The sequence below is a fragment of the Triticum aestivum genome, chromosome 6D (assembly GCF_018294505.1).
Source record: "Triticum aestivum cultivar Chinese Spring chromosome 6D, IWGSC CS RefSeq v2.1, whole genome shotgun sequence".
Classification (NCBI taxonomy): domain Eukaryota; kingdom Viridiplantae; phylum Streptophyta; class Magnoliopsida; order Poales; family Poaceae; genus Triticum; species Triticum aestivum.
The window spans coordinates 13,637,621-13,709,709 of record NC_057811.1 but is presented as its reverse complement, the minus strand read 5'-3'; the positions used below and the strand labels follow the sequence as shown (position 1 = coordinate 13,709,709).

At 42.9% G+C, this 72,089-nt stretch overlaps 2 protein-coding genes and 1 long non-coding RNA gene across 6 annotated transcripts; 1 reads left to right on the top strand and 2 right to left on the bottom strand.

The window, feature by feature from the left end:
- The first annotated feature begins 29,881 nt into the window (after positions 1-29,881).
- LOC123141741 (uncharacterized) lies at positions 29,882-33,549 on the top strand. Of its 2 annotated transcripts, XM_044560816.1 has the most exons (4): positions 29,883-30,040; positions 30,385-30,465; positions 30,612-30,935; positions 33,345-33,549. In XM_044560816.1, exons 1-4 carry the CDS (start codon positions 29,917-29,919, stop codon positions 33,434-33,436), a joined length of 621 nt encoding a protein of 206 aa, XP_044416751.1. In that variant the 5' UTR covers positions 29,883-29,916; the 3' UTR covers positions 33,437-33,549. The 2 variants fall into 2 exon arrangements, with proteins under 2 accessions (XP_044416753.1, XP_044416751.1); XM_044560818.1 differs by lacking the exon at positions 30,385-30,465 and having other exon boundaries at positions 29,882-30,040.
- A 14,968-nt stretch (positions 33,550-48,517) lies between these two features.
- On the bottom strand, positions 48,518-49,103 carry LOC123140769 (uncharacterized). Its single transcript, XR_006470065.1, has 3 exons — positions 49,053-49,103; positions 48,891-48,975; positions 48,518-48,550 (listed from the first exon to the last, which is right to left on the bottom strand). It is a non-coding gene; the product is annotated as an uncharacterized lncRNA (long non-coding RNA).
- A 129-nt stretch (positions 49,104-49,232) lies between these two features.
- On the bottom strand, positions 49,233-61,610 carry LOC123140768 (uncharacterized). 3 transcript variants are annotated; one of them, XR_006470063.1, is made up of 6 exons: positions 61,074-61,610; positions 60,447-60,612; positions 60,019-60,366; positions 59,016-59,077; positions 49,397-49,442; positions 49,233-49,309 (listed from the first exon to the last, which is right to left on the bottom strand). XR_006470063.1 is itself a non-coding variant. In XM_044560053.1 (4 exons), exons 2-4 carry the CDS (start codon positions 60,521-60,523, stop codon positions 59,017-59,019), a joined length of 486 nt encoding a protein of 161 aa, XP_044415988.1. In that variant the 5' UTR covers positions 60,524-60,612; positions 61,074-61,608; the 3' UTR covers positions 58,769-59,016. The 3 variants fall into 3 exon arrangements, 1 of the variants encoding a protein (XP_044415988.1); XR_006470064.1 differs by having other exon boundaries at positions 60,019-60,319; XM_044560053.1 differs by lacking the exons at positions 49,233-49,309; positions 49,397-49,442 and having other exon boundaries at positions 58,769-59,077; positions 61,074-61,608.
- Between the last annotated feature and the right edge of the window lie 10,479 nt (positions 61,611-72,089).

The window sequence follows — 72,089 nt, the reverse complement described above, 5'->3', positions numbered from 1 at the left end:
TTCAGCCTATTATGAATGAAACGTGTTTGCAATGACAGTTAGAGGTTATAGTTTCTTATGCCATGCTTAATTAGCTAGGAGTTTATAATGGTTTACCTTGCGTACCAACATGCTATTAAAATTGTTGTGATGTGGTATGATAGGGTGGTATCCTCCTTTGAATGATTCAAGTGGCTTGACTTGGTACATGTTCACACATGTAGTTGAAACAAAATCAACATAGTCTCCATGATATTTATGTTCATGGTGGATTATATCCTACTCATGCTTGCACTCAATGTTTATTAATTTTAATGCATGTTCATGACTGTTGTCGCTCTCTAGTTGGTCGCTTCCTAGTCTTTTTCTAGCTTTCACTTGTACTAAGCGGGAATATTGCTTGTGCATCCACTTCCATAAACCCCAAAGTTATTCCATATGAGTCCACCATACCTTCCTATATGCGGTATCTACCTGCCGTTCCAAGTAAATTTGTATGTGCCAAACTCGAAACCTTCAAATGAAATTCTATTTTGTATGCTCGAATAGCTCATGTATCAACTAGGGTTGTCTGTATCTTCCATGCTAGGTGGGTTATTCTCACGAGGAGTGGACTCCGCTCCTCACTCATGAGAAAACGGCTGGTCACCGGGATGCCCAGTCCCATGCTCAAACCAAATCAAAATAATTGCAAACAAAACTCCCCCAGGATTGTTGTTAGTTGGAGGCACCCATTGTTTCGGGCAAGCCATGGATTGATACTTGTTGGTGGTGGGGGAGTATAAACTTTACCATTCTGCTTGGGAACCACCTATAATGTGTGTAGCATGGAAGATATCGAGATCTCTCGGTTGTTATGTTGACAATGAAAGTATGCCACTCAAAATATTATTTACCTCTATTTCAAAAATCGAGCTCTGGCACGTCTACAAATCCCTGCTTCCCTCTGCGAAGGGCCTATCTATTTACTTTTATGTTGAGTCATCATCCTCTTACTAAAAAGCACCGGTTGGAGAGCACCGCTATCATTTGCATCCATTACTATTAATTTACATTGAGTATGACTATAACTGGATCTCTTTTACCATGAATTACAATGTTTAGTCAGTCCTTAATCTTTAGAGGTGCTCTGCATTTATGTTTTGCGGTCTCAGAAAGGGCTAGCGAGATACCATCTTGTTATATCATATTATGATTGTTTTGAGAAAGTGTTGTCATCCGAGATTTATTATTATTGCTCGCTAGTTGATTATGCCATTGATATAAGTAAACATGAGACCTAAATGTTATTGTGAATAAGGTTAGTTCATAATCTTTGCTGAAAACTTGAAGGCTGGCTTTACATATTTACAACAACAAGAGCAAACAGAGTTTGTAAAAGTTTTTCTTTATCACTTTCAGTTTGTCAACTGAATTGCTTGAGGACAAGTAAAGGTTTAAGCTTGGGGGAGTTGATACGTCTCCGTCGTATCTACTTTCCAAACAATTTTGCCCTTGTTTTGGACTCTAACTTGCATGATTTAATGGAACTAACCCGGACTGACGCTGTTTTCAGCAGAATTGCCATGGTGTTATTTTTGAAATTTATAAAAAATACTGGTGAAAGAATCAAGACCAGGGGCCCCACACCCTGTCCACGAGGGTGGGGGCGCGCCCCCTGCCTCATGGGCCCCCTGGTGCTCCACCGACCTCAACTCCAACTCTATATATTCACGTTCGGGGAGAAAAAATTTAGAGAGAAGGATTCATCGCGTTTTACGATACGAAGCCGCCGCCAAGCCCTAAACTCTCTCGGGAGGGCTGATCTGGAGTCCGTTCGGGGCTCCGGAGAGGGGAATCCGTCGCGGTCATCATCATCAACCTTCCTCCATCACCAATTTCATGATGCTCACCGCCGTGCGTGAGTAATGCCATCGTAGGCTTGCTGGACGGTGATGGGTTGGATGAGATTTACCATGTAATTGAGTTAGTTTTGTTAGGGTTTGATCCCTAGTATCCATTATGTTCTAAGATTGATGTTGCTATGACTTAGCTATGCTTAATACTTGTCACTAGTGCCCGAGTGCCATGATTTCAGATCTGAACCTATTATGTTTTCCTGAATATATGTGAGTTCTTGATCCTATCTTGCAAATCAATAGTCACCTACTATGTGTTATGATCTGGTAACCCCGGAGTGACAATAATCGGGACCACTCCCGGTGATGACCGTAGTTTGAGGAGTTCATGTATTCACTAAGTGTTAATGCTTTGGTCCGGTACTCTATTAAAAGGAGGCCTTAATATCCCTTAGTTTCCAATAGGACCCCGCTGCCACAAGAGGGTAGGACAAAAGATGTCATGCAAGTTCTTTTCCATAAGCACGTATGACTATATTCGGAATACATGCCTACATTACATTCATGAACTTGAGCTAGTTCTGTGTCACCCTATTTTATAACTATTGCATGAGGAATCGCATCCGACATACTTATCCATCACTGATCCAATGCCTACGAGCTTTTCACATATTGATCTTCGCTTAGTTACTTTTCTGTTGCCACTGTTACAATCACTACAAAACTGCTATTGTTACTTTTGCCACCGTTACCGTTACTTCCATACTACTTTGCTACTAAATACTTTGCTGCAGATATTAAGTTATCCAGGTGTGGTTGAATTGACAACTCAACTGCTAATACTTGAGAATATTCTTTGGCTCCCCTTGTGTCGAATCAATAAATTTGGGTTGAATACTCTACCCTCGAAAACTGTTGCGAACCCCTATACTTGTGGGCTATCATTCAGTTCCATCTCCTGCATAAGGATTAGCTAGCAGTTGTTCTATCATACCCGAAGGAATTTCATATTCAATATTTTCAGTAGATGCAGTAGGTTGAGGGGTAATTAATTGTGGTTCCGGTCGAGGTGAAGATACCAAGAACAAACCCCTCAAAGGATTGTTCTCCATAGTAACAAATGACAATAAATTTCAGCACACTATATAAATGTTTCCTTACCAAGTTCCACTTACCAAAGGCGCTTCACTCTCCGGCAACGGCGCCAGAAAATAGCCTTGATGACCCACAAGTATAGGGGGACAATTGTAGCTCTTTTCGATAAGTAAGAGTGTCGAACCCAACGAGGAGCAGAAGGAAATGACAAGTAGTTTTCAGTAAGGTGATGTCTGCAAGTGCTGAAATTGTAAGTAGCAAGTAGTTTGATAGCAAGGTAATTTGTAACGAGCAAGTAAAGGTAACGGTAAAAAAAGTGCAGCAAGGTAGCCCAATCCTTTTGAGGCAAAGGACAGGCCAAAAGGTCTCTTATGATAAGCAAAGCGTTCTTGACGGTACACGGGAATTCCATCTAGTCACTTTCATCATGTTGATTCGATTTGTGTTCGCTACTTTGATAATTTGATATGTGGGTGGACCGGTGCTTAGGTGCTGTTCTTACTTGAACAAACCTTCTACTTATGATTAACCCTCCCGCAAGCATCCGCAACTACGAGAAAAGTATTAAGAATAAATTCTAACCATAGCATTAAACTTTTGGATCCAATCGGTCCCTTACGGAATAGTGCATAAACTGGGGTTTAAGCTTCTGTCACTCTAGCAATCCCTCATCTAATTGCTACTCCACAATGCATTCCCTTAGGCCCATGTATGGTGAAGTGTCATGTAGTCGACGTTCACATGACACCACTAAGGGAATAACAACATACATACTAGCAAAATATCAAACACATATCAAGTTCACATGATTTCTCCCGTGACCTCAAGAACAAAAGTAACTACTCACAAGTGATAAACATGCTCATGATCAGAGGGGTATTAAATAGCATAATAGATCTGAACATATAATCTTCCACGAAATAAACAATTTAGTTATCAACTACAAGATCTAATCAACACTAATAGTCACCCACAAGCACCAATCTATAGTTTCGGTAACAAGATTGAACACAAGAGATGAACTACGTTTGAGAGGAGTTGGTGTTGTTGAAGATGTTGATGAAGATTGCCCTCCCCAAGATGGGAGAGTTGTTGGTCATGATGACGGCGATGATTTCCCCCTCCGGGAGGGAAGTTCCCCCGGCAGAATCGCTTCGCCGGAGGGCAAAAGTGCTCCTGCCCAAGTTCCGCCTCGAGGCAGCGGCGCTTCATCCCGAAAGTCCTCCGCTTATTGTTTCTAGGTCAAAATGACTTATATATCAGAAGATGGGCACCGGAGGTGGCCCGGGTGAGCACAACCCACCAGGGCGTGCCTGGGCTCCCTGGCGTGCCCAGGTGGGTTGTGCCCACCTGGTGGGCCCCCTCTGGTAGTTATTTGCTCCAGTATTTCTTAAATATTCCATAAAAATTCTCCGTGAAGTTTCAGCTTGTTTGGAGTTGTGCATAATAGGTGGCCTGACTTAGCTTTTCCAGGTCCAGATTTACAGCTGCCGGAATCCTCCCCCTTGTTGGTTCCTTGCAAAATATGAGAGAAAAGGCATTATAATTACTCCAAAAAGCATTATTATGGATAACAACATTATAAATAACAGTAGGAAAACATGATGCAAAATGGACGTATCAGGTATTGCAATCTGGTTTTTATTGGCCAACTCTCTTCAAGAATGCCCGTAAGTTTGTTTTATCTTGTGATGAATGTCATAGAACTTGTAATATTGATAAGCATCTGGAAATGCCTATGAATTATTCTCTTGCTTTTGAACCATTTGATGTTTGGGGTTTTGATTATATGGGACCTTTTTCCTTCCTCTAATGGGTACACATATTTTAGTTGTTGTTGATTATGTTACTAAGTGGGTAGAAACTATTCCAACCAGTAGTGTTGACCACAACACCTTTATTAAAATGCTTAAGATAGTTATTTTCCCAAGGTTTGGAGTCACTATATATTTAATGACTAATGGTGGTTCACACTTCATTCATGGTGCTTTCGGTAAAATGCTTGCTAAGTATGATGTTAACCATAGAATAGCATCACCCTATCATCCTCAGTCTAGTGGTCAAGTTGAACTTAGCAATAGAGAAATAAAAATTAATTTTACAAAAACTGTCAATATGTCCCGAAAGAATTGGTCTAAGAAATTAGACGATGCACTTTGGGCTTATACAATAACATATAAAAATCCTATGGGTATGTCTCCTTATAAAATGGTTTATGGAAAAGCTTGTCATTTGCCTCTTGAGTTAGAAAGCATGTTGGGCCATTAAAGAACCCAACTATGATTTCAAACTTGCCGCTGAAAAGAGGTTATTTGATAGAGAAAAGTATGTTTTTCGTCCCTCAAGTTCCCAAAAAGTGCAGACTTCGTCCTTCAACTTTTTTTGGTCTACTTTTGGTCCCTCAAGTTCCAAAACCGGTCAAGTTTCGTCCGAATTCCGATTTCGCTAGAAAACAGGACACGTGGCGTGGTATTCTCTCTCCCCTCACTTGCCACGTCCGACCCGCCGTTGGGTCAAACAGACCGCCCGCGCGCCGCCGTTAGCTCACTCTCCCCCTTTCCCTTTCCTCTGTGACCTCTCTCCCAAACCCTAGGCTTGGCGGCGGCGGATCCCGATTTGGCGTGGTGGTCGGCGTTGGCGTCGGAGCCAGGGACGGCGGCGCCGATCTGTATACACCGGCGACGACGAGAACTATCAGGACAGCGACCACCGGCAGACCTTCAGGTATGTTTTTTTGCGTATATTGTTTAGGATTCGTAGGTAGATGCCATCCACTTAGGTTGTAGCCGAATCTGAAATTTGTGTCCATCTATTGTAGGGAGTAATGGATCCTCTGGATTTAATTCATGTCATGTTCCATTATAATGGCGAATTTGTGAAGAATGGGAACCACATGATGTATTTGGGAGGCAGTGAAGCTATGTCAGACATTGACAGAGATAAGCTTTCTTTGCCCGAGCTTTTGGGGCATTTAAGAGATCATTGCACTGATGTGGAGGGGATACAATGTCAGTTATATTGGTTAGTTCCAGGAAAAGAGATGAATGATGGACTTGTTTTTCTGCATGATGACAACACTGTTCTTAAGATGGCTGAGTTTGTTTGTGATGGAGGAGTTGCAGATGTGTATGTTGAGAAGCATGCTCCTGCTGATGGGGAAGAAACAGTTGCAACGGCATGGTCTGCTGGAGAGGAAGAGGAACAGTTCACCCCTTTAAGTGTAGTTATGCCAGAAGAGCAAGTGCCCAGATTAGATGGGAATACTGATGCAAAAGATGGAGAGTCTGATGAAGAGGACAGTGATTATATACCTGATGATGAGTCAGCATCCGAGGATGATGAAGAAGCAAGAAAGATCAATGCTGACTATGTAGAGTACAAGAAGAAACTCAGGGCTGGCAACATTGACATTTTAGATGAAGTGTTCATTACAGATGCAGCAGTAGGTTCAAGGGAAAATGTTGGAGAGGATACAGCTGCTGAAAGCTACTCAGACAGCTCAGATTTTGATGACTCTTTTGAAGAAAACAGTGATGGAGAGGCTATCAGCAAACCCAAAAAATATCCTGTGTACAAAGACAGAGGAGAAGTACCAGAGTTCTGTCTTGGAATGAAATTTGAATCAAAGGAAGAGTTCAGAAAAGCAATAATTACTTATGGACTGCATCACAGAAGGTTAATTAGGTTTAAGAAAAATGATTCTGTAAGGTGCAGAGCAGAGTGTGATTGGGGGACATGTCCCTGGTTCTGTTTACTAAGTAGGACAAGTAGGTGCAATAGTTGGCAGGTGACATCTTTCATAGATAAACATTGTTGCCCAAAAAGGAAGGACAACAAGCTGGTCACTTCAGTGAGGATTGCACAAAAATATGATAAGCTCATTAGAGGGCACCCAGGATGGAAGATTGACAGCTTGAAAGCACATGTGCAAGAGGACATGTTTGCAAATGTGAGCACATCACAAATTAAGAGAGCAAAACAAATTGTGAAGCAGAGAGTGTATGATTCCACCAAGTTCCAATACTCAAAAGTGTTTGATTATCAGTTGGAATTGCTGAGGAGCAATCCAGGAAGCACTGTTGTTGTCAAACTTGATCCAAAGGAAAGAGTACCGACATTTCTGAGAATGTATGTGTGTTTGGCTGCTCTGAAAGAAGGTTTCAAGGCAGGTTGTAGAAAAGTAGTAGGAATGGATGGATGTTTTTTCAAAGGAGCAACAAATGGAGAGCTGCTCTGTGCTATAGGGAGGGATGCAAATAACCAAATGTACCCAATTGCATGGGCAGTAGTTGAGAAGGAGAATAATGACTCATGGGATTGGTTCTGTGATTTACTGTTTAGAGATTTGGAAGTGGAAGATGGTCAAGGCTGGGTGTTCATATCTGACCAGCAGAAAGTGAGTGCTACATAATTTAGAGATCTCCATAATTTATTGCTACTTTTTGCAAATTGGAAATGCTAATTAACAGTTTATTTTTTATTTTTTCAGGGAATTATAACAGCAGTTCAGAACTGGGCACCATTGGCTGAGCATAGGAATTGTGCCAGACATATATATGCTAACTGGAGACTTAAATTCAGAAACAAGGACTGGCAGAAACTGTTCTGGAGATGTGCAAAAGCATCAAATGTAGCTCTGTTTAATCATGCTAGGGAGAAGTTTGCCAAGGAAACTGTTATGGGTGCAAGGGCTGTCACTAAAACAGACCCATGTCACTGGAGCAGAGCATGGATGAGGTTAGGATCCAACTGTGATAGTGTAGACAACAACATGTGTGAGAGCTTTAATAAGTGGATTGTGGAAGCTAGATTCTTTGCTGTTATTACTATGCAAGAGACCATTAGAAGGAAAATCATGGTAAGGATACAAGAGAACAATGACAAGTGGCCAAAGTGGAGTGGTACTATCTGTCCAAACATTATGAAAAAACTTGAAAAGATGATCAATGAGTCAGCTCATTGCACTGCCATATCTAATGGCAACAACTGCTTTGAAGTGACACAAAGAGTGCAGTATAGATTCAAAGTTGATTTGACCAACTGGATATGTAGCTGTAGGTATTGGCAGCTCTCTGGTTTACCATGTGCACATGCTGTGTGTGCTATACACATGGTCACAAATGACATTTCTGGCTATGTTGCTAGCTGCTTTTCAGTGGAGAATTTCAAGGCAACATACTCACACTTCCTCCAGCCAGTAGATGGTATGGCAACTTGGCCTGAATCCAACAGACCTAGGCCAGCAGCTCCAGGATATGTAAAAATGCCAGGAAGGCCAAGAACTGAGAGGAAGAAAGGGAAGGGAGAGAAACCCACTGCACCTAAGCACAGGATGGGTAAAGTTGGCACAATCAGTAGATGCTCTGTTTGCAAATGCACAGGTCACAACAAAACAAAGTGTACTGCTCCTAAACCATCTGCTAGCAGTGCCCCAACTGCTAGGAATTCTAGTGCAAAGCCAACTACAAAGGGCAGTTCTAGGCCAGCTACAAAGGCTAGTCCTGTGCAACCCTCACAGGAAAGCACAAATGTGAGTAGCAAGAGAAAAGCTCCATCAGACATTCCATCTACTTCAAGAAGGCCACCTTCAAATGTTAGCAGATTCAAGCCTTTCAAACCACCTCAGAGCAAGGTCACTGCTACCTCAAAGGCCACTGTGAAGAATGTTCATGTCAATGTTAGCAGCAGCTCTGGAGTTACTATGAATTTCAGTTCTGGAGCTGCTAACACCAACTTCACTGGAGCAAATAAAAGAGCAAAAAAAGTGCCCAACAAGCTGCTTGAGTGAGGCCAGTGTGTATGTTCAGAAAACCTGTGTGTTTGTTTCCTTCTTATCTCATGTCTCCAGTTAAATTTGAACACTGTGCTTTGTTTCCTTCAAAAAACCTGCTGTTTGTGTACTGAACAAGATGAACCTGGGCTACTTGTTCTAGCACTTACAATTGTGTGCTTGCTCTCATTTCCTGTTGAATATGTGTGCCTACTTGCTGTCCAAATGCCAAAAAGATATCAAGCCAATATGTACAACTGGTCAGTGCTTATAAGCACAACAAACTAACATACATAGCATCTTAGCCTATTACATTCAGTTCTTGGCAACAGCTAGCAGTGCAACTTACAAAAACATTACATTTTCAGTCAAATAAGCACAGCTAGCACTGCAAATAAAGCTATATTGCTACCAACTAACACCCAGATAAACAGATCCTTCTTGTTTAGCTCCATCTTCATTGCCTTCGTCTTGGATATCATCTTCTGCTGCATTTTCTTCTCTTTTTCTTCCATGTCAGATTTCTTATCGGCCAACATGAGCTCCAATTCCATCTTACAATCTTCAGCCTTCAACTTTTCTGCATAAAGTGCATTGATAGATCTCTGCGCTGGTGCAGGCCATTCAGGATCATACCACATCAGAAAATCACATGCTTGTTCATCCTAAAATTCAAATAAATTGCATCAGTTCATCCGAACATTACAATGCATATTTGGTAGAAAGAAATGAATGTGACAACTAAATTCACCTCCCGCATGCAACAAATGAACCTTCTGCCTGTGTTCACACCTTCATAAGCAACCTTTCTCACCGGCAAAAATCCACAAAAACAACTAAAATTGCTCTCGGTTTCAATGCCGCAAAACTCTGGATCTTCAATTGCGAGTGGCACTTTGCCAGATATCAGTTCCTCAGGCATATAGACCTATTCAACGACAAACAACACCCAACAGCACCTCCCCTTAGTCCCTCAATCACCAGGGAAGAACCCTAAATCCCCAAATCCCTAACCCTAGATCACAAATTGGCACTTACCTGTGTAGGAGCACAACTGCTTCTGTCCGCACTCATCCACCCAAGGATCTCCTCGCGAGTTCGCATGGCACCGGCGGGGAAGGGGACCAAGGCGCTGGCGGCGAGCAAGGCGACGATGCCGGGCAAGGCGACGGCGAGGTCGGGACGGAGAGAGAGAAGAGGAAAAGAAGAGCGCGAGGGGGAGAGTGAGCTGACGGCGTCGCTCGGGCCGTCTGTTTGACCCAACGGCGGGTCGGACGTGGCAAGTGAGGGGAAAGAGAATACCACGCCACGTGTCCTGTTTTCTAGCGAAACCGGAATTCGGACGAAACTTGACCGGTTTGGAACTTGAGGGACCAAAAGTAGACCCAAAAAAGTTGAAGGACGAAGTCTGCACTTTTTGGGAACTTGAGGGACGAAAAACATACTTTTCTCTATATGATATTAGCACACTAGATGAATGGAGAACCCAAGCCTATGAAAACGCCAAGTTATTTAAAAAAAAGTTAAGAGATGGCATGATAAAAGAATCCAAAAATGTGAGTTCAAAGTGGGAGAATATGTTCTTTTGTACAACTCTCGTTTTAGATTCTTTGCAGGAAAGCTTCTCTCTAAATGGGAAGGACCTTACGTTATCAAAGTGGTCTATCGATCTGGAGCTCTCAAAATAAATAATGTCGAAGGCACTAACCCAAAGGTTGTCAATAGGCAAAGAATAAAATATTATATCTCAGTTACACCCATTAATGCTAAAAGCAATATTATCCAAATTATGACACCGGAAGAGCACATAAAAGAACGTTCCGGAACACTCCAGAATCATGAAAAAAGAGGAGGTACGTGATAGTATCTGATGCCAATTAGCTATTGTTTAAACATGTTTGCTATTTCATATCTAGATGTGAAATAGCTATCTCACATCTAAGTTGGCAGCGTTGCGGCATCGTTCCTTCGTCGTCCCGCATACCACGTACGTAGCTTCATTGTGTGTTTTGTGGCCTGTTGTCCTTGCGTTTGGGCTTGGGCCTGCTCTTTATCGGCTATGAGACTTGTAGGGAACAGATGGGAATACACAACGTAATTGCCATCTTTTGCATTCTTCACTCTCTTTATCTCATGTGGACATGCATCAGTCTTTGTTTTCATCAAATAAATAATAACAAAATAAAACTTTGTGTTAGAAGTGAAATACTTATCTCACATCTAAGTTGTTGGCCGTTTGATCTGTTGATGGTGTAAATCTCGTGCAACCCATGTGAAATGTTCTCAGTTGCGGTTATTGTTTTGAAATGTTATGTAGTGTGCTTCGTTGCGGTTATTGTTTTGAAATGTTCTCGTTTCTTTTGTCTGTCAACCCATTATGTAGCCGTTGTGAGGATGGGCTCGACTTGTTTTCTGTTTATATTCGTTTTTTGTTGGCTTGCGAGATTTGTAAGTCTACCATCCAACCCATGTGAACCAAGAGCACTGATCTATTGCCTCTAACTCTCTATTGTCACTCTCTTCCATCTTCCATTCTCTTTCCTTCGTTACCATTTTTTTCTTTTTAGATTTCTTTCTTTTCACTATTATTTCTATCAGTTCTCTTTTTTCATTTTTCCTTTTGTGTCCGTTTGTATTTTATTTATTTATTTCTCATTTTGTCTTATTTTTTCTTTTTTCAAGTTTGTGAATAAGATTTTTGTGAATATTTTTTTATAAAAACACCTTCGAAATTCATATATATTTTTTCATATGAAATGATGTCTCATCTAAGTTTGCCACCATTCAATTTAGTGTCTGTAATTTTCATTCAAGCGCTCGATCCTTCGCCTCCCTGGTGACTATTTGTTTTGTCACACATCTTTTTGTTGGCCAGTTTGGCTTCACTATTGTCGACACATTTATCACGGTGTGTTGGTAGCCCGATTCGCTGCGTTGTTTCTAGGCCGAGTCTTCCCGATGTCCAGTTTATCAGGTCGTTCGTGTCAGGCGCGCTCTTTTTTAGGCCCATTTTTTGCTCGTCATGTTTTGATTTTTCTTGGACCATTCTCACGGCCTTTTTGTTGTTGTTTGTTACTGGTATGTGTTGTAGAATTGCAAGCGATAGGTTTTCACCAGTCGCTGCATCTATATCACATCCATTTTATTGTTACCTATTCATTTTTTCGCTCCATTTTGTTTTGGTTTTTCAATATAGCCGGCACGAGGAGATGGGCGAGTCGACCAGGGGATTTGCTCGTACTCGTTCGTTCGCAAATGGGTTGGACCTTTTTTCTCACCTCAGTTGCAACCCATCCTTTGATTTCGATCTGTTGTTTTTGTTCCACTTACAAGTCCACCGTCAACTGGAATTTTTGGGCTCGATCTGTTGTTTTTGCAAGTTCACCATGGACTCGCAACTAGACTCGACTCTTTTTTTTACCACATATGCAAATCCATCATCGATTCATGACTGGGCCTGCCATCTTTTCTTGTCCTACTTGTGATTCCATCGTTCATACGTATTTTGGCCTGACCCATTATTTTTCCAAGTTGCCAGTCCATGCTCAACACGTATCTGGGCGGGTGGGGGACGGGTTGATCCAAAATTTGCCTCGGTTGCAAGTCCACCCTCGACGGCAACTGGGCCTGGTCGCTTTTGTCTCAGTTGCAAGTCCACCCCCGACAAGCAACCGAGCCTTACCCTAATTTTTTGTCACAGTTTAATGTCGATGGTCAACACAAAATTGTGGTCCCGACCCCTTTTGTCTTGGTCGCAACCGCATACCCGACATGCAACTGGGCACGACACATTTTTCGTCCTAGTTGCAAGTCTACTCTCAACATGCAAATGGGTGACCCTCAGTTTTTGGTCTGAGTTGCAAGTTCAACTTTGAAACGCAGTTTTTATTCCATATTTCCAAGTCCACCTTCGACACAGAACTGGGGGCGGGTGGAGCAGTGTCCACCCATTTTTTGTCCCAGTTACAAGTCCTTCCCCAACATTCAACTGGGCCCCGTCTCTTTTCTTGTGCTACTTTGTGAGTCCACCGTTCATACGCAACATGGCGTAACCCATTATTTTTTCCCAGTTGCAACTCCACTCTCGACACGCAACTAGGCGAGGGGGGATGTGGGTCAATCCATTCTTATATCAGCTGCAAGTCCATCCTCAACATGCAACTGGGCCTGCCTCTTTTGTTGTCCTACTTGCGAGTCCACTATTCATGTGCAACTTGGCCTGACACGTTACTTATTCTAGTTGCAAGTCCATCCTCGACACGCAACTAAGGCCCGACCACTTTTTGTCCCAGTTGCAAGTCCACCCCCGACATGTAACTGGGCCTTGTCCCATTTTTTGTCTTAGTTGCAAGTCCATCCCAAACATGCAACTAGCCCTGCCTCTTTTCTTGTCCTACTTTTGCGAGTCCACCATTCATATGCAACTTGGCGTGGCCCATTTTATTATCCTAGTTGCAGATCCACCCTCGACACGCAACTGGGGGCCCGACCATTTTTGTCCCTAATGCAAGTCCTCCCCAACATTCAAGTCCACCCTACAAGCCTAGTTTGACTCATAATTGGGCATGTGTTTTGTCTTTCATCCATATTGCAAGTCAACCATTGACTTGCAATTGGGCTTGTAGCTTTGTAGTTGCCCAGTTGCAAGTCCATCTTTCACTCGCAACTGGGCTCATAGTTCTCCCAGTTGCAAGGCCACTATCGACTTGCAACTAGGCATGTTTTGTTTTTCATTTGCAAGTCCACTCTTGACTCGCAACTAGGACAATAGTTTTTTTCATTCCACTTGCAAGTCGACCCTTGACTCGTAACTAGGCTCATTGTTTCTTAGTTGTCTTAACTTCAAGTTCATCCTTAACTCACAAGTGGGATCATAGTTTTGTTGTTTTCCTAGTTGCAAGTCCACACTTGACTTGCAGCTGGACCCATATTTTGTTGTTGTCCTAATTGCAAGCCCACCCCTGACTTGCAACTCGTCATGTGTTTTGTTTTTCATACCAGTTGCAAGTCCACCCTCGAGTCGCAACTGAGATCATAGTTTTTGTTGTCCTAGTTACAATTTCACCCTCGACTCGCAACTAGGCCCGTAGTTTGTTTTATCCCAGTTGCAAGTCCATCTTTGACTCGCAACTAAGACTGTAGTTTGTTTTATCCCAGTTGCAAGTTAGCCCTTGACTCACAACTGGGTTCATAATTTGTAGTTGTCCTAGTTTTAAGTCCAGCCTCGAGTCGTAACTCAGCTCGTATTTCTCCCAATTGCAAGCACAACCTCGACTCGCAATTAGGCATGTGCATTTGTTTTTCAACCAAGTTGCAAGTCCACCTTTGACTCGCAACTGGGTCCGTAGTTTGTTTCATCCCACCCTCAATTTGCAACTACTAGTGTTGTCTGCCGACTACATTTGCATGCCTTCAATGCTACTGCAACTGGGCGTGGCTGGGTGTAATTGCATGTCCAACATTCTTTCCCGCGAAAAGCAAGAACAATCCTTCAGGAACTTCTAGAAAATGTCTTGATTTTTTTAATGCATGAAGTTTCTTTAAAAAATTGTCACGAACATTTCTTTTAATGTTAAGAAATATTTTTTCATTGTACAATACATTTTTTAAACATTACAAACATTACTTTGAAATGCATGAACATTTTACAAATGTCGACATTTCCTAAATAAAAATAATTTTTTTTCAAACATCACAAATATTTTAATGAAAATTTATGTTTAAAATAAAAATAAACTCAATGTATTCGCATTGTTCAAAAAATGATTGGAATTTTCAAAAGTGTCCGAGGATTCTCATAAATTGTTCAAGAAATTGTTTGGAATACCAAATTTCATTCTTATTTGTCAACAAATGTTCAGAACTAAAAAATTTATTCACATTTGAAAAGATTGTATGAAATTTTAAAATTATTTGTGTTTTAAAAAAATTCAACATTTTAAATTGTTCACAATTTGTAAAAAAAAGGCTTCAAAATATTGCAAGATTGTCTTCTAATCTCAATGGTTTACTATGTTCTTATATACTCCCCTCTTGGTGGAAATCAATAGCAGGTATCTATTGGAGTGGTAGGAGCTCAAGGTGACTATTACGTTATCCCAAGTTTGATTCCTATTGCAGCGACTTTGTTAATTGATTTTTTTTTGTTTGGTCGCTCCAGTCGGCTGGTCCGGAGGAAAAGAAATTAAAAGGAAAACAACACAAAAAAACAAAAAAAAATCTGCTGATGTCACAACTTAGTTTTTTTGTCGCTCCAATAGGCCGGCTCGAAGGAAAAGAAACAATAAAGAAAACAACACGAAAAAAACAAAAATATATAACCTGGAGGCCCAACAACAATGATCTGGAGCGGGGCTGGGTGTGAAACGTGGTTTTGGGCTGGACAAACAACCCAAGACAACGCTGACAACGGCAACGACACACTGGGAAGGAAGCGAGGGTAGTTGACAACGTGAGGGCCACAAACGGAGAGGTGATGTCATGTTAGCTGTGAGATAATATCTCACATTTAGATGTGACATAGACAAAACTTTCATCCCTGCCAAATAAAAGCTACACGTTTCTGTGCGGAATTTTTTTTAGCTGTTGTTAGGGAATTTTAACTTCAGAGACCTGAGATTTTGTCATAACATGCATGCACGAGAGTTGCCTGCATATTGAGCAAGAAAGACAACTCTTACAGGGGTAAAAGAAAATGTTAGAGTAGTCATTATGGTATACGAGTTCTAGTCCAAGTCAGTTTTATATCCCTACCCCAATTCGGTTTGTACCCTTTTATATACTCTTGTATGCCGCATCAAATCATCAATAAGCAACAGTTTTATTCAGCTTTCATGGTATCAGATACCGGTCCCAGGGTTTAGGGTATGGCTCCGCCAACGCCACCGCCGCCGCCGCCGCCCGGCTACTTCAAGCGCCGGGCCGCACTCATCGCCAAGGCTGCCAACGCCGCGGCCGCTTCTCTCTCGGCCCTCACCATAGCTCCACAAAACTACCCTGCACCCATCCTCGCCGCACCAATATCTCTTGCTGACACAATCTCCGACGTCAGCCCCTACATCCCCATAGTTCTTGATCTCGCCGCCCACAACTACTACCATTGGAGACATCTCTTCGATCTCCACCTCGGCCGCTGCAACGTGCGCTCACATGTCGCCGCCAACTGTCTTCCCCGCCCCGACGACCCGCAATGGTTGAAAGACGATCTCGCGATCGTCCAGTGGTTCTACACCCGCATCACCACCGAGATCTTCAACATGCTCGATCACGACGGCGCCACCGCTGCCAACATCTGGCACTCCCTCCGTCAGCTCTTCCAAAGCAACGCCGACGCTCGGAAAAACGCTCTCCACACCGAGCTTCGCAATATGGTGCAAGGAGACGCCCCGGTGAACCTGTTCTGCCAGCGCGTTAAGACCATCGGTGATGAGCTCCGCGAACTCGGCGATACAGTTAGCGACTCACAGCTAATCAATATCGTCGTCGTCGGCCTCGGCGAAGACTTTGACAAGCAAGCCTCATTCATACCGATGATACGGCCCCCTCCTACCTTTGCTGAAGTTCGTTCCTTGCTACAACTCGCAGCGGAAACACAAGCTCGCAAGGACTCTCGCCCCAAGGTCTTTCATGCTGCGGCTCGTCCTCCTCTGTCGTCTACACCAGCGCCGCCTTCCAATCCGGCTCCTGCCGTCGGGCCGTCCGCATCGTCATCTGTTCAACCGCCCCCAGGTTGGCGTCCTAGTCTGAACTACCGCGGCAAAAACCCTATCTACAGGCCGCCGTCGACTCGTTCGGTTCCGCCTACAACATCACCAGCACCGAGTCCTGCACCACCCACCAGTGCTCCATCTGCGGTTGCATGGCGGCCTCCTCATGATCCTTGGACGGGGCTTGTTCAAGCATGGCCCATGCCCTGGTCCGCTCCGTCCACCCTCGGTGCTCCGCCGGCATACTCAGGTGCCTGGCAACCCGGCCTTCGACCGCCTACTGGTGCTCCCGGGGTTCTCAACCCCCGACAGCCGGCCAATGCCTATCACGCCGCCCCGACGTATGCTCCTTATGGTCATTACAGCACCGACGGCGGCGCCTACTACACACCTCAGCCGGCCCTGCTCCCGACGCCACCCCACCACAGCCGGCCAATGCCTACTACACTCCCCAGCCGGCCCTACTACCTTCACCATCGTATCCGCCGGCACTGCTTCCGACGCCACCCTCACCTGCAACGCCGAGCTGGGATCAAGCTGCCTTTCTCCAGGCCATGAATAACTTTGCTGCACAAGGAAACTCAGGTACGGATTGGATCTTTGATTCAGGGGCCTCTAGTCATATGTCTGCATCTAGTAATTGGTTATCTTCTTGCACTAAATCTCCTTTCCCTTCCATTATCCTTGGAGATGGATCATCTATTCCTATATATTGTGTTGGTCAGGCTCAACTTCCCTCTTCCACCAAACCTCTTTTACTTTGCGATGTTCTAGTTGCACCCGCCCTCATTAAAAATCTTATCTCCGTTCGCCAATTTACTTGCGACAATCTAGTTTCGGCTGAATTTGACCTTTTTGGTTTATCTGTGAAGGATTTCCTGACCAAGGCCGAGATCGCTCGCTTCAATAGCTCCGGTGATCTTTATTCTCTTAATAGAGTACCTGCCGCCACCCCTCCAACATCCATGCCGGCCTCCGTCGATCTCTGGCATCGTCGCTTGGGCCATCCCAACCCCGTCGTCTTAGCTTCTATGCTTAGTGAATTTACCATACCATGTAATAGGGACTCTCATAATTCTGTGTTTTGCGAGTCTTGTCAATTAGGCAAACATGTGCGTCTTCCCTTTAGTTCCTCTAGTTCTTGTAGCACTTATCCCTTTGAATTAATACATTGTGATTTATGGACCTCTCCCATTGCAAGTGTTTCGGGTTTTAATACTACCTTGTTATCCTAGATGATTTCACCCACTTTGTCTGGACTTTTCCTCTACGCAACAAATCTGAGGTCCATTCTCTTTTCCTTAATTTTCAACGCTATGTGTCTGTTCACTTCTTCCTCCCAACTCGCTTTATCCAATGTGACAATGGTCGCGAGTTTGATAACATTAAAAATCGTACTTTCTTCTTACAACATGGCATCCTACTTAGGTTCTCATGTCCCTACACCTCCCCTCAAAATGGTAAAGCAGAACGCTCTCTTCGCACCCTCAATGATATAGTTCGCACTCTCCTCATTCAATCATCTATGCCTCCCAAGTTTTGGGCTGAAGCCCTACACATGGCCACCTTCTTTCTAAATATTCGACCTTCTAAAACTAAACCCAACACTACTCCCTATTATTCCCTCTTTCTTTCCCACCCCGACTACTCCGCGGTTCGTGTTTTCGGCTGTCTCTGTTTTCCCAATGCCTACGCCACTTCTGCAAATAAATTGTCACCACGCTCTATCCCATGTGCTTTTCTCGGCTTCTCTGACGAGCACAAAGGCTATCGCTGTCTCGACCTTCACACCGGACACGTTCATGTCTCTCGTCATGTCACGTTTGCTGAGCACATTTTTCCTTTCTCACAACGCACTACTACACCATCCAACACCCCTAGCTCCGCAAACACCCCCTCTCCCCGTCCTTTCCAACTATATACTCCCCTACCTGCCGAACACAACTTATCACCACCACCATTAACACCCACCATAGCCAATCCCAACCATACACTCACCCCACCCGAGACGTCCCCAACACCCCCGACCCCTGCTCCCTCCCCAACACCCCCGGCCCCTACTCCCACTCCACCACCCAGCCCCGCTCCCACTCCACCACCCAGCCCTACTCCTGTGTCCGACTCTTCCGCTGCGCGGGACTCACCAGTACCCACCTTACCCCCTCGTGCTATTCCTACAGCAGCCCCGATTAATGATCATCGCATGCGTACTAGGGCCAAATCAGGATTTCATCAACCCCAAGACCGCCTAAACCTTCATACCTCCGTATCTCTCACTTCTCTTCCAAAGAATTACAAAACTGCTCTACTTGATCCCAATTGGGCCGCTGCCATGCAAGAAGAATATAATGCTTTACTTCAAAACAACACCTGGCAACTTGTTCCTCGTCCTCCCAATACAAATATTGTTTCTGGCAAATGGATTTTTCGCCAAAAGTTCCACTCCGATGGGAGCCTCTCACGATATAAAGCCAGGTGGGTTTGTCGTGGCTTTTCTCAGCAACAAGGAATTGATTACGAAGAAACCTTCTCTCCTGTTGTTAAACCTAGCACCATTCGCACCGTTCTTAGTGTTGATGTCTCCTCTTCATGGCCCATTCACCAACTTGATGTTAAAAATGCTTTCCTCCATGGTTCCCTTCAAGAAACTGTCTACTGCCAGCAACCTCTTCTTAGATCTGAATTTTCTATGACTGACCTAGGAGTCCTTCATCATTTCTTAGGCATTGCTGTTGTTCGAGATTCCTCCAGCCTTGTTCTTTCCCAACGCCAGTATATTCTTGATCTTCTTAATCGTGCTGGTATGCTTGACTGTCAATCATCTCGCACTCCCGTCGATACTAGTTTTAAACTTTCGGCTACCGGTGAACCCTTTTCCGATCCTACTCTCTATCGTAGCCTAACAGGTGCTCTCCAATATCTCACCATTACTCGTCCTGAAATCTCTTTTGCAGTTCAACAAGCATGTCTCTATATGCATGATCCCCGGGTTCCTCACTATAATCATGTTAAACGCATTCTTCGGTATTTAAAAGGAACTCTCAATCATGGTCTCCACCTCAATAATTCTTCTCCAAACTTGCTTACCGCATACTCTGATGCAGAATGGGCTGGTTGTCCTGACACTCGAAGGTCCACTTCCGGTTTTTGTGTTTTTCTTGGTAACAATTTGATTTCTTGGTCTTCGAAAAGACAGGTTACAGTCTCACGTTCGTCGGCCGAGGCTGAGTATCGCGCTGTGGCACATGCCGTTGCAGATACAATCTGGATTCGGCAGTTACTCTCCGAGCTACACAGGCCTATTGAGCAGACCACTATTGTCTACCGTGACAACATATCAGCAGTCTACATGACCAGCAATCCCGTTCAACACCGACGCACAAAGCATATTGAGATTGATATTCATTTTGTTCGTGAAAAGGTTGCTCTTGGTCAGGTTCGGGTGCTTCATGTTCCCTCTACGGCTCAGTTTGCTGACATTTTCACCAAGGCACTGCCTACTAAGCCGTTTCAAGATATCTGTTTCAGTCTCAACGTCGTCGAGCCTACCGTTTATACTGCGGGGGGATGTTAGAGTAGTCATTATGGTATACGACTTCTAGTCCAAGTCAGTTTTGTACCCCTACCCCAAGTCGGTTTGTATCCTCTTATATACTCTTGTATGCCGCACCAAATCATCAATAAGCAACAGTTTTATTCAGCTTTCAGAAAACACGACCAGATCGGAGTCCTGGTACGGGATCAAGATAACGGTGCAATGGTATGTATACGTACATACATACACAGATACACATGCACCTACTTTCTTATTGGCCATGCATACGAGTAGTTACTACGGCGTGCAACGAGAGCAACGGTGGTACGTCTATACTACGCTTGCACGCTGCTGCATCCGGTACTTAGTAGCGGACCTCCGCCCGATACTTGGGCTCCGGGATCCCGCCACCACCGCCTCCGCCGTTCATCCATTTTATGATTCGTGCGATTTGCAGGCCAACACCTCACATATATTAGTGTATTTCCAAAGAACATGGCGTATTCAACATTATGTCACATCAGCTGGCAGGTCCATGTCAGTGATAAAGTAGTACTTATGCATGCCTGATCCATTCTCTCTTCTAGTTCACGTAAAGGTGCATCCGCGTGCGAGATTAAATCCTACCTTTTATTTTTCTCTTTAGCAATTTCATTCATTCATATCTTTAGAACTATAACCCCATTTTAGAAATATTTTATATATTTGAACTCCTGGCGCCAAGACCTTTAGAACAAAATCAATCTTGAATACATTTAAACATGATTAAATTTCAACATTTCAAATGAGTGAAATCAGTTTTCTGAAATAAGTGAAATCAGTTTTCTGAAATAAGTGAAACCAATATTATTGAAATGGGAAATTTTTTTCATGTAAATGAAACATATTTCAGTGCAAAATATGTGAAACTTGTTGTTTAAAAGAATGTGAAACTAGTTATTTAAAAAAATGTGAAGCTGATTATTTCCAATCAGTTTTGAAACTAAGTTAAATCTATCTTTCAAACAAGTGAAATTGTTATTTCAATTTAGTGACTGTAATGTGTTTTTCTGAAACTAGTGAAATGAGTGAAATCTATCTTTTGTAATTAGTGTAATCAGTTTTTGAAACAAGTGGAATGTAGTATTTTAATTGAGTGAGTGTAATGCGTTTTCTGAAATAAGTGAAATGTGATAAATAAGATACTTGAAAAAATTAAATATATCCATTGCTCTATGAAACTGTCTATTTCAATGTTTGAAACTGATTTTTGTGATGAGTGAAATACGTTTCAAGATATTTCATAAATACGAAGTGAAATCAGTATTAGAGATTTTTTTTTGTAAAGAGTGAATCAGTTTTCCAAATCAGTGAAATGTGCTTTTTCAAAGTAGTGAAATACTGATTTTGGAATGAGTGGAATTATATTTTTTGAAATGAGTGAAATCTATGTTCTGTAAAGGAGTGTTATTTGTTTTCTAAAACTAGTGAAATGAGTGAAATCTATCTTTGAACTGCAAAAACGTCTTACATTATGTGAAGGAGGTAGTATATTTTTTAATGAGTGAAATCAATTTTTTTAAACAAGTGAAATATAGTATAGTATTCCTATTGAGTGAGTGTAATGTGTATTCTGAAATGAGTGCAATATATCTTTTGGAAATTAGTGTAAAGTGTTCTTAGAAATTAGTGTAATGTGTTTTTTGAAATTAGTGAAATCTATTTTTGGAACGAGTGAAATTTGCTTTCTTATCTGATATTTTTTTAAAATGAGTGAAATCATTTATCTGAAATTGTTTTTTTTGGGTGTGTGGAAATATGTTAAATGGGTTATTTCAAATACGTTCAAATGATTATTTAAAATATATGAAACTGGTATTTATGAAATACATGAAACATATTTCAATGTGTTTGTCAAGTTGTTTATTCAATGTGTGAAACTGATGTTTGTGAAATACTACTAAACTGAAATATGAAAACTATAAAATTCAAATTGTTCAAAATATATCTGTGATTGGTCTTGTTTCAAAGGTCTTGTCACCCTGGATTCAAATATATAATTTTTTTCAGAAACAAGTTTAGATTCAAAGCATATTTACCATCCAAAATTTTGCCAAAGAATTAAATAGAGGTCTTGCATGGGGAGAGAGATAGGGATAATATATGTACCAGCATGCATGCAAGCGTCCTTTTTCCTGACAAAAGTTGTTGCATGCAAAGGGACCCACATTTGTATTACTGATGTATAGAGTTGGGGCCGTAATTACTAGTTTATACCGATGGACACCGCATAGATCTTAACAAAATGGACGAAGGGTGGATCCAACAGCGGTTCAAACAACGGTACATCCCGGCTCCGGTAAAATTACTTATTCGATGTGCGGTGCGGTGCCGTGAAAAACGCGACAAACTTCGACTCGGCGCCATGCATGCGCCCATCAGCTCCGGTAGATGGATATTAGAGTGGCACGCGTGCATGAATGTCGCTGTGCATCCAAATCCATCTGATAGGATATGCGTGCCTTCTTCTGAATTTGGAGAGTTGCTGAACGTGTATGGTCGTTCTGCATCGGGAACGTACGCGGTGGGTCGTTGAACCAGCCATATATTTTTGTATTCATTGCTGGGTTTCCAGGTTCAAACTAGCATGTTCAAAGAGCAAGGTTTTTCGGTCTGAAAATTGGAGGATGGAACATGATACGTTCGTAAACATGGTTGAATTAGTTTGGACCCAGTCCATTCATTATGCAGATGTAGCCAAAAGGGTTACTGCAAGTTTAAACTACTTAGAGAACATCAAAAGAAACCTGGGCCAGATCCTTATCTTTAGTCAGAGATGACATTGCTGATGCTAACAGTATCATATCTCTATTAGACTCCATTGAGAATTTCATAGACCTTTACCCCATTGAATTGGCTTTGACGAAGGATGTAAAAGAGCATTTGTCTTTTTTTTTTTGAGGGAGTAAAAGAGCATTTGTCTGGGCTTCTCCACACACAGAAAGTTAACTGGCCACAAAGGGGTGGAAATCAAATAGGTGACTCTAGGAAGTGAAATCTCAAAATTCTTCCATGCCCAGGCTACTACCCGGCACAAAAACAACAATATAGCTTTTCTCACAATGCTTGTTTCACCTTATCTGAACATCAGGCTAAAGCTAATCATTTCTTTGTAGATTTTAAAGAAAGGGTGGTACAATGTGCTCAAGTATCTGTGCCTAGTTAGTTACCGGATCTTTTGCATGTACATGCTGATCTTTTTTTTTTCCTAGGGGACCCTTTCTCTTAAAAGGAAATTGACGATGTTATTACTTTTGCCTTCAAACAAGTCTTTTGGGCCAAATGGCTTAATACTAACTTCATTAAGAAATACTGGCATATCATCAAGAAAGATTTATATGATCTATGCAACCGTTCCACAAAGGGGGACTTTGCTTGCAAAGCATCAACGGTTCGTATATCTCCGATCCAACAAATGAATGGTGCTAATACATTTAATAATTTCAGGCTAATGTCCCTTCTCAGGTACACAATCAAGTTAATCACCAAGCTCCTTTGCAAATAAGTTGCAACAAGTGATTCTTGAGCTAGTTCAATTTAACCAGTATGGGTTTCATAGATCCAGAATTTGCCTCGGTGTCAGATCTAAAGACCCTATTGCGGTGTTAAAGTTAGATTTTGAAAGGCTTTTGATAAAACAGAGCAACAACATGATTTTCACAACTTTAAGCTAAACAGGCTTTGGTAACCAATAGTGTGCCGGATTCAGGAAATTTAATCTTCAGCCACATCATCTGTTCTCGACACAGCAGGGTTGAGGGAGACTCTGATCTAAGAAAGATTTGGTTGTGGCTTGTACTGCGATCTCTATCTCACCACCTACCATGCACGTCGGCTCAATTTCTCCAACTTTGGCCACAGGTGCAGGCCTGAGGCAGTGGGGATGAGTGGGGTAGACCAGGAGAGAAACGATTCATAGTTTTACTTAGGGAAACAAGAGACACATAGTGAACGGTGACTATTGGACGAGAGACACCGCAGGACAGGGGTCACATCATGTTCATGGATACACCTCAGTCAAATTTGGCCCATGTACATTACCGGGACGAAGGGCCACATTCATACGTAGGCGCCCCTATGTCTTGCTTATAGCCACAAGAAAGGAAGACTGGTCCGAAGGCGGGCCCGAGATGGCCAACCCAGGCGCGCTAGTTGCCACAGCTTCTTTTAAAACAACATTTTTTTTGCTTGTGCATATACTTCCAAATATTGTAAATAACCATATTACAAAAAACACTTTACATCAATCATTTGAAAAAATGATAACCAACCGTTTGAAAAATTTCAAATGTATAAACAGAAATGTTTCTCATATACACTAAAATTATATGTAAAAAAATATACAATGTGTGTGAATAAGGTTGATCATGTATTTCAAAAAAATCGAGCATTTAAAAAAATGTTAAACAAGTATTATAAATATGTAAGTCAAGAATTGGAAAAAATGATAAATGTGTATAGAAATAATGTTGACCATATATTCAAAAAGTGTTAATCCTTGTATTTAAAAAATGTTAACCAAGCATTTGAAAAATATTAAATCTGTATAGAAAATTGTTGACCACGTATTCAGAAAATGTTAATCTTGTATTTACAAAATGTTAATCAAGAATTTAAAAATGTTAAATGTATATCGAAACAATGTGACCATGTATTCAAAAATGTTAATTTTTCTTTAAAAAATGTTAATCAAGCATTTGAAAAATGTTAAATATGTATAAAAAATGTTTACCACGTATTCAAATTTTTTTAATCCTATACTTAGGAAATGTTGTTCAAGCATTAGAAAAATATTAAATGTGTATAAATAATATTGACCATGTATTTATGAAATGCTAAATGTGTATAGAAAAAAATGTTGCCCATGTATTAGAAAATTGCTATTCTTGTATTTAAAAAATGGTAAACATGTATTAGAAAACATATATTCTATATATACCAAAATGTACAATGTATATGTGCAAAAAATTGACAGCAAAAATATCAGTCTTTTTATGAATGTGAACTGAGAAAAAGGTAACAAGTGTCGAACAAAAAACAAACTGATGAGAAAAGACAAAAAACAAAGGAAAATTCAGAAAACCAATAAAAACAAAAACAAATGAAATGAAAACTGAGAAAACCGAGAAAGAAACAAAGATAATCGATGAAAGCAAGACAGAAAAATAGGAAACCGAAAAAAGAACAAAAGAAAAAAAAATAATAAAAACCGAGAAAGTAACAAATAAAAATGAAGAAATAAAATGGAAAAACAGGTGAAAAGGAAGAGAGAAACAGAGAAAACATTGAAAACGTGAACAAATCAAAAAAAGCCAAAAAAAGGATGCAGAAAAAGTGAAAAATGAAAGGAAAATGAAAATGAAGGAAAAACAAAAACAAAAAACCTGAAAGCAAACCGAACCGAACAATTCAGGAACCAACCCAGCGAGCGAGGCGAACGAACTAACCCAGCGAGCGAGGCGAACTCGTTCAATGAAACCAAGCGAAGGAAAAAACACAGATGAAAATGGGCTAGCCCAGTAGCTACAGTGCCGTGTGAGATATTCTTTTTTAGGGGTACCAGGTGAGATATATAGTCACCGCGAACGTATATAGGGCGGAATCCTATTTGGCACTTCGCCAAATAAGGCCGAAACTACAGAATTGGGCCCAATATCTGTCCTTCCATAGGTATTTGGGCTAGATTTCTTCGATATGTTTTTCAATGGTTTTTGTTCCATTGTTGCTGGTTTTTCGTATTATTTTTCTTCTTTTTGGGCCTTCTTTTTGCCTTTTCTCCTTTTATATTCTGACTTTTTTTTCATTTTGGATCATAGTAAGTTTTCAATTTGTGACTATTTGAAAATTTGTAAACTTTGTTCGAATTCATGAGCATTTTTTAAATACCTGAACTCTTTAAATTAGAAATATTAAAATTAAAAGCTGTGAATTTATTTCAAATTCTTGGGCATCTATCAAATTCACAAACTTTTTCAACCTGATATTTTTTAAATCCATGAAATTTTACAAGTTTGTGAACATTTTTTATTCGTGATTGTTTTTCAAATCCGTGAATTTTTATCCATTTCATTAATATTTCTAAAATCTGCAGTTTTTTCAAATCCACAAAGGTTTTCCAAATCGGTGAACATTTTCAAATCTGTGACCTTTTTTCAAATTCATTAGCATTTTAAATTTTGTGGAAAAAAAATTAAATCCATGAATGGTTTTCAAACTTGTGAAATTTTTACATATTTGCAAAAAAAAGTTGGCACTGTGTTTTCCATAAAAAGTAAATGGTCGGCTATTGACCGGTCAAGAAGGTTGACATGAAGTCAGTCAACAGTTAGTGGTCCACCAGTTAACTGATTAACCAAATGTAGGTGACCTGGCGCATAGCCTGCAAGTGTGAGCGCCAATTGTCGTAGCCTGGCGCTGTATTTGAGCACTCATACATAGGCATACACGAGATTCTATGTATTGTGGTCCCATATTGCCAGCTCGATTTGTTGTCGCGACCACCAAACTTGGTACCAACATGTAAAAAGCTTAAAGTGTGGTACCAGTTTATTACCCTAGCCATAATTATGGTACCAACATGCAACTAACTATGTAACCTGCCAGAGTACGACATATTTCCCGATGGAGTTCTACTAACATCTTTTTTTTTGCATGTTGAAATTATGAGAACCTGACAGGCAGGCCCTGCTGGTCAGTTTCGGTTCAAAATGGGTTTATTTTCTCCTTTCCCTTTTGGTTTATTCTTATTTTCTGCTTTTTATGGTTTCTTGACGAATTGGTTGCTCCTTTATGGATCCTTTTGGGTGCAGTCCTCAGTCGACTTGTTCCTTCGTAGATTTCAGAACCATGTTCTAATGTGATCCTAGAAGGTTCGATGTGTCTTTTAGTGTGGAGTAGGATATCGCCAACTATTCAAACCACGAGAAACATCTTCAACGAGCCTCCCCATGTTTGCGTACGCCTAACTTTTACTCTTTACATATGGAAGTCTATGTTGGTAATATGAGTAACTTATCATATGATTTATTTAACAGAAATAGTAGATAAAACATGACTATTATAGTAAAGATGAAATAAGTCATGTAATCTATAAAAAAGAAGACAAATAGCATCTGCACATGTGAACTAGAAAAGGAAAATATGTAGAACAGATTGTAGAAGGAGAAACTGTTACGGGATCTCAAATAGAGAGAACATGAGAACGTACGGAGCAGCGGCAGAAACATTGGACTTGGGGTCGAGGTCCTCGCCGACCATCTCATCGAAGAGGTTGTCAACGTCGGGTAAGAAGTCATCATCGGGGAAGTGGTCGTCGGCGTCTGGAGCGTCCGTAATGAATAAGTCAGTAGTCGTGCAGAGCGCTCCCCGAAAATATTATCACCCTTCTCCCGTACAGGACTCAAAAAGGTGGCGTTTCAGAGGCCTCAAGCCGGGATGGGGAAGAACCTTGCGGCACTAGCTCAGAGCTTGGAACTCGGCGGAGGCTCGGCTCATTCCCGCAACCCGAGGCTCGGCGCGTCGGGACGTGGCGTGGCGTGTCGGGCGGTGGAGGAGAAGCTCATACATGTGGGAAAACATCCTCCCTTACAAATAGGTGCAACTCCAACCAAACTAGCAATGTGGGACTAAACTTTATTCCCACCTCATGAATGGGCTAAGTGTGGGCCTCTAAGATTTACTAGGAATTTCTGAAAATAAGATTGGGCTGGCCCAAAATAGAATAAATTCCAGCAGTCTTTGTCTTCCTTTGCTATAGTCTTGTAGACTTGCTTATGTTGGTTGTTTATAGGCTGTTAGTAGAAGAGCTTAAAACTGCATGAACTTTAAAATTAGGAGAATAGTCATTCTTGTAGTCTATTCAACCCACTATCCATACTTACAATCCTACCGCTTGTAGCTAGGCTACACTATGAGTTCAAGAAGAGATGGAGTTCACCATTTGGGTTCATCACAAAGCCGCCTCGCCCAGGTGGTGAGGTCTGTGGCCAGTGATCACTGGTTGGGTTGCATAATCCAAGACACGTGTGTGTTCATGTGTCTTTAACGTGCATCTGTGTGTTGCCGGGTCGCTGATGGGAATGGTGGCTTGCCCGCCCAGTGGTCCGACACCATGGTGGATGGCATTTCCTCACCGGTTTAGGTGTGATCGTAGTTTCCATGCCGGTGTCACAGCGCTGGATGACGCACACCACGGGTATTATAGAATGCGTGGCTAGTTCGGTCTCTCTTGCTAGGGTGTACCAATGGATGATTAGGACCTCAATTTCTAAATTTGTGTCCCGCGCTCTGCCTTGGTCTCGGCACATCGGCACGCAAACCTTTTAATCCCGACTAGAGCAAGTAAGAAGGTTAGGTTGTTGGCAATTTTTTTTTGTAATTGCTTTATTATGGGCCTTGGAAATATGTGAAAAGAGGCTTGCATTTTTTTTGTGTGGTAGTGCACTTTTCTGAAGAAAAAAAATAACAGCTTCTCTATGAGATCTGGTCTTTTTCGGCCATATTGGAGGATCACATCTTTTTCCTCTTTTTTTTCTTTTTTCCCTTTTCTCTTTATTTTCTTCTATTTATGCTTTCCTTCATGTTGATTTTCAAATACATGGACCATTTTTAAAATTCTATGAATATGTTTTCAAAATGATGTACACTTACATGAACATTTAAAAAGATATGAAGAATTTCTTAATTATACAAACACTTCTCATAAAATGAAAATCTTTTAACTTTCATGTATATTTTTTCCAATATGTTGCACGGGAGAGCGGGCGAAGAAAGCGGGGAGGGAGAGAAAATGATGGTGCGGTTCCGTGAGTGCCCCTTTTGCTTACCTTTTCTTAAAGGGAGCCCCTTTTGCTTAGAGCATGGTTAATAATACAACCAACAGTCGGCTATAAGAAGTTGCCATGTCATGTACAGCCAACCTCTTAGCCGGCATGTACAATAGTAAGTTTTAAATATATAATAGTTTATCAATAGTCGGCCCACCTTACATCCTCATAAAGTGTCTTGGGTCTCGTGTTGTAGCTGGCTACTAACCAAGAATCCGATTCTCTTCTCTCTCCTCTTCTCTTTCCTCCAACTAAGCACAAATATATTATTCTATTTCTTATAGCCTGCTTACATCATCCTATTGTACTTGCTCTTACCTGCTAAGCTTCCGCTGGCTCTATTTTTTTTTCCTTCCAACATGTGGCCCATTGAAAACTAGCAGGAGGAGGCTTTCCTGCCCAACCGATGCGCTCCCTCGATCCGATGTGGACCGATCTCGCTCTTGGAGTGTGTAATGGGCCTTCGAGATATATAAAAGACGCCTACATTTTTTGGCGATAGTGCACTTTTCCCAATTTTTGTTTTCCTGACGGCTTCTCTACGAGATCTGGCTTTTTCCAACCATACTTGAGGATTTTTTTTTGGTTTTCTTTTCCTTTTTTCTCTTTTCTTTCTTCTATTTAGGATTTCCTTCATGATGCTTGTCAAATATATGGTCCGTCTATAAAATTCTCTGAATATGGTTTCAAAATAGTGGACACTTACATGAACATTTTTTAAAAGTATATGAAGAATTTCTTAATTATTTGAATACTTTTCTTAAAATGAAAATATTTCAACTTCCATGTGTATTTTTTCCAATAGGTGAATGAAAAATAAATATATTAATATTTTAAAAGTACATAAATAATTTTATTTTGAATACGCGTGTTCTGTTATTACAAAAGGATACCTTTTTTACTTCTACTATTTTATCAGGTTGGTTCATAAAACTCCCCAAATAATGTGTCAGTCGGACTACCGATAGTTCAAAAAAAATTCAGGGAAAACGTGGTTCAAATTGTTTGGACCACATGATGCCGCACGCAGCTCTTAGAATAAATGCAGCAACTTTGGCCAGCAGTTTCTCTCTCTCTCTCTCTCTCAACCTCACTTATCTCTCGCCCTCGACCACTGCTTCGTGCAGCCATGGAGAACCACCGTGACGACGGCTTCGCTTCCAGCGCTGCTTCCCTCGAGGGGATTAGGGGGCTCGCCGCGGGTGAAGACCCCATCCACGTCGAAACCATGACCCCGACACAAACATATCAAGGTACGTATTCGATTCCCTCTGCTTGTACATGTTCCTGCAGTATCTTGAAAGGGATGGATGCACCTCCAGATGTATGAATTCCTTAGATTGTTTGAACGCACCAACTGCAACTGGTAGTTCTGCCCTTACCAGATAAATCTAGGCTTCGATCGATGCAAGATGCTAGAGAATTTTCTTCTTTGTTATAAGAAAGGGAGCGATGTACATGTGTTGTTAATCATTAGCTTGTTTGCGCGTACCAACTGCGACTGGTAGATCTGATAAATCTAGACTTTGATGGATGCAAGATGGTAGAGAATTTTCGTCTTTGTTAACTGACGAGTGTTGTGAACTTGATTGCGAAGAGTGGCTTGCCCCATCACGTGCACGCGCTGGCGCCCGGAGCCCAGGACTCCGGCTGAAGAACAGGAAACTTCAAAGGAGCAGTTACTTCTCTTTTCTTTATGAGAAAAAGTATCAGTTACTACTTCTTAATGTGATCAGATTATCTACATCCAAAATTTCAGGATACGCAGGTACCTAGCTTGGTTGTGCACGTCTGGTACTGATGGATCTGTATGTGTATGTGCAGTGTTATCTGGCGACGAGAGCATGGAGATGATGATGAGAGGGGTCAACGGAGACCCGTGCGATTTCCTGACCAAGCCCCCGGGCAACGACGGGATGCACAACATCCGCCGTCCTGTCAAGGAGCGAAGCCTCAACGCTGCCGTCAACGCCGCCCCCGCAAACACCGATCCTCGCTCCAGCCAGGATGGCAAATCGAGGAAGAGGCCAACGGAAGTGGACCACTCCGACGCGGGGGGCTTCGGTAGCAGGACTGCCAAGAAGATCACTGCAGAGAAGCATGCATTACTTCACAAAGTGGCCAACAACCGGATCATTGGAACAGAAGGTGCGTGCAATTTATGCAAACATATAGTCCAATATCTCCATGTCGGGCACATTGTGCTATATGCGATCATACATAATCGTTTCTGCGTGTTTTATTTCTTCGTGCTTATTTACTAGTAGTACATAGTAACCAATGTGTAAGCATGCATGCATATGTAAGTTTGTGATGTTGATGTAGGAGACAGTGAGTACTATATATATGCATGTTAGGCCAAAATGGTGTCGTCTTCTAGTGGTATAGTCTAGAGTGTATGAAGTGCTTAATTTTCACCCATACTGGCATAGTCCTGGCATGTTTGGATGGTTGGTGCATGGCTTGTTTGGATGTTTGTGATTTTAATAGGAGATAGTGAGTGCTATATACTCCCTCCGTTTCACTTTATAGTGCGTATATTATTTTTTGGCTTAAATTTCATGTTGTAGTGTGCATTTGCACAGCCATGCAAGTCTAGATGAAACTGATCTCCCCTGGTACACACTGCGGTGGTAGGACTTGACTGGGAATGAGATAAGCTGTGGAGAGTTGGCTAGTTTCGTCCACAAAATGTAAACAGGTCATTCATTGCTATTAGCCAAGAACTATGAGCACTGCTTGATAATGGAACAGAGGGAGTATATACAAGTGAGACCCCAAGCATGGACAAGCATGAACTATGGGCACTGCTTGTTTATTCTAGTGGTAGAGTCTAGAGTGTATGAAGTGCTCAATTCTCAACCATCATGGCTTGTTTGTATGGCATGCTTAGTGTTCTCGCTCGGGGTAGGGGCTATGTGCCCGGATCAACATTAACTCATTACTAAATAGACATATATCATGATCTGTATATGTAAATGGTATATTTGTGCATGCCCTATATATATGGTCGTACCTCTCATGGAGGGCAAGCATCGATCTACACAATAGGTAAATATCTATTAGTCCATCTCAAACCAAAACCATGCATCCCGACCCCCCATGCGTCGTCTCCTAGGGCTGCTCAGGCAGGAACCCTGGCTGTCGCCAACCCTACTACATCACCTCCCCTCGTCGTCGTTGATAGACGTTGTCGAGCAAACACCCGCTCAAGACGGGACAGCGCTGCATCGACCTGCCGTGCCTCTCCTTGTCGAGCCCGCTGTGGCACCGGTGCTTTGTTGTGCCCCTGTCGCTTCTCCCCGGCACTAGATCTTGTGCCCTACTTCCTGCCCCACGCGCCCCATCGAACCCCTCCTCAACCTCCCGATGCGTCTCCTCGTTGCTCATAGGTCCTCTCTAGGCCCCGTGGCCTTGCGCTAGGTGGGTTATGGTCGGTGGTGGACTGTGGCGATGCGCCATGACTCCTGCTGCACGCGCCGACTGCTCCTAAGCTTATGGTGGCACTCTGCATCCATGCACCTCGTGACACGGCTACATGCGGCGACCTGCAATAGTGAGGCGTTCCAAAGCTCCTCTTGTTCCTACGCGACGCTACCTATGTGGTGGCTTAATTATGGAGGCATTGCGGCTCTCCTCGTCTGGGTGGGCAGTGGCAATGTACGTACGATGATGCGGTGAAGGTTTTATTGGGACATATTGTTGAGCCATATTTGGGCGGCTCCAGCGGTGAGGGGGGCCGAGGGTGTTGTAAAATTCTTGAAGTCATAGTTGGAGCAAGACTTTGTCCTACTGGGTACCGCGCGAAAGCTACACGACGATGCCGCCATTGGAGGTCATTACCCCTTCCTAGAGGCATCATATAGGTACCCATCCTTGTCATACACGTGGAACCTTGGGTCCTCGGTGGGTCGGCCATCGTGGGGCTCAGCAATGGCGCCTCCTGACAATGTTGTGGTGCCACTTGCTTCCACTAAGGCTTGTCATGTGGTGTCGCCTTCCTTGCTACATGCTTCGCCCTCTTCCAGTGAACTCTGTTGTGGTGTGCATGAGCCTTTGGGGTGCAAGTACTCCGTCGCTGGCGACTCTTAGACGTCACCTTCCTCAGGTCTGACTTGTTCCTGATTTACACTTGCCATTTGCTTGACACTTTTTGGTGGATGGCGCGTTGATCCAGTCCCCTTGTCTTGGTCTTGCTCTGAGAGCTTTGGCTTTGGTTGTGACGCGACCTTTCATGCTCAGTGTTATGTATCTCCTCTACGCATTGCTTGAGGTTGGGCTAGTCGTGTTCAGTTGGTTGCGTGTTTGAGGATTAAGAACCCCTTGTTCTACTCCTACACACGTGGTGCCCCCCCCCCCAGGTCACATCTGGTCTCTATTTATTTTCTCTCCCACTATCAATGGAAAGATATGCAAGCTTTGAGTGTTCACGAAAAAAATCTAGTAGTTGATGTTGCAAATATCTTATGTAGGGTGCATTGCAATTGATGTGCCATTTATTTAGTTGTTCTATATACTTGATATTGCGCAAATAGATCATCTCTTCTGCTCTTTCAGTGCTATCTTTGTGCAAGCTAAGTGAGATGATACTTGTCATTGAGGACATGGAGGAACAGAAGACAATCTATGCACAATATGTTTATGAGTAGTTTATATGAACTACTTGATTTCTCCAATAGGGCATGTTTGATGTTTCCTGCGAGTGCTCTGTTCTCCAAGCCAGATGAGACTATTTCTGTCTCAGAGGATATGCAAGGCTAGGGTGCATGAGTAGATGGAGGTGGAAGGGGGCCTTATGAATTGTTGCAATAAATGCCTTACTTGGACTATTCGAGCTTTGGTTGACAATTCATTTTTATGGTGATTACATGAGTTTTACTACCATAATTGGGTGGTACCATGACTCACCTTTTCCAATATTTCTCACCTAAAATATATACTTCTTCAAGATCAACGTTTATTAGTGTTGCACGGATCAAGGAAATGCCCATGTACCTTCGGTTATACAAGTGTGTCAACATTTGATATTGTCAGCAACCACTTCCTCACATAGGCCAACATGCTACTTTGTGGCCTTCCGACAATGTTGAACAATAAAAAAATACCATATCCAACACATAGGGTGATTTCCTCGATTTTGTATGGATGACAAAGACGTCTTCTATAGTGGAGGCTTGGGAGCTACCAATTGCAGCTTGTATATGCTTTGGAATGCCATGGTGGAGGCTTGGCAACCAATTACAGATGATATTATATATAGTGGACCAACTTGATTTTCTGGTGTGTTGAGGGCAATCTCGGTGGATCAGATATGTAGAGTGATGCTACTAGTCTAGAGGTTTTGGCAGTTGTGCAACAAGTTGATTCATGAGAAGCCGAACTCACAAATTGGAGTTACTACAAAATATTTATGGAGTTATGATCACTCACTGTTCATCATCTGGCAATAGGGCAGTAGAGATGTCATCAAGGAAAATCATGTCATTGGTGAGGGTCAGAAAGACCACATATGAGCGTCGTTCTGTCCCGTGGTTGTGCGGTGGCCTATCAGGAACCTGATCAAGTTGCAATGACCACAAGACCACTAATAGTTTGTACATCGATGGTTGTGCATGTAATGGCATGGTCATTAGGGATTCTGATTGATGGATGCCAGTTTCGGCTTAGAGCTATGTACCTCAATCAGTGTGCATAAGCTTTAGATACTCACACCGATGCTGTTGTGTAAGATCTCAAACTCGCGACGATGCCTACCGATAGATGGCTAATACTAAAGTTTGACTTTGTAATGTCGCTAAGAGGAAGTAAATGCTCGGAGATGGACTGTGCGGAGACCGTCTTCATAATAAAAGAGCTAAGGGGAATGGTTCAAGTAGATATAGAGTTGTTACCGAACACGATTGATCGAACACAGGATAGGATCATAGATAGGTTAGAAAAATTTGCTCGGGTCACACTAAGAGTGCAAACTCTTTGCTAATCTTATCGCCTGAGTGTATCCTAATGCTGACAATTGTAACCCTACTTCGGAGTAATAAAGCTCTCTTGTTATCTGCAAAAACAATGAGATTATTGGGTGAACTTTGGAAGAAGCCTTGCTTGTCATTTCTTATCCATTGTCATGGGTGTCGAACATCATATCTCTACACTCCAACTTTTTCACGACAAGCATTGAGTGGTGAACACACAAATTCGCACCTTATTTTGATGGTGGTGTCACTTATAGCAAGTACCTCTTCAAGGTCCACCGTTGATTGGAATAGAGGCAGATATGGTGTGAACCGTGTGTGTCACTTTTCTTTCATCTATATCGCCATGCTCAGACCATGTCTAAACACATGAGTAACTTCATCAATGAAGATTCAATTATTGTCTCCGAAAGACAGCCAGCAAATCAAGAATGAAAACTGGTAGTAAAATGTCCAAGAAAGGTCTACAACATGAGAGATCATATCGATCTTTAGAAGCCACCTATTATAGGATGCCTACAACAGTTGGTAACTCTAGAAGGGTCAAAACCATCTTCCTCCCTTGAAGAGCCCGGACAATAAACGTGTGTCTCAATTGATATGTGAGTTCAGGCTCCACTCTTTTACTCCAACTTCCCCAAGGAAATTGGTCAGTGAATTACAATTTTTGGGTACCTTCTTGCCTAAAATAGATTGCACTTCAATATCCACTCTTGATTGGAATATTGGCATAAATGGTAAAACTTTTCCCATTAATCTCACTGCCCTTGCATTCACACGTTAAGACCTAGCCTAGCAACACAAGTAGATTCAACATGCATCTTGCCTTTGTTAAGGCCCTAATGTTCATGTCCAGCATGAAGATGGAGGAAGTACGGTGAGGCAAGCCTAGATTAAATGTGGTGATTGACATATCTTGGAACTTCTCATGTTCTGACCGTCACACTATTTTAGTGTCTTCTAATAGTGATGACCTCTTACTTGCCTAATTCGACATGCATAACTAGGCAAATCCAGGAAATAAGCCTATATCATGGTCGCACTATGGGTGTCCACAACTTTCGACGAACATTCATCGATTTGGTTGGAGACGATTACAACATGTGACGATGTTGCGCCTGCGGAATCGCTAAACCAACACCAGAGAGGTTATTGACCCAACAAAGGCATGACCAACCTTATCTTATCCTTTCAAGCACTCGCACAACAAGTAAGAACTATGACATGCAATCGAGATGTTGAGAATATAAATGAGCATAGATGAAAGTTCGTGTTTCATAAGAAGTTTTGGCTGGGTCATTGGACACAAAGAAAGTACACCAAGTTGCATTCTGGCAAACTTGTAAATAATCAAAGCCCGATTCTAAATGACTCCCTAAGGGTATTATTTATGGAGGGACATAGGAGAAATTTGTCTAGACTTCGGAGGGGGGTGAATTCGTCCGTAACTTGGTTTGAAATACAGAATACAAAATCAGCCTATTGTCCCCTATTTCAAAATTACATAGGCCTAGCTCAAAAGTGAGGTGGCACAACACATGTATAAGTCAGTGGTAAAAAAATGAAGTGTCATCTTTTATGTTTCGTCCATGTCTTCATTCATTGTGATGGTGGCTTCAAAGTCATGAAATCTACATTTGAAGTTTCGTCGACATTCCTTGCGCGCTCGCCCCCTCTACATGCTTGATCATGCTAAAATACACATCCATCTCATACATTCTAGTCCATTTATTCCGAAACAAGTGTATAGGTGTGGGGGATTTGTATGTTATAGTCGTAGGGATGTCCTTGTCAAATTACGTATGATAGTTTGGCACTTCAATTATGCCTCATATAAATGTAAGATAAAGTATATCTCGTATTTCACAAGGGTATTCTTTCTAGTTGCCCCATGTATAACTCTTGCATTTACAAGTCTATTCATTTCACAATAAATTCATTGCTTATATATCTTGGTCCTTTTTGATGAATCATTCATTAAGAAGAAATGGTAGAGCCGGGAAATTACAAGAGAATACAGGATGAGGTGATAACATACCACATAGGAAAAAAAAGAAACAACATGAGAGCTACAAGGATGGAATGAGTTTCCGCCTACAGACACAAATCTCATCGACACCGCCAACATGGAGGAGGAATTTAGCTTCCATTTTCATCCGACTAAGCAAGGCAGAGGTTTGTCATCTGGTTGCCACCCAAAGACTCACACAAGGAGGAGGAGGGGTGTTTATAGGGAGCAAGGGGGTCAAGGGTGAATCATGATGTCACTAACTAAGATTCAGATGAAAGCATTAGGGCCTTCGTAGACTTGGTCAAACAGTAAGGCCAGTGTGCACACCTCGGTAGATGAACACCAGAGTAAGAAAAGACTAGGAGCAAGCACCACAATCCATACTAGCTACCGCTAATTGCAGCCACACACATCAAACCATCCAACCTACACTAACCAAGATGTCAAACAAGCAAGGTGATCAGTGACTCGAAGATGACGCCTCAAAAGAGGTTACAACGTCGAGGACATTGTCGTCGTCCAGTCCAGATGCTGGATCTAGACTTTCGTATGGAGAGCACACAGGTGGGCAAGGTGTGCAAGATCCACGCAGATGCCTTCAAGAAGGAATACGTCGTCCTAGGCGTCGACATAATCAATGTTGACGAAGACGACACAAGACTTTCGCCCGGGACAACATATGTTGCTCCCCAAGTGAACCAGCCCGTCATCAAGTCTGGTAGTACCAGAACGCGTGACCTCACCGGCTCTCTATTACCACGACTTCCGCGCGCAACCACCATGCCCACTGCAAGGTAGCCCGAACCCCTACTGCGGAAGAATGGGGGCAAGTTGCCAAGTGCCGGAAGGACACACACCAAGCCCAAATCAGGAGGATTCTAGACCACGCCGGGGCGGGCCAGGTCCGTGCATCGTCAGCCAGAAGGAACCTATCAGAAGCATAGGAGGGCTACCCATGCTCACCACTAGCCAGAATTGAGGGGCCCATTGGCCAGATCTAATGATTGCACAACCCACCAGTCGGCCACATTCACCACCAGCAACAGCCTCCCGCAGCCTTCGACACGAGCCCACTGCCACTGCGGCAGAGGCCGGCTGCAACGGCAGACGAAGGGAGCAGCGATGGGAGATCTAAGTGCCGGTGGTGTGAGTCTCCCAGTCGGCCGAGGTAGGCGATACGCAAGTTGGGATACACGGTTTACACTATCTTGGTCATTTGACAAGGCCATCCTCAGATATGCTCTCTACCATCATGAACATAATGCATGCAGTAACTATATAATAACAAGTTAAATGCATATTTACCTCTACATCACGTAATTAGAATATTCTTGAAATGATACTGTGGTTCTATGAACAGAAATGTTTTCTACCATTTTAATATTTTTAGTTTAGTATAACAAAATTCCGTGCATGCGTTCGACATAACTAATATTTGTTGTCATGCTTCTGATCATTTAGACGATTTCCTTTTACAATTAACATGGATGTGCAGCCAAGGTGTTAGGGCGAGTTAAGCATGCTAGGCCTGAAACTAATAAATTGTACTCCCTCCGTTCCAAATTACTCGTCGTGGTTTTAGTTCAAATTTGAACTAAAACTGCGACGAGTAATTTGGAACGGAGGGAGTATATATGGATGCATATTGACTTTTCCAACTCTAAGCTGTACCCGACTGGCATACTTTCTTTTTCTAATGCAGACAATACTCAAAACATTATAAGAGAACTTCTGGAGCATGACGGTGTAAGTGCAACTATCGATCAAGTCAGCAGCCATCTTCAGGTATGATTTTAACTTTCTAGTTGATGTTCCTTCCTTCTGAAACTAAGCTTCCCTCATAAGAAATGTTACCGCACTACCCAAGCACATACTTATTGATGTTTCCACCATATTTGAAATTTCAGAAGTGCAAAACGGATTGCCTAATTGATCAGCTATTAACTATGCCCACCAACTCTTTGAAGAACTATTCAACATCTCAAGATAGTGAGGGAAGTTCCAGGTTCAATATGAGGTCTCAGGGAGCTAGAAATCTTAACCAACTAAGCAGTGGTAGTGCCTCACCAGTTGGTTTGGGTGTTCATAGAAATGGGAGCAGCACACCAGGTCTTGGTGGAGCTGCTATTAGGGGACCAACATCTAGTACTAGTAATGGCAATGCTAATGGTTATGGTTATCGGTATGGTAGTGGCAACACTAATAGTTATTGTGACATTAATCATAATGGTTATGGTTACGGTTATACTGATGGTAATGGTGGTCATGGTGGAGTTCTAACAGATGGGATCATGTCAAGTGCATCACTGCCGTCCAACCTAGCACAACCAGTACAGCAGACAATGCCCACTTCTAATTTATTTTCAAGTAACACGGTGCATGCCATGGATAATCCAAACCATGTAAGGCAACAAGAGCTTGTCCCACGGTTATATCAACTCAGCTATGACTGCAGAAATGGAGGGATATCTATGTCGCTTTGGCCTCGGGATGATGGTACTGACCCTCTTATAAGGTATCAGGGTGAGAAGGACGTGATGGAAAATACGGCAACTATGGACATGACCCATGGAATTCAGAATGCTGCAGCCATGGATATGATCCATGGAATTCAGAATGCTGCAACCATGGACATGCCACAAGGAATGCAGAATGCTGCAATTGGGGAGACGGCCAAGGAAATGCTTGGAGATGGTCCTGCTGGTCAGACCGGTGCAGTGCAGCCTCATGGCCTCGGCAGTGAAGTTTTCAACTGGGAGAACACTAGTTTTGAAACAGCTGGTACATCAGGTGGAGGAGCAATAGTAACAGATGAAATGCTTGATTGGCTAACTACCGATGAATTTGAAAACCTTACCAATTGGTATGTTCTGTTCTCAATATTAGCATGCTTGCATATTTCCATTGCATTGTCCTTTTCGAAGTTGCACTGTTTATTACTGAGACCCTACACAAATAGAATTTTGTATATTGGCAAAGCATTTTTTTTTAAATTGTACTGCTTGAGCGCATGCTCTTCATAAACAGAAATTTGTAAAATAATGATGCAAAACGTTCTACTGTGTGGTTACAACTTACAATTTTAGTCGCAGAAATGCTAAAATAACTTTTGTGAGATGCATTTCCATACATGTTATCTTTTGTCCGAATTTTCTTAAAACAAGATTTAGTTGCAGGCTTGCAACTGGTGTCTTTGTGCAGAGCATCAAATTGATTAGGTTACCTTCACGGCTGATGGGAATACGAATAGTATAAAGGATATCATATACTATGTTTTAGGTTGTGCTCGTTGATCTTCAGACATATTTAGACGCAAAGCAATATGACCATGAGTTATCTTATGGTTCGTATCACGATGTTTGAAACAAATAGAAGTTATGCTAGCGTATACAACGAGGAAGAAAACACAAATAAAAATATATCATGGTTTGGTCTGTACTCTCCCATCCCCAGCAATGAGCATTCTTTTGCAAAAATTGGTTTAAACTATCTTCTGGAAAGAATGTAGGAAATATTTGATGAAGGGGAAGAATAATAAGGCTGTCACCATGATGTTGAGATATTTATCTGTTTGGACTAATCTTTTGGGCTGCTGCCCTAGTTAATATTGCATTACCTTGTTCTTATACCTTTCTTCTCTGGCATTGCCCTTTTTTTAAGAAAGATGCTAGCATGGGTGTGCAGCTGTGGAACACACCAGAATTAATGTCACAAATAGTATCCGGTTTTACATCGGCCTTTAGAATCATCTTCTTGTGCAAACTCAGTATGTGTCCTTATCCTTACTGCACTTTGACCCATTCCTTATAATAATTACAGGTCTGAACTCTGAGGGCATGGAGGAGTCGTGGGAGCATACATAGAACAGAAAAAAAAACATGATATATGTCCATTTTGCTCCGGTGAATGTTTAAGAAAGCTTCGGTGCTAGAATTTGTTTCTTTTGTCTTGGATGTGGTTTATTATAAACTGGATTGAGATAAACTGATAGTGGTTGGACAGAAACAAAATTGAATCTCTTTTATGGGATCCATTGACATTTTCCTTATTTATTTACTTGTGATGAAAAGTAACAATTTATCCCATGTCTTACTGCAAAGATAATGAAGAGGATAGTAGCAGAACGGAAGCATAAGAACACACTTTTCATTTGGACCACCAAGAATATTTCATGAAGGACAAATAGAAGTTCAGAATTTAGTTTCACATGCATGTTCATTTCATGAATTTTAGTTGACAAAAAAGGCAAACTTATTTCCTAATAAATAATATAACAGAATTGGGGATTGGACTATGTGTGCTTATCTATTTTACATTATACTAATGGAAATAGAGGTTTCTATGTCATAGGGCATTTACAAAGTTAGTCTAAAAACATTGATGTTCAGAAAAGTAGCTACGGCATTAATACTGATCTGAACAATTGCAGGGCTACAAGCTAACATGTTGTCCTAGAGACAGAGGCTGCCACACAAGTAATGCGACCCAACAACAATCCACAAAATGAAAATCAGTCTCACAGATACACACTGAAAGCTAGCAGAAATAAGAAATGCAAGATATCTAAGGAGAGAAACCAGGAATGTTAAGTTTTTTTTTTCATTGAGGAAAGGGAAATAGCAGGAGGGGCTGAAATTAACACTCCCTTATAGGAAAAGCTAACTGTCGAAAGAAATAATTATCTGTAAAACATGCAACAATCAGAGGCTGGGATGGTACGAGCATCACCCAATCAACATGAACAGCCACAAACTAGTCTAGCACAAAATAACATGAGCACAGTGAGAAATTTGAACCTTTCGCAACGCACAAAACTCTGCACCAAGAGTAAATTCATGAGACTAGAACATCAACAGAGGGAAAACTAAATACGGTACTATAGCCTGGCCCTTTCTTGCACACAGGAGCAAGACGAAGAGAAACACTCATGGCCAAGAAATGGTGATCTGAAGCTACATATTATTTTTCAGTACTACCTCACACCATCTTGTAGTAACTGAGGACGACTCACATGTCGAAGGTGTGATGGCTGCTGTTATTGAGTGATAATTGGTGTGAAGTGTGAACTACCATGAGAGGTTAGACAATGGCATGTTGGTTGGTTCTTAAAAGGAAATACTTGTTTATTAAGAAATGCATCTTTTCTTTAAACCACATTTTTATTCAATATAAGCTCTCGAAAAAAGCAAGTGCTCCGTGCAAAAAAATGTGGACATGATAAGGATTGGCAATCTGCACCACAATCCCCCCCCCCCCCCCCCCCCCCCATGCACAAGAAAGTACATTTCATTTCTGAGCGAAAATTAACAATCCACATGGTATTACAAAAGTAGGATGTATTTGTTTATTTGGACTTATTTTAAATGCCCAAATAAAATTTCTACCAAGTGGTGTGCCTGGAGACACTCAGAGGCTAATTGGTTTGATGTGGCATTGCAATAGTTGACGATTCTTAAAAAAAGGCCACCATTTGGTGAGCTATCAATTGATTCTTTCCAATCTCCAATAAATTACCAATTTTGAAAACTTCCGGTTTTGTCAAACGTTGACCTGTTGCCCTAGTCCTAAAAAAACGGAGCACACCCCCGAGTCACATCCATTTGGTAGCTCTGGCAGGTGCCCCCCAGCCGCCATCACCACAAACTCCCCCTCCCCTCCCACCCCCGTCATACCATCATGTCGCCACTAGAAGAGCCACCCTAGAAGCCCACGTTGGCTCTAGGGAAAGTGGCAGCAGGGCTTCCCCTGCTTGCCGTCATCGCACGTCCTCCATGCCCCCATCCCCGTCAATATCCGTCGCGGCTGCTGCCCTTTGATCATCCGATGCTCCCTCTCGACGCGATGCGGCCCACTTCCTGCTTGATGTGCTAGTTGGGGATCTCGTGCTTCTATGCGGTGGCACGGGATCGAGATCTGGGCCGATCGGGGCCATTGTGGATGGGGCATAACTCCGATGGTCGCTTCCGTTCTTGCTAGTGCTCGCATCCGATAATATTGGCGAACATCTCGATCAAGGTGTTTCATTTGGGAGGATTTCTATCCTTCAGATTTGGCCTGGTGACACCGGCCGATGACATGTACTGATGAGGTTGCAGGATGCAGGAGGAAGGCTCCATTTTTTGCGGCTCTCACTTCGGCCAATTTGCCTTCAACGGTGTGATGCAATGTATGGACGGTGATTTGATGCCGGGGGTATGGTGGTGCAGTCGTGTGGTGGGAATCCTACCCCAACACATGTAGTAGCTGGTATTGTGGAAAATTAATGGTGAGAACACATGATTGACTTCAAATTGGTGGTGCTTCTTGAGATCCTAGGTGAAAATCCTAGGTCTGGCCCGAGATGGTTATACCTGGTAATGGTGATGTTTTTGCATCGTGACCTTGGTAAAGGCACTGTTATAATATGCTCAGATTTGTTCTTTAGGGTGAAAACCTATAATCTAGCCTTTCCTGCATGGTTTGATCCGGGCAGCGGCGACACTTGAGCATAGTTCCCTTATTGGAGGTGTTATTACTGAAGAGATGATTGGTGCGGATATGATTGTCGATGTAGTTTATTAGTCGCTCCTTTGCTTGCATCATTCTTTTTCCTTTTTCTATGCTAAGGAATAGCTTTGATCTTGTAAGACTTTGCTATTTAGCCGGCGTGTTTAGTTGTGTGTGTCCCTTTCCGTTGGTTGTGTGCATCCTAACTATGCAAACATCAGGTGTGTGCTCATTATTTTGTATCCACTTGATGCTTCATTTTTGAGTCTCCACTTTTTTTCAAAAAAATGTTGGCTTGCCAAAAATTGGCATCAAACAACTTGAGCCCAACTACCATGGCCGTGCATCCTTCATTGGCATTTGTTTCTGGAACCTATCATTCTAGGGCAGGCACATGATGGATCAAACCGCGCAATGATGGAGTCCAGATGTTGCACGCGGCCAATGTAAAGTTATATCTAGCCTACTTTGGACATCATTCATTTTGTTGAAGCTACCTTGAATGACATTATCAAATAAGTTAGAAAGAGGAGATGTTCTTGTATTTCCTTCCAATTCAACCTTCATGTCATACAAGAAGGTCATCGGCATCATATACTGCATCCTTGCGTTTCAGAAGGAACAAGGCCACATAGTGTATGTGGCTCCTCCACTCCGCACTATCAATGAGATTATGCATTTGCCGGAAGAGTATCACTAAGAAGGTGCTTGTAATACCAATGCCATCCTTTGCAGACGATGACGCTATGACATCCTCTCCCACAATGAGCCTAAGTTGCTTTTGGCACAGTTTTTTATCATATGTGTATTTAGTTTCCTCCAAAATCTCATTGTATAGCTAAGTTGACAAGATATCATGTGAAGACAATTGATATGACATTCAAGAGAAAAAATGGATTGTATATATATAGAAGGATAGAGTTGCATAGCACGATTGATATGACATTCTTTATGAGGGTTTTACTTTTGAACCATGCATGACGACTTCTTGTATTATATTAAAGAGAGGGAGAAATACACGACCAACAACCAACGTAGTTACAACAAGAACAACCTATACTCATGAAAAAAAAATGACCCCAAAACCTTGACCACCAAACCGCCTAAAACCACAACAGAGCCAACTAATGTAATACAAAATGACCTAGACTTGCTTCTACCCATTGCACCGCATCAGTCTTAATTTGATCAATGAATCCTTGAAGCAGCATGTGGGAATTTAAAAAGATCCTGCTATTTCTTTCCGTCCATATGCACCAGATAATTAACGGTACCATAGTGTTCAACGAAATCCGGATTCATGGACTTTATTTCTGGCCTGTTGCCACGAATCCCGGAGATCACGAGCATTTTGAGGGATAGCCTTGCTCAGATTTGTCCAAAGAAGCACTGAAATCCAAATGATGGTCACTACACTGTAACCCATGAAGAGATGATGTGCCGATTCTTGCGAAATACTGCAGAAAGAGCATGCATCATTATGAGCGAAAATCACGCTTTGCGAGATGGCCTCTGTCCAGACACATCCCATGACAACCAGCCAAAGAAAGAGTTTGCAAGCAGTACTACACATAACCGATGCAGCGAAGTGCGCTTTAATGATGGTGTCTCACAGTTAATGATAGTGCTTTGCAACGTCAACATTAGCATGGACCAATCTCATACTTTTCTGGCTGCTATCTTACCATCATATTAGTGTGAAGAAATTCTTAAATATTGTGTATTTTTGTGTTTTCAAGTATGCTAACTGTGTAGTTGTTCCATTAATAATAAGAAAACGGGTGCCAATGCGTTGCCAAATTAAGTTCTATCGACATAATCAAGTATTTCCTTCTTTTTCTTGAGTCTAACAAAACCAATTATTGCCTGTCCACCCAATAGGATAAAAATTTGCCGGTAAATGTCACAGTAATTGTGTGGTGTGGTGTAAGTCACAACTTTCTAGTGAGGTCTCATACTATTGGTGAGGTGCAATGAGCAACTTAATTCCATATGCAACTCTCTTTTGTCTATATATAAGTGGACCTTTTTACAAGTATCACCTACTCCCTCCGTTCCAAAATACTTGACTTCCATTTGTCCAAAAATAGATGTACCTATATACTAAAACATGTCTAGTTACATCTATATTTTGACAAATGGAAGGCATGTATTGTGGAACGGAGGGAGTATCAGGCAATCACCATACGAATATAATCATTTTCCTGTATTTAGCTATATTGAGCTATTGGAGAAAACCAAGTCAAATCCCATGATGTTAAGCAGATCAGATTGGATGCTTCCCAAGATAGATGAGTGTGTCAGTTTGAAACTATTTATGTAAAGATTAGATGATATAGGTCGTCATCTGTTATCCACTAGAGCATTAATGAATAGCAAACAGAACACCTATTGGACCCTGGAATAAGTTTGTTTTATTAGATTGTTGATCAACTTGCATGCATATGTGTTAATTAAAAAAGAGACTGATCAAATAGCACGCATTAGTGAAGAAGAAGCAATATTCTTTCCGATGTACAAACAATTATAAGCATGTTTTTGAGCATTACAATGGGTAATTTGGACACCGCTGATATCACTAGCTGTGTCTGCCTCCTCTTGTTTAACTGCTGTCATCTGGAAAGTAGTGGAATAATTAAGCTGATTTATCACGCTGTGGTTTCAGTTGGCATGTTTAACAGTGATTCATGTGTCTTAATATAGTGAGACTGGTTTTATTGGACCTAATTTCACAGGCCATTAGTATGAAATTGCTAGTGTATCAGGACTGGACATAAGATGGCTGTGTATGTACTGTATCAGGCAAAAAGCGACAGCGAGCCAAATATTCAAACCATGCATATGTGACTGATTTGTGATTTGTAACGAAGTACAACCTATAATCTCTCTTTGATCCGAAGACATTTTTTTTTCACGGTTTGTGCGGCAACGAAGTTCTTCATGATAACACATGCATAAGTGAAAAATACTACCGATTTGCATAGCACCATGCAAAACGGCTCTACTGCCCCTTGGCAAATTTGTAATTCTGTTCAAATCTTCTGCTCCGTGGTTGACTACTAGTCCTTTTTTGGCAAACTCCGAGCCCTGCCCTCCCAAAGAGGGGGGCTCCCTGCTTTCATTAAAACCAGAACCAAAAGGCTCCACCAGGATTACAATTTGAGTAACATGACAAACCTCAAAGATAAAGAAAATTACAGTCATGCCCTTAAGATACATGTGCCGAGGGACAAAAACACACGTCAATAGTTGCTTCACGGACTGCCACCAGGACCCAGAACGCCAACAACGTGTCTGGCATCCTTGGTTCCATCGACCAGTTCTTCATCCGGTTCCCCTCCCCCTTACTCATGCTGAAGTGAAGTGAGAAAGCACCAGGAGGAGGTGGACGAGGGCACCTTGGGCTCCATCTTCGTGGGCGGCTCACGCTGCAGCTTGGCGCCAGAGCGGCTCCCACTGGCTGCATCTGCATCTCGGCGCCCCGGCAGCTCGGAGGCGCAACAGCTCCATCTGCATCTCAGCAGCCCGGCAGCTCCCGCTGCAGCTCGGAGCTGCGGAATGGACAAATGGGGTCGCCGTTGCTCGTATCAACGAGCCAAATCCTTGTAGTTGCCACTGTCGCTCCCTGAAGCTGGTGACTTTCCACAGCAAGGGAGGCTCCAACAAGACCATAACGGGCGCTGTTGCCGCTCAGGTACACACTAACCTCCTTCGGTGTTTGATGAATCTGTAGAATTTTTGTGAGCTCGTTAGCTTCATCTCCACCGATAGTTGTGACCCTCACCGCTGCAAAATCCCAACTTAGTTTACCCTTGCAACCTTAGCTCATGGAAGCCATCATCAAGGACGGGTACATGGGCCTGGATAATACCTAACTGATCTATGATGAAAGAAAAGACATGAAAATCCAGTACACATCATCAGAAGCTTTAATTTATCAAGAAAAACACATTTATAGAATTTCTAATTAGCTCAATTTATAGTAGAAATAAAAATAAATCACATGTTCAAATGAATGAGGAGGGCTCAAGACCCCGAATCAGATGTGAAAACCGAGAGTGAGATAAATTAGAACTGACACCTATTTACAAGTGTCCCAAAGTAAGTGTCGGCGAGTACTAATTTTGACACTTATCTCATGCAATTGATTTTCCCTAAATCAAAGAAGAAATAACACAGGAAGTACGTAAAGTCCAGGCTGGTCAAGTCTCCAGTGACAACCGCTATGTGGCAACTAATTACGTATTTGAAGCTGGTCAGCCTGCCTCATGTTTATTGATTCTCGGTATAAATACGTAATTAGTGCCACCAAGAAGAGCCAAAATGACTCAGTCCCAACCAAACCAAGTTTCATCCACCATCAGATCAAGCAACCTCTGATAAAGAAACCAAACCTGTGAAATAAACCAACTATAAAATTTACATGAATCAAAATTTTAGGCAAACAAAAGATTAATTTCTTACTCGAGACAATATTGATATTGGGCAAGTCCATTTTATAAAAAAAAAGAGAAATGTGAACTTTTAAAATTACATCCACGAAAATAATAAAATCATACTCATATTTACCTAAAAGGTTCTCAAAATAAAACCATGTCTGATAAGCCTTGTGCTGCGTATGTGCAGTTCATCAAGAATTTAACAAAACTCTTGAAAAGACAACTAAAATGAGAAAGTTATGAATCCTTGGGGATGTAATGGAGGGAGGCGAAGAAGGAAGGGAACTTGCCAACATTCCAAAAATTCCAGCAATTCCATATTCTGGGTTGAGCGAATGGAGAAACCGTACATATGTAAAATGGCAGAACTATAAGCCCTCATGACAGTGGTGAAATAGAGAACATGACAACATATCATCAAATCTACAAATTCAAAGTAATGACAAAGAAAAAGATAAGTCGATGAACCTTGTATAACTGTCAACAAACCTTTCAGAACATTTTCTTGCTTTCGACAGAACAGACCGCTGGATAAATATGACTCTTTGACATTGACCCTCTGGTAGCAAAGAATTTTATCCGATGTCAAAATTTAACCTACAACTTGCTAGTAAATCAATATGAATGGAGAACAAGAGCAGCATAAAAAAAATCTTGCTTTCGACCGGAAGGACCGCTAGATAAATATGACTCTTTGACATTGACCCTCTGGTTGCAAAGAATTTTATCCGATGTCAAAATTTAACCTACAACTTGCTAGTAAATCAATATGAATGGAAAACAAGAGCGGCATCAAAAAAGTTCTTGCTTTCTACAGGAAGGACTGCTGGATAAATATGACTCTTTGACATTGACCCTCTGGTTGCAAAGAATTTTATCCGATGTCAAAATTTAACCTATAACTTGCTACTAAATCAATATGAATGGAGAACAAGAGCGGCATAAAAAAATAACTCTGATTCAAGAGTACCACAACGAAAATGGCGGATACCCTTTGTGGATGCATATGAGCAAGACTAACAATTACGGCTTACCACAACATGTATTTCTCCAGGCAAATAGGATACTGACAAGCCCAACAAAAGCACATGCGACTAATTAGTACATATAACTGAACGATGATGTCTTAATGTGAGAAGAACAGGCTGACAACCGATATTATGAAGTGATGTCAAAATCAATAGAGAGAACACAATACCTTGACATGTTGGGATTATGTCTTGTCTATAGGCTAAAGATTTTGATGCAACATCAACCAAATCTTGTTGCTGCTGATCAAATGCCTGAAAACAATGTGTTATACAATTAGTCTGGTGTACTCCAAGATAGTATTTTAACCTGGTAAGATAAAGATACTTACCATTCGCATATATGCAATGCGCTTTTCCATAATATGTTTCTCATTAAGTATTTTGGCTTCGAAATACAAGACCTCAGACCAAGAGAGTCCAGTTAGATTTTGTGGATGCATACCGAAAGTGAAAACAGAGCACGTGGAAGGGGGTAAAAAAGGTAATGTAATATTTTGTATGCAGTATGCATGGTACCTTCACTGAATAGTCAACAAGAGGTCTTCTTAAAAGTGCAATCTCTTCTTATTTAACCTTAGCAAAAAGCCTGTGGAAGGAGGGAAATATCTTCATCAGGAACATTAGATCCCATATGCTTGAGAGTACAGAGCAAGTGAATTATACACCTCCATACCTTGCCTAGCTAGTTGATCCTGGTATCATACTCTCCTTTGCAGTGCCTGAAAGGAAAGGCTCTTTTCTGTATCACATAGCTCTTCAGGCAAAAAGTTAATGTGAGGGTAACAATGGCCTGATGATAATATTTTACAGTGGCAACTGCTTGATAAATAATTAAATGATTATATAGAAATGAAGTTTACAGAACCCATTTTATGCCATTGACAACCCTTAGAAGAACAACGAATAATCCAATAAAAAAAGAAAATAAGATAAACTGATACAAATGAAATACTCCGATACAAAGAAAGAAAATAAGAGGGAGTACACACTGAACGCATCCCTGCCTGCCCCTGAGTATATCCGCATGCTGAGTAATATGTTCGGGATCGTAGCAGAAATTTAAAATTTTCTACGTATCACCAAGATCAATCTATGGAGTCATCTAGCAACGAGAGAGAGGGGAGTGCATCTACATACCCTTGTAGATCGCGCACGGAAGCGTTCAAGAGAACGGGGTTGATGGAGTCGTACTCGTCGTGATCCAAATCACCGATGATCCTAGCGCCGAACGGACGGCACCTCCGCGTTCAACACACGTACGGAGCGGGGACGTCTCCTCCTTCTTGATCCAGCAAGGGGGGAGGAGAAGTTGATGGAGATCCAGAAGCACGACGGCGTGGTGGTGGAAGTAGCGGGATCCCGGCAGGGCTTCGCCAAGCGCAAGCGGGGAGGAAGAGGTGTCACGGGAGGGAGGGAGGCGCCAGGGCTTGGGGTGCTGCTCCCATGCGCCTCCCCACTATATATAGGGGTGGAGGGGGCTGGTTTCTTGCCCTCCAAGTCCATTGGGGCGTTGGCAAAGGTGGGGGAAAGAAATCCCATCATTTCCCTTCCCCACCGATTGTTATCCCCCTTTTTTAGGGATCTTGATCTTATCCCTTCGGGATATGATCTTATTCCTTCTAAGGTGGGATCTTGGTGCGCCTTGACCAGGGGTGTGGGGCCTTGCCCCCACTACCCACGTTCATGTGGGTCCCCCATGCAGGTGGGCCCCACTTCGGAACCTTCTAGAACCTTCCCGGTACAATACCGAAAAATCCCGAACATTTTCCGGTGGCCAAAATAGGACTTCCCATATATAAATCTTTACCTCCGGACCATTCCGGAACTCCTCGTGACGTCCGGGATCTCATCCGGGACTCCGAACAACTTTCGGTTAACCGCATACTAATATCTCTACAACTCTAGCGTCACCGAACCTTAAGTGTGTAGACCCTACGGGTTCGGGAGACATGCAGACATGACCGAGACGACTCTCCGGTCAATAACCAACAGCGGGATCTGGATACCCATGTTGGCTCCCACATGTTCCACGATGATCTCATCGGATGAACCACGATGTCGAGGATTCAATCAATCCCGTATACAATTCCCTTTGTCAATCGGTACGTTACTTGCCCGAGATTCGATCGTCGGTATCCCAATACCTTGTTCAATCTCGTTACCGGCAAGTCACTTTACTCGTACCGTAATGCATGATCCCGTGACCAAACACTTGGTCACATTGAGCTCATTATGATGATGCATTACCGAGTGGGCCCAGAGATACCTCTCCGTCATACGGAGTGACAAATCCCAGTCTCGATTCGTGCCAACCCAACAGACACTTTCGGAGATACCCGTAGTGCACCTTTATAGCCACCCAGTTACGTTGTGACGTTTGGCACACCCAAAGCACTCCTATGGTATCCGGGAGTTGCACAATCTCATGGTCTAAGGAAATGATACTTGACATTTGGAAAAGCTCTAGCAAACGAACTACACGATCTTGTGCTATGCTTAGGATTGGGTCTTGTCCATCACATCATTCTCCTAATGATGTGATCCCGTTATCAATGACATCCAATGTCCATAGTCAGGAAACCATGACTATCTGTTGATCAATGAGCTAGTCAACTAGAGGCTCACTAGGGACATGTTGTGGTCTATGTATTCACACATGTATTACGATTTCCGGATAACACAATTATAGCATGAACAATAGACAATTATCATGAACAAGGAAATATAATAATAACCATTTTATTATTGCCTCTAGGGCATATTTCCAACAGTCTCCCACTTGCACTAGAGTCAATAATCTAGTTACATTGTGATGAATCGAACACCCATAGAGTTCTGGTGTTGATCATGTTTTGCTCTAGGGAGAGGTTTAGTCAACGGATCTGCTACATTCAGGTCCGTATGTACTTTACAAATATCTATGTCTCCATTTTGAACATTTTCACGAATGGAGTTGAAGCGACGCTTGATATGCCTGGTCTTCCTGTGAAACCTGGGCTCCTTGGCAAGGGCAATAGCTCCAGTGTTGTCACAGAAGAGAGTCATCGGGCCCGACGCATTGGGAATAACTCCTAGGTCGGTAATGAACTCCTTCACCCAGATTGCTTCTTGTGCTGCCTCTGAGGCCGCCATGTATTCCGCTTCACATGTAGATCCCGCCACAACGCTTTGCTTGCAACTGCACCAGCTTACTGCCCCACCATTCAAAATATACACGTATCCGGTTTGTGACTTAGAGTCATCCAGATCTGTGTCGAAACTAGCATCGACGTAACCCTTTACGACGAGCTCTTCGTCACCTCCATAAACGAGAAACATATCCTTAGTCCTCTTCAGGTACTTCAGGATATTCTTGACCGCTGTCCAGTGTTCCATGCCGGGATTACTTTGGTACCTTCCTACCAAACTTACGGCAAGGTTTACATCAGGTCTGGTACACAGCATGGCATACATAATAGACCCTATGGCCGAGGCATAGGGGACGACACTCATCTTTTCTCTATCTTCTGCCGTGGTCGGGCATTGAGCCGTGCTCAATTGCACACCTTGCAATACAGGCAAGAACCCCTTCTTGGACTGATCCATATTGAACTTCTTCAATATCTTGTCAAGGTACGTACTTTGTGAAAGACCAATGAGGCGTCTTGATCTATCTCTATAGATCTTGATGCCTAATATATAAGCAGCTTCTCCAAGGTCCTTCATTGAAAAACACTTGTTCAAGTAGGCCTTTATGCTTCCCAAGAATTCTATATCATTTCCCATCAACAGTATGTCATCCACATATAATATGAGAAATGCTACAGAGCTCCCACTCACTTTCTTGTAAACACAGGCTTCTCCATAAGTCTGTGTAAACCCAAACGCTTTGATCATCTCATCAAATCGAATGTTCCAACTCCGAGATGCTTGCACCAGCCCATAGATGGAGCGCTGGAGCTTGCATACCTTGTTAGCATTCTTAGGATCGACAAAACCTTCCGGCTGCATCATATACAATTCTTCCTTAAGAAAGCCGTTAAGGAATGCCGTTTTGACGTCCATTTGCCATATCTCATAATCATAGTATGCGGCAATTGCTAACATGATTCGGACGGACTTCAGCTTCGCTACGGGTGAGAAAGTCTCATCGTAGTCAACCCCTTGAACTTGTCGATAACCCTTAGCGACAAGTCGAGCTTTATAGATGGTAACATTACCATCCGCGTCTGTCTTCTTCTTAAAGATCCATTTGTTTTCTATCGCTCGCCGATCATCGGGCAAGTCTGTCAAAGTCCACACTTTGTTTTCATACATGGATCCTATCTCGGATTGCATGGCTTCAAGCCATTTGTCGGAATCTGGGCCCGCCATTGCTTCTTCATAGTTCGAAGGTTCACCGTTGTCTAACAACATGATTTCCAAGACAGGGTTGCCGTACCACTCTGGCGCGGAACGTGTCCTTGTGGACCTACGAAGTTCAGTAGGAGCTTGATCCGAAGTACCTTGATCATCATCATCATTAACTTCCTCTCTAGTCGGTGCAGGCACCACAGGAACATCTTCCTGAGCTGCGCTACTTTCCGGTTCAAGAGGTAGTACTTCATCAAGTTCCACTTTCCTCCCACTTACTTCTTTCGAGAGAAACTCTTTCTCCAGAAAGGACCCGTTCTTGGCAACAAAGATCTTGCCTTCGGATCTGAGGTAGAAGGTATACCCAATGGTTTCCTTAGGGTATCCTATGAAGACGCATTTTTCCGACTTGGGTTCGAGCTTTTCAGGTTGAAGTTTCTTGACATAAGCATCGCATCCCCAAACTTTTAGAAACGACAGCTTAGGTTTCTTCCCAAACCATAATTCATACGGTGTCGTCTCAACGGATTTCGACGGAGCCCTATTTAAAGTGAATGCGGCAGTCTCTAAAGCATAGCCCCAAAATGAGAGCGGTAGATCGGTAAGAGACATCATAGATCGCACCATATCCAATAGAGTGCGATTACGACGTTCGGACACACCATTTCGCTGAGGTGTTCCAGGCGGCGTGAGTTGTGAAACTATTCCACATTTCCTTAAGTGTGTGCCAAATTCGTGACTCAAATATTCCCCTCCACGATCTGATCGTAAGAACTTTATTTTCCTGTCACGTTGATTCTCAACCTCACTCTGAAATTCCTTGAACTTTTCAAAGGTCTCAGACTTGTGTTTCATTAGGTAGACATACCCATATCTACTCAAGTCATCAGTGAGAGTGAGAACATAACGATAGCCACCGCGAGCCTCAACACTCATTGGACCGCACACATCAGTATGTATGATTTCCAATAAGTTGGTTGCTCGCTCCATTGTTCCGGAGAACGGAGTCTTGGTCATCTTACCCATGAGGCATGGTTCGCACGTGTCAAATGATTCGTAATCAAGAGACTCCAAAAGTCCATCTGCATGGAGCTTCTTCATGCGTTTGACACCAATGTGACCAAGACGGCAGTGCCACAAGTATGTGGGACTATCATTATCAACCTTACATCTTTTGGTATTCACACTATGAATATGTGTAACACTACGTTCGAGATTCATTAAGAATAAACCATTAACCAGCGGGGCATGACCATAAAACATATCTCTCATATAAATAGAACAACCATTATTCTCGGATTTAAATGAGTAGCCATCTCGAATTAAACGAGATCCTGATACAATGTTCATGCTCAAAGCTGGCACTAAATAACAATTATTGAGGTTTAAAACTAATCCCGTAGGTAAATGTAGAGGTAGCGTGCCGACGGCGATCACATCGACCTTGGAACCATTCCCGACGCGCATCGTCACCTCGTCCTTTGCCAGTCTCCGTTTATTCCGCAGCTCCTGCTTTGAGTTACAAATATGAGCAACCGCACCGGTATCAAATACCCAGGAGCTACTACGAGTGCTGGTAAGGTACACATCAATAACATGTATATCACATATACCTTTGGTGTTGCCGGCCTTCTTGTCCGCTAAGTACTTGGGGCAGTTCCGCTTCCAGTGACCACTTCCCTTGCAATAAAAGCACTCAGTCTCAGGCTTGGGTCCATTCTTTGGCTTCTTCCCGGCAACTGGCTTACCGGGCGCGGCAACTCCCTTGCCGTCCTTCTTGAAGTTCTTCTTACCCTTGCCTTTCTTGAACTTAGTGGTTTTATTCACCATCAACACTTGATGTTCCTTTTTGATCTCCACCTCCGCTGATTTCAGCATTGAATATACCTCAGGAATGGTCTTTTCCATCCCCTGCATATTGAAGTTCATCACAAAGCTCTTGTAGCTCGGTGGAAGCGACTGAAGGATTCTGTCAATGACCGCGTCATCCGGGAGATTAACTCCCAGCTGAGTCAAGCGGTTGTGTAACCCAGACATTTTGAGTATGTGCTCACTGACAGAACTATTTTCCTCCATCTTACAACTGAAGAACTTGTCGGAGACTTCATATCTCTCGACCCGGGCATGAGCTTGGAAAACCATTTTCAGCTCTTCGAACATCTCATATGCTCCGTGTTGCTCAAAACGCTTTTGGAGCCCCGGTTCTAAGCTGTAAAGCATGCCGCACTGAACGAGGGAGTAATCATCAGCACGCTGCTGCCAAGCGTTCATAACGTCTTGGTTCTCTGGGATGGGTGCGTCACCTAGCGGTGCTTCTAGGACATAATCTTTCTTGGCAGCTATGAGGATGATCCTCAGGTTCCGGACCCAGTCCGTATAGTTGCTGCCATCATCTTTCAGCTTGGTTTTCTCTAGGAACGCGTTGAAGTTGAGGGCAACATTAGCGTGGGCCATTTGATCTACAAGACATATTGTAAAGATTTTAGACTAAGTTCATGATAATTAAGTTCATCTAATCAAATTATTCAATGAACTCCCACTCAGATAGACATCCCTCTAGTCATCTAAGTGAAACATGATCCGAGTCAACTAGGCCGTGTCCGATCATCACGTGAGACGGACTAGTCAACATCGGTGAACATCTTCATGTTGATCGTATCTTCTATACGACTCATGCTCGACCTTTCGGTCTTCCGTGTTCCGAGGCCATGTCTGTACATGCTAGGCTCGTCAAGTCAACCTAAGTGTATTGCGTGTGTAAATCTGGCTTACACCCGTTGTATTCGAACGTTAGAATCTATCACACCCGATCATCACGTGGTGCTTCGAAACAACGAACCTTCGCAACGGTGCACAGTTAGGGGGAACACTTTCTTGAAATTATTGCGAGGGATCATCTTATTTAAGCTACCGTCGTTCTAAGCAAATAAGATGTAAAACATGATAAACATCACATGCAATCAAATAGTGACATGATATGGCCAGTATCATATTGCTCCTTTGATCTCCATCTTCGGGGCGCCATGATCATCTTCGTCACCGGCATGACACCATGATCTCCATCATCGTGTCTTCATGAAGTTGTCACGCCAACGATTACTTCTACTTCTATGGCTAACGTGTTTAGCAATAAAGTAAAGTAATTTACATGGCGTTATTCAATGACACGCAGGTCATACAAAAATAAAGACAACTCCTATGGCTCCTGCCGGTTGTCATACTCATCGACATGCAAGTCGTGATTCCTATTACAAGAACATGATCAATCTCATACATCACATATATTTCATTCATCACATCCTTTTGGCCATATCACATCACAAGGCATATGCTGCAAAAACAAGTTAGACGTCCTCTAATTGTTGTTGCATGTTTTTACGTGGCTTCTATAGGTTTCTAGCAAGAACGTTTCTTACCTACGTAAAACCACAACGTGATATGCCAACTTCTATTTACCCTTCATAAGGACCCTTTTCATCGAATCCGATTCGACTAAAGTGGGAGAGACAGACACCCGCTAGCCACCTTATGCAACTAGTGCATGTCAGTCGGTGGAACCTGTCTCACGTAAGCGTACGTGTAAGGTCGGTCCGGGCCGCTTCATCCCACGATGCCGCCGAAACAAGATAAGACTAGTAGTGGCAAGAAAATTGACAACATCTACTCCCACAACAAGTTTGTGTTCTACTCGTGCATAGAAACTACGCATAGACCTAGCTCATGATGCCACTGTTGGGGATCGTAGCAGAAATTTAAAATTTTCTACGTATCACCAAGATCAATCTATGGAGTCATCTAGCAACGAGAGAGAGGGGAGTGCATCTACATACCCTTGTAGATCGCGCGCGGAAGCGTTCAAGAGAACGGGGTTGATGGAGTCGTACTCGTCGTGATCCAAATCACCGATGATCCTAGCGCCGAACGGACGGCACCTCCGCGTTCAACACACGTACGGAGCGGGGACGTCTCCTCCTTCTTGATCCAGCAAGGGGGAGGAGAAGTTGATGGAGATCCAGCAGCACGACGGCGTGGTGGTGGAAGTAGCGGGATCCCGGCAGGGCTTCGCCAAGCGCAAGCGGGGAGGAAGAGGTGTCACGGGAGGGAGGGAGGCGCCAGGGCTTGGGGTGCTGCTCCCATGCGCCTCCCCACTATATATAGGGGTGGAGGGGGCTGGTTTCTTGCCCTCCAAGTCCATTGGGGCGTTGGCAAAGGTGGGGGAAAGAAATCCATCATTTCCCTTCCCCACCGATTGTTATCCCCCTTTTTAGGGATCTTGATCTTATCCTTCGGGATATGATCTTATTCCTTCTAAGGTGGGATCTTGGTGCGCCTTGACCAGGGGTGTGGGGCCTTGCCCCCACTACCCACGTTCATGTGGGTCCCCCCATGCAGGTGGGCCCCACTTCGGAACCTTCTAGAACCTTCCCGGTACAATACCGAAAAATCCCGAACATTTTCCGGTGGCCAAAATAGGACTTCCCATATATAAATCTTTACCTCCGGACCATTCCGGAACTCCTCGTGACGTCCGGGATCTCATCCGGGACTCCGAACAACTTTCGGTTAACCGCATACTAATATCTCTACAACTCTAGCGTCACCGAACCTTAAGTGTGTAGACCCTACGGGTTCGGGAGACATGCAGACATGACCGAGACGACTCTCCGGTCAATAACCAACAGCGGGATCTGGATACCCATGTTGGCTCCCACATGTTCCACGATGATCTCATCGGATGAACCACGATGTCGAGGATTCAATCAATCCCGTATACAATTCCCTTTGTCAATCGGTACGTTACTTGCCCGAGATTCGATCGTCAGTATCCCAATCCTTGTTCAATCTCGTTGCCGGCAAGTCACTTTACTCGTACCGTAATGCATGATCCCGTGACCAAACACTTGGTCACATTGAGCTCATTATGATGATGCATTACCGAGTGGGCCCAGAGATACCTCTCCATCATACGGAGTGACAAATCCCAGTCTCGATTCGTGCCAACCCAACAGACACTTTCGGAGATACCCGTAGTGCACCTTTATAGCCACCCAGTTACATTGTGACGTTTGGCACACCCAAAGCACTCCTATGGTATCCGGGAGTTGCACAATCTCATTGTCTAAGGAAATGATACTTGACATTTGGAAAAGCTCTAGCAAACGAACTACACGATCTTGTGCTATGCTTAGGATTGGGTCTTGTCCATCACATCATTCTCCTAATGATGTGATCCCGTTATCAATGACATCCAATGTCCATGGACTATCTGTTGATCAACAAGCTAGTCAACTAGAGGCTCACTAGGGACATGTTGTGGTCTATGTATTCACACATGTATTACGATTTTCGGATAACACAATTATAGCATGAACAATAGACAATTATCATGAACAATAGACAATTATCATGAACAAGGAAATATAATAATAACCATTTTATTATTGCCTCTAGGGCATATTTCCAACATAATACAGCACACACATCATGAAGTAGGAGGTAAAAAGATGCAGCGATTGGAAACTGCAAGTAGACAGAAAAAAGTTGAAGCATTACGGACCAAGGAGCGCTAAAAAAGCCTCATTACGCTGGACAAAAGAAGTTTCAGTCTGGAGATTTGTCTGTAACGCCTCCCCCAACTATACCCCTGTACATTTGCGTTAAGGGTCTAAAAAGTTTGATCTGAACGAATGAATATCACTGGGGAATATTTAAAACTAAAATATGCCTGAATAAAACAAGGTGAAAACATGATCTACTGACTCATTGCCTATCTGGCAGCAAAACTGAAAATAAAATGGAGAAAACACAGAAAAGCAAAGATGACAGGCTACACAAAACTCAGGAAAAACTAAATCTACACTGATACAGTTCACAATTAGTTATGCCACAAAAAAACTGATTATCCCAAAAACTGATTGCTGAACCTACAAAAACAAATTGCCCCATAATATAATCCCAACCTTATTTTGCATAAGATAAAAGTAGACAAACAACATCCCCACCGAGCATAAAACCTGATTCCCTGAACCTACAAAAGTGATTATCCCATACTACTATCACTGACTTATCCTGCATAAGATCTCGCTGCAGAAACAAAAAACTAAAATGAAGAAAACTGAACTGACACATCCATCAAGGCCTGCAGTTTACAAAAAAAAGGATGCGCATGTCAACCGTTTCTTCGACCATTGTTCATTTAGCAAATTAGGCCATGTAATCCATGACCGTCTACTCGTGTATTTTCTCAACCAGCCTAGGTTTTCTTGACCCATACTTCCTTTCCATTCAGGAGCCACAAGCTTTACCCAAATTTTCACATACAACTAAATAATGTTTACCCAGTCATAATGTTCTGGGCATTTTTCGGTACTACAGACAGAATGCTCGGTCAGCAGAAATGTGGCTACTTGGGCACAAGTAACAATAACAGAGACTAAATTACAGTCCGAAGTCAAGTCACCAGTACACTTATGTTGACACAGATTTTCATGCATTATAATCATAAGAGTATTACTGCAACTCATTCATAATACGCCTTAAAGAGATGGTAAGCACCGGCACAAGAACAGCATAGACGCGAGCGCAACTGGTGACGAGCTCACAACAAAGGAGAGCACAACACTTCTTTGGGAATAAGATGCAGTGACATATCCTATTTGTATTTTGAACATGAGCCATTGATAGAAGTATTTGGGAGCCAAGAGCAATCAATTCACCCTAATCACCTGGCTGCAATAAGCATAAGCACAATTCAAAATATTGAACGGGTGATAACCGAATAAATACCACTTCATTATTCCTTTACTAACCGAAGCAAAAATAATATATCTCTTGCTTCTCCCTTCTTGCCGTCACACAAACAGGGTGCACACAGCCCAATTTGTCAAAACATGTTCTGCGTCCATTGAATTCAAGAGGAGGCAAGGAAATTGAGGGAGCAAGAGACACTGCAGAAGCTAGTACCTACGGAGCAGCAGCACCATTCCAACCATCTCATCGCCGCCTTGAGCTTGAGGGAGGAGGGCCAGGGGCCTGGCATCGCGGGCCGCCCATGCTCTTCCTTCTTGCCGCTGTCCAGCGCTGCCACACCAAGCACGACCGCCGGAGCCCCGGTGAAGAGCGAGAACCTGCCAACCTCTGCGTCCAAGAGGGCGTTGAGCCCTGAGACAGAGCGGCGCATCCTCAGCGTTCTGCTTGACGCCGCCAAACAATAGCCGGTGGAGAGGCGACGACCGACCAGCGCCACCACTGTTTTCAGGTAAAGCTAGTGGAAATAGCATCCAAAGCATCAGGAAACACCCTGATTGCGTACTGAAAGTACAAAGAAGAACAATCACTTCTAAAACATATATGGCTTTCTTTTGTAGTACCAGCTCCAAGACCACAATTACCTGCTCAACTTCAGGATGTCGATCCGCTGCAGCTTCAACAACGATTGAGCAAGATATTTCTGCTTAGCCACCACCATACACAATTGAGTTGTTGATGATCAGATTCCTTGCAACACACAGAGCATCATGAATACTTCGCTTGGTCTCCCCATCATCCTTTTGCTGCCTGTGCAATAAACAAGAACACCAAAATACCAGTATCCATCAGTTTAGATATGACTTAAATGCATACTAAGACTGGAAGAAATAGTCGACCTTGGTGTTTCTCAGATATTTTGAGGACTTCAAATCTTACAATCCTAAAAGTAATAGCACACAACTAAATAGTAAAGATTTCTTTAATGTTATGATATTACTGTAAATATGTTCAACAACAAAATTGCCCAAATATCATGAACAACAGAGGTGCACTTGAAGTAACACACCATTGTAAATATCCATAATAAAAGCTCACCTCTTCAAACAAAAGAAGAGGCATAAATATCAAAACCTTCCCTGAGTAGTCTTTCCCCTCAGATATTTACACAAACAACTATTGTGCACATCTACAACCTCTCAATATGGGACAAAAAAATGTTGTAGATCGGGGGCGAGGCTAGGAAGAGATGTTGCTCAAGGCTGCTATACCTAGGGATGCTGGGTGGTGCACCGGTGCCGAGCATATCCACCCCAATCCGCTGCAGGGACAATTCAAACTCGAATCATGGTGGCTTCCCGTGCAACCCCATATCTTCATGGTTTGCTGCTCCAAACCTGAGCAATCCCCAAATCCTCAGCAGAGAAGGAACGCCGTCCCTTGGCTCATGGCTCGCCTATTGCCGGCCTTCTGCATCTTTCCTCCATCCCACTGCCATGGGCCTCTGGTCGCCATCACCATCATCCTCACCCACCCCCGCTCCTCCATAGGACACACCAGAGATGGCCGCCTGCTCACCCCAACGATCTGACCGCCCCTATGGCGCTGCAGATGGCAGGTGGAGGGGCTAGCATGGGGAGAAGGAGGAGTGGGGCGGCACGGGAGAGAGAGAGGAGGAGAGCCAGCGGCGCAGCAAGGGAGAGAGAGGAGGAAAAGGAGGAGAGGTGGCGGCGGCGCAGCAAGGGAGAGAGAGAGGAGGAAAAGGAGGAGAGGGAGGTCGAGGAGGAGGGAGGGAGTGGAATCTAGGTTTTTACCGGGCGTCGCTGCGACCCCTCCTCTCTCACACAGAACGCTAGCAAAACGCACTGCAATGCTGGGTCCTCAGGCAAACGAGGCCCACCCATTAGGCACACATAAGTAAAAATAAGATGTAAAGAAGGATGGACGGTTAAGCCTTTGACACAGCTGTAAAAGGTACATGCGCTGGTAGATCGAGCGCACCGCATGGATCGGCGGACGTAGATGCCCCAGAACGGCGGGTACTCTAGCGTTGTTTATATGCTCCGATAAGGATGCCATTTTTTTGGCTCTCGCGGAGAACCCTGATGTCGACCACCCTGGCTGGCACAATCTCTCACTGTGCACACAGAAAGGATCGGCACATGAATGCCGTGCCCTGAACACTTCGTCTTCAGCGTGTGTTGTGCGAGAATTTCTTGTGGTGCAGCATAGTGTATTTTTTATTTTGTATAATTATTTCATCTAGGGTAGCTTTGCTGATGTGCCACAAAGCCACTGTCATCACTGTAGCATGGGACTCTGACGACCCAGAAATGAAATAAAAAAAGGCATTGTTTTTTAGATCTGAAATCCGAACGACGGAGTTTGACATCCAAAACACCTGCACACTCTCAAGTCGGCAGCACAACACAATCTTCACTTTCTTTGAAGCTTTCACAGACCACAACGATTTCCACGGTCTCTCTACTTCTCTAGTGTCCGAATACTGACTAACTGAAATGCGAGGGAGGTAGTACAAATCACGCACGCACGCAGGGCATAACCCAAAATGAGTAGACATCAAATTTCAGATCCATCTCCTCCCAACAATCCTGAACCACCAAAACTACAAATTTATACGAGGCCGCCAAAATTTAACATTACTGCAGTTAAGCTCGAGCTCTAGTCCAGCTCCAACGCCCCCGCTCGACCCCCTCGCGCCGCCACCCAGGGCGACGCCAGGGGGGCCAACTCCTCGCGCCGCCAGCCCTCCCGCGAGGCAGATCTCTGCCGCCGCTGCCGCCGGCACTGGCCGCGGTTGTGGCGGCGCCCGACGCCTAAAAGGCTAGGGCAGGAGGGAAGCGACGAATCTCCCATCAGGCGGCTGGGGCGCCTCGTGCGGGGTCTTCGTGCGGCAGCCACGGCGGCGTCCTGGCTGTGCGGCGGCATCCGGCGAATCCAGGGCTGGCGAGGTCCTTCGGTGGGATTCTCCGTTTTGCGATGGGCGGTGGCGGTGGCCGTGGATTTGGCGTCCCGGCCAGATCCATCGTGGTTCGGCTATGGCCGGCCGGCGGCGCGTGATGGGGCCCGGGTGGGGCAGCCGGTGGTCCTCAACCGGCTTTCCGACGACAACATACGTCTACATGGCGAGGGTGTGCTCGGATCCAGTCAGCGGCGAGATCGTGGTGGCGCTACTTCCGGTGAAAATCGCGCCGACTTCGGTCATGGCGGACGATGACGGCGTCTGCGACGCCCCCTGTTGAGGCATCGTCGTTGCAAACTGCGTCAACATGATCGGGATGTTCCGGGGGAAACCCTAGATTTGGGTCTACCGGATCGAACGATGACGGCGCCTTCGGTGTCGTGCTCCCTCCTGAGGGCATTGTTTTGGAGCAGGAGCTGGCTGGAGGGGACAAGGAGGAGCGGTGTTTCATCTACCGCGAGGCCGACGACGGATCTCGGCGGCATGGCGCTGCGGAGCTTCGGCGAGGGGCGCGTGTGGATGGATACGTGCAGGATGATGGTGTTGTCTGACGCCGTGGTGGCGTCGACGGCAGCTAGACCGGGCAAGGTACATGCAGCAGTACAACACTGAAGATGGATTGATGACAGGTGGCTGCGGCGGCCTCATACCCGGCAGGTGTCCGGGTTGAGGAGTGTGCCGGACTGGTGGGTGCCCCATACCCGGCAGACGTCCTAGTTGGGACCTTATGTCTTAGATGTTAGGTTTGGCTGCGAGGTCTGTTTGGTATTAGGCCCAGAATATGAACATCCCTTCATCAATTGGATAGGAGTAGCGACAGATGTCGCCTAGATGATGGCTTTAGTCTTACTAGTGTATGACTTTGTAAGATTTTGTGTGAATAATTAATAAAGTGGCTGCATGCATCGTCCAGATGCAGAGGCCGGGGGTCCTCCTCCATTTCTAAAAAAAAAAAAAAAACTCGAGCTGCTACAATTTGATTGGTGCTTGAAACTGAATGCATTTTAGGGGCTGCCCGCCCTCAAAAGCCTCAAGGAAATTCGGTTGTCTAATTATCATCTCAATGGAAATGTTAAGAGGAGGTGGAGAGGCAGGTAGCGGAGCATATGAATATCATCCAAGCACGTCACAGTGAATCTTATGTAATGAACTCTCTCTCTCTCTCCCAAAGTGTTTATACTTGCTCTCTATTGACACGTGAAGATGTTTGTTCTGCCCGTTATTAAATTGAATGATTCCAGTTATATACAATTTAAATATGGTAGTACTTCAGTTGGAACCCACCCTCTCTAAAATGGCTGATGTGTCAAATGGTTCCCAAATAACGCCACCACGCTTCCTTTTTAATAATGCCGTGTTCTCTGGCTCTTGTGAAAATCAACAGAATCCGGAGTATGACCAATCATAATGATGAAGAGTTGCAATTTGAACCGACAGAAGCTGGCAAGCTGCTAACACAAGTTTTGCAACTTATGAACGAACCTTTCAGGTGTGGTCATTATCCGCAAGCACGAAAGTACCAAAACTGCATCTCAACTCCAGCCTCTACAGACTACACTACTGAGCAAGAGCTATACATAGTACACATTCCTCGTGCAATGGATGCGCGGAATTTGTTTAGGCTAGAGACAACAGACTCTAGTAAAACTTGAAATCTCCTGATTCCGGAGCTTCTCTTCCTCCCATTCTTCCTCGTACCAGACAATCAGTCAGTCACATGGTAACCAGAGCTTACTAGGACTGAAGAGTTCACAGTTAAATCGATGTATCTCGATGTTATCAATTCTAACTCCATTCCTCGTTCCAAATATGTTTGGAAAGTCAAAGTTCCTTTGAAAGTTAAGGTGTTTATGTGGTTTGTACATAAACAAGTCATTTTAACTAAGGACAATCTGATAAAGCGTAACTGGACAGGACCTACTAGATGCAGTTTTTGTGATCGGGATGAAACTATCAAACACCTTTTTCTTGACTGACTGCCTGTTGGCAAAAGTTCTATGGCGGACGGTACATATAGCGTTTAACACACTGGTAGAAAAAAGGCCTTTAGTCCCGGTTGTGCAACCGGGACTAAATATGCGCGACTAAAAACCCCCCCTTTAGTCGCGCCTCTTACGAACCGCGACTAAAGGCTTTAGTCCCGGTTCTCGTGGCTAACCGGGACTAAAGGCCCGTCCTTTAGTCCCGGTTCTCGTGGCTAACCGGGACTAAAGGCCTCCTCCGCAGGTTTAAACCTGGTTTTTTTGCGAATTTTTTTAATTTTTTTTATTTTCAAATTTCTGAATTATTTTAACCTCTAATCTCTAATCACCACCCCTCATCACTGTTCAATTTATCCTCTAATCTCTAATCACCCCTCATCATTCCAAATCATCTAACTTCCCGGACGGTCACCCATCCTCTCACTACTCTAGTGTGAGCACGCTTAACTTCCGGGTTCTATTCTCCCTCGTTTCCAAGTCTGCACTTGTTGTTTTCCTGACAATAGTAGGATGTCAATTCTATTAACCCTCAGGAATTTAGCTTGAGCATGAAGTGACACATTTCACTGTTTGAGTTTGAAACTATTGTTTTAAAAAACAATAATTATTTAGTAACACTAATATTTCTAGAATAATTAGTTTGACCATTGTTTGACCACTGTTTGACCACAGTTTGACCAGATTTGACCAAAATTTAAAAAAAACTGAAATAATTATTTAGTAACACTAATATTCTAGAATAATTAGTTTGACCATTGTTTGACCACAGTTTGACCACAATTTGAAATTTTTTGAATTTTTTTGCCTCTCCAGATCTTAAAAGCCCCGTAACTTTTTTTCTGTTAGGTTTTTGAGGATTTTGAAAATGTTTAACGGGGTTCCCCCAGTTAAATTCGGATGTAACTTTTCGAGTAGATGATTTTTCATATAAAAAACTTTTTCATCCGAGTTCGTATGCAAAAGTTATGCCCATTTTAAGAATTTCCAGAGAGATTTTGCAAATAAAGTCGAAATTCATATTTGTTAATTTTCCCAACAACTAGACCACATATCACATGAGAAACTTATTTTATTTTATTTTTTTGACATTTCCATCATTTTCTTTTGGTTTTTCTAAAACTGAAAAGGCGGTCCAGGGGGGTAGAGTTTGATGGGCCCTTTAGTACCGGTTGGTCTGGCCAACCGCGACTAAAGGACTAACCTTTAGTCCCGGTTGGTCTGGCCAACCGCGACTAAAGGACTAACCTTTAGTCCCGGTTGGTCTGGCCAACCGCGACTAAAGGCCTTCGGGCCAGCCTGAGGACCTTTAGTCCCGGTTGGCCAGGCCAACCGGGACTAAAGCCCCTCCCGTCCGCCAGCTGTCGACCGAGCGCGCTGGGCCCAGATAGTTGGTCGCGGGTCTCCTCCCGAACCGCGACCAAAGACCCCTTTGGTCGCGGTTCAATTATTTTGGGGACTAATGGGGGCGTATGGAAGCCTCTTTTTCTACTAGTGACATTACTCCTCCGAATTATGTCAGCACGTTATTTGGGAAGTGCCTTAATGGGATAGAGTCCGAAACAGCAGGTCACATTCAAGTAGGAGCATGTGCTTTATTGTGGGCAGTCTGGAACTGCAGAAATGATTTGGTTTTTAACAGAACAACAAATATTCATTTTTTGCAGGTTATCTTCTGAGCCACTGCGTTGATCCGTATGTGGTCGCTACTCATCCCGACGGAGGCCAGGGAGCGTTTGGTTACTGGATCTATCCGGTGGGAGATGGTAGCACGGGATATTTTCAACCGGTTTGGATGGCGGTCATGTAATATGATAGGCAATTAGTTTTCCTATTTTCTTATACCAGCCGGTTGTGACTCTATGTCTACTTTTATTTGGCTTTCTGTGAGCTTTTCTTTGCTTCCGTTGAGACTTTAAGACCTTTGTTGAACCTATTTGATATTTAATTAAGTTGATCGTATGCATCATTCTGATGCAGAGGCCGGGGTGACTCCCCTTTTTGAAAAAAAAGAAAACAAACATGGTAACCAGAATACATGAGTCATCTTCTGACATGAGCAAAAGCAACCAGTGACTGAATTCGCGTTTCATGAGGAACAACGATGATGGGATGATCTTGCTCGGCCTAGATGGTGACAAACTTTCTGTGACCTCCTATTCTTAAGCAGATCGACCTGCACCAGCGGCAAATATCACCATCTTAACAATGTCGCTATAACGCAATGAACATACAAGTTTAAGTACGGAGCACTTTGCTTTCTCCAACACAGGGAGCAGTTCTCAGCCTGCTTCTCGGGCCCCTTCCTCTGCATGTTCCCAAAGTGCCAAGGCCAATTACATCAGGGCATGTACAATGATGGAATATGGATACAGATGCCCCATAACAAGCAGTAGTTTGAGGCATTTATATTAGTTTTTTCTTCCCGATGTAAGCTACTACTAGTGGGCTCATCAGAGAATAGAAAATAGACTCCTACTACACATGCATACCTACTCTCTAGTTCAATTTTTTCAATTTTATGCACCGGACCGCATTTTTTCTCCCCAAGCACCCGCCTCCTACCGAGGAACCCGCTACCCAATCCAAATCTACTTTTTTTGACATCCGATCCTACATGGCCTGCGGGGCATCACCCTACTTTTTCTGACATCCGATCCTACTTTTTCTGACACCAGCTAAGGTACTATTACAGCAAAAAGAAATAAAAAAACAAATGTCTACTAAACTATCCAATAGAAAAAGAAAGCAATAACTGAAGACAAAACAGCAGACCGAATGCCTTGTCCTATTTCCTTCTCTCTCTATACCAGAGTGGCTATACAGAAGGAAGTCAGATATCCTCAGCACTCAAAGCCACCGCCTCGCTCCCGCATCTATCCCAAATTAATTATCCTATACATTGCACTTAGTTTTAATCAATCAATTTTAAACAACAAAGCAGCAGCAACCAAAAACTCTCTTTCTCCTTTGTTCTACAGAGTGAAACCTTTCGATGACACTACTTCAAATGCCACCTAACTTTTTTTTTAAAAAGGAGGAAAGACCCCCGGCCTCTGCATAAATGCCACCTAACTAGAGTATTGATTAACTCAGATATCATATACTTCCTCAGTCCCAAAATAAATATCGCTGATTTAGTATAATTTTGTACGGTGTACCTTTTTTGTTGCTAGATCGTTTCAATCTCTCATAAGTTATAGAACGTGGCTTAAACGTCCACGGGACGTTAACCATCAATCAGGCTGAGGACAATAGCCTAGCGTCATTCACACAACTTATGAGCTAATTGAAATAAAATTCTGACCGAGTGCTAAACGAAATAAAAAATTAATGTCTGGTTCTTCGGTGCTAAATTTCAGATTACCGGTAGGAAAATATGGATGCAGCCAACTTGTCTTACTCTGTTTTTTATGGCTCACTCTTCCTGAATGCAGGCAAGAGCTCACCTTAATCAAGGTGGACAAAACAGAAAGTGCTTAAGCCACAACGAATGCTCCATCTTTAAAACAGCATTTACACATCAGCATGTCCTGAATGGATGACTTCAGGTTGAACATTCGAACTCCGAATTCTGAAACTCTGTCCTCATGTATGTTCAAAGTATCAGTGTCAACATTATTCTCTGGAAGCAAGCATTTGGCTGCAGATTTGAGTCCCTGTAAACATACTTACATACTGCAATTTCTTCCCTTGAGAAACAACAGCACCTCAATTTGTAGCTAGACTCCAGAATCGTACATTATACATGCCATATGTTGTCAAGAGAAAAAATAAACTACATGAAATTGAGTGTCTGACGGTGTCTTACACGAAAACACATGTGTTTCCCTCCCTTGTTTAACACACAATATTAATTGCAAAACTCCCTTTACTGATATTAACTCCAATTATCTAGGCTCAATGACAAGCTGTGGCCAAGTACTTGAAACTGATGCTCGTGTATCTCCTCATGATCTGCTCTTCTCTTGTAAGTTTAGAGACTCGTTTATCTGCACACTCTTTATTTTTGCAACTTCCTTTGCTCCATCGACGGAAACTAGGTTCGGAGAATCTCGGTTTTTCCGTTCCTCAAGTAATGAAACATTGCTTCACCAAATGTTGCTGGCATCCAGACATCTTCTGTGACACGAGCGATGTGAGGTTTTCTAGGCATGCTGGGACACATGCTGAGAAATCACCAAACAGCTGCCACTCGAGAGTTTGGGGAGACAATGGTAATACTGGTATACCGGTCAGCTTCATTCACACTGGTATACCGATCAATAAAATCCCACGAAGAAACAAAAATTTCTCCGAAAGAATTATGAGCCACAACCCCCACACTGGCTGCACTAAGACTCTCCACAAAACTGGCATTAACATTGATCTTAATATGGTCATTAGGGGGAGGTGTCCACATCACATTATCTTTAAACAGTGTAAAATCATCTACAACACCGCTCACTTTCTCCTTACCTTTGTTGCTAGCATCCATTTGAACAGTGTCGTTATTGGATGAGAAGGTGGCCCAATAGTTGCCTAAAAAAAGTGCAGAGGTATTAACAGATTCTTTTCCCTTCCGAGAAATTAAATCATTTCTTAAATGCCATGCTTGCCAGAAAAAAAACAAGATTTGCTCCCTCTACTGCACGCTCAATTGAGCCAACAAAATCAACAACCAGTCTGGTCCCGAGCACTTGAAGACATCTTCATCCGGAATATTCCACAACTCTCTCAGTGTCAGAGCGCGCGCTTTAGAACAGCTCACTAGAGCATGAAAAGTGTCTTCGTCTTCTACACCACAAATAGAACATGTACCTGAATCAGTCTGATGGTGTTTAACTCTATTCATCTGGACCGCCAAGCTATTAGTTGCAACTCGCCACGTAAAAATCCTGATCTTCTGAGGGATATTAGCCTTCCAGATTAAATCCCAAATCCCCCTTTCCCCCTCTGGTTCGCTACTAGATTGGCCAGAGGTGTCCTGACTATCCTTCAGTTTAAGCGCAAAATTGTACGCACTTTTAACAGAAAAAATACCATTCTTCTCATGGTGCCACGCAACATAATCCCCATCCCTAGAGGCCTGAATACGAGTCTTAATAATTTCCTCCGCATCATATGGGTAGAAAAGATACTTAACCAAATTTTCGTCCCAAGACTTATGTCCGCTCGTGAATAAATCAGATACCCACTTTAACCTGGTATTATGCCTTCTAGCTGAAATTTTTAGGCCATGCCCCCTAGGTATCCAATTATCTCTCCAAATATTAATACTCGATCCATCACAGACCCGCCAGATGATCCCCTTCTTTAGGAGTTCCAGACCATGAGCAATACCTTGCCAAGTCACCGATGTAGCATGCGGAAACACCGTATCCAGAATATGTCCTTAAGGATAATACTTTGCCTTCATCAACTTCGCACACAGTGAGTCCGGATAAACCACCAGCCGCCATGCTTGTTTGGCCAAAAGTGCTTGATTAAAAAGTCTAAGATCACGAAATCCCATGCCACCCTTACCTTTAGGTCTTGTTAGTTTGTCCCACGCCAACCAATGCATTTTTCTTCTATCTTCTTCATCTCTCCACCAAAAATTCTTTATAATCTGGGATAACTCCTCACAAAGGGAAACCGGAAATTTGAAAATCCCCATAGCGTACACTGGTAGGGCCTGAATTACTGTTTTGATCAAATCTTCCTTGGCTCCAGATGATGCATATTTTTCAATCCAGTCAGAAAGCCTTTTCAAAAATTTGTCTTTAGTATACTGAAACTTACCAGCCTTCATTCTACCCTCTGGGACTGGTAATCCAAGATATCTATCCTCAAACCCCTCCACGGTAATATTTAAGTTAACCATAATAGTCACTTGTTTCTCCAAGCTGCACTTCTTCCCAAACATGATGGAACACTTCTCAGGGCTCAATAACTGTCCAGTTCCCTTCTCATATATCGTCAGAATATTTTTAATTGCTAGAGCTTGATCGAGAGATCCCTTAAAAAATAACAGACTATAATCTACAAATAATAAGTGAGAAATGCCAGGTGCTTGTCTACTCAGCCTGAAATCTTGAAGAATTCCCCTGGCACAAGCGTCATTAAGCAACAAGGAGAGCGCCTCAGCAACAAATAAGAATAAATAAGGAGATAAAGGATCTCCCTGCCTGAGCCCTGGGTAGGTGAGAACGACTGCAACAATTGACCATTAAAGCGCACCGCAAATTTCATAGAAGTAACACATGTCATGATCCATTTTATCCATTGCGGCACAAAACCCAACGCCCCCAACATACCTTGCAAAAATTGCCAATCCACACGGTCATAGGCTTTGGCAAGATCCAGCTTATAAGCACAAAATTCCCCTCTTAAATCTTTAAGCGTACTTAAGGAATGCATACATTCAAAAGCTATGAGAGCATCATCAGAGGTTAACCTTCCCGGAATAAACGCACTTTGAGTAGGGGAAATCATACCATCAAGGAGCGGTCATAGCCTGTTAACGAGACACTTGGAAATAATCTTGTAGATAACATTGCATAAACTGATGGGCCTGAAATCTTTGATTGATTGAGGATTCTTAATCTTTGGTATGAGAACAATAGTAGTATCATTAATACCTTCAGGCATAATTCCAGAAATAAAAAATTGCTGAACAGCCTTGATAATATCATCTTTGATTAGACCCCAATTCCGTTGGAAAAACCTTGCAGGAAAGCCATCTGGTCCTGGAGCTTTTAACGGTCCCATTTGAAAGAGAGCATCACTTATTTCTTTTTCCGTAAAAGGTTTGCAAATATCATCATTCATATCATCAGTCACAAGGGGCTTGACGATCAAAATAATGTGAGATGGATCAACCGAAGCATCACAAGAATAAAGCTTTTTAAAGAACGAATTTGCAATACCCTTCATTTCCTCAAAATTTTCCGTGAGACAACCATCATCCTTCCTAGGAGCAGAAATAGAATTTTTTTTGCTCTCCAAGAAGCCTTTCGCTGAAAATATTTTGTATTATGGTCTCCCCCTTTCATCTTATCTAGACGAGATCTCTGCTTCCATAACATTTCTTCCTTGATAAGAAGTTCGTCCATCTCCCCTAGAATTTTCTCTCTTTCCAACAAAGCAGAATGATCAGTTCTATTAAACAAAATGTTCAATCTCTTACGAGCCCAGTCAAGTTTCTTTGGCAGGTACCCAATATGCACCCGACTGCAACCATGAAGAGATTTCATTAATTTTTCTAAATTATTAGCAAGATCTTTCAGATCCTTAATATTTGATCCTCTCTTCCAACAAACATTTATCTGTTCATCCAAACCACGACCTTCCCTCTCCCAATA

What these genes read in the sequence shown, in the direction of transcription:
- LOC123140768 (XM_044560053.1), bottom strand. Translation starts at nt 60,523, where the DNA reads ATGGTGGTGGCTAAGCAGAAATATCTTGCTCAATCGTTGTTGAAGCTG. An exon ending in GACATCCTGAAGTTGAGCAG is followed by an intron (nt 60,367 to 60,446) that starts GTAATTGTGGTC and finishes TTGTACTTTCAG; the next exon opens with TACGCAATCAGGGTGTTTCC. An exon ending in ATGGTGCTGCTGCTCCGTAG is followed by an intron (nt 59,078 to 60,018) that starts GTACTAGCTTCT and finishes TTGTAGGTTCAG; the next exon opens with GGAATCAGGTTTTATGCTCG.
- LOC123141741 (XM_044560816.1), top strand. Translation starts at nt 29,917, where the DNA reads ATGGAGAACCACCGTGACGACGGCTTCGCTTCCAGCGCTGCTTCCCTC. An exon ending in CAGGAAACTTCAAAGGAGCA is followed by an intron (nt 30,466 to 30,611) that starts GTTACTTCTCTT and finishes GTGTATGTGCAG; the next exon opens with TGTTATCTGGCGACGAGAGC. An exon ending in CCGGATCATTGGAACAGAAG is followed by an intron (nt 30,936 to 33,344) that starts GTGCGTGCAATT and finishes CTGCTCTTTCAG; the next exon opens with TGCTATCTTTGTGCAAGCTA.